General features: G+C 41.9%; 2 protein-coding genes across 7 annotated transcripts; one reads left to right on the plus strand and one right to left on the minus strand.

Annotated features, from left to right (window-relative positions):
• Positions 1-14,126: 14,126 nt before the first annotated feature.
• Positions 14,127-35,205, minus strand: DYDC1 (DPY30 domain containing 1). Of its 4 annotated transcripts, none has more exons than XM_004049678.3 (7): positions 35,155-35,205; positions 30,752-30,907; positions 30,198-30,299; positions 20,586-20,678; positions 17,118-17,174; positions 16,490-16,594; positions 14,127-14,207 (listed from the first exon to the last, which is right to left on the minus strand). In XM_004049678.3, the coding sequence occupies exons 2-7, from the start codon at positions 30,896-30,898 to the stop codon at positions 14,178-14,180; spliced, it is 534 nt and encodes a 177-aa protein (XP_004049726.3). In that variant the 5' UTR covers positions 30,899-30,907; positions 35,155-35,205; the 3' UTR covers positions 14,127-14,177. The 4 variants fall into 4 exon arrangements, with proteins under 4 accessions (XP_004049726.3, XP_055208430.1, XP_018890019.2 ...); XM_055352455.2 differs by lacking the exon at positions 35,155-35,205 and adding an exon at positions 34,850-35,011; XM_019034474.3 differs by lacking the exon at positions 14,127-14,207 and having other exon boundaries at positions 16,439-16,594.
• Positions 22,998-46,603, plus strand: DYDC2 (DPY30 domain containing 2). 3 transcript variants are annotated; one of them, XM_055352454.2, is made up of 5 exons: positions 35,076-35,268; positions 37,271-37,382; positions 40,864-41,019; positions 41,366-41,488; positions 45,099-46,603. In XM_055352454.2, the coding sequence occupies exons 2-5, from the start codon at positions 37,308-37,310 to the stop codon at positions 45,360-45,362; spliced, it is 618 nt and encodes a 205-aa protein (XP_055208429.1). In that variant the 5' UTR covers positions 35,076-35,268; positions 37,271-37,307; the 3' UTR covers positions 45,363-46,603. The 3 variants fall into 3 exon arrangements, with proteins under 3 accessions (XP_004049728.1, XP_055208429.1, XP_004049727.1); XM_004049680.5 differs by lacking the exons at positions 35,076-35,268; positions 37,271-37,382 and adding an exon at positions 22,998-23,130; XM_004049679.5 differs by lacking the exon at positions 37,271-37,382 and having other exon boundaries at positions 35,181-35,268; positions 45,099-45,515.
• The last annotated feature ends 25,486 nt before the right edge of the window (positions 46,604-72,089 follow it).

Genomic DNA, 72,089 nt, shown 5'->3' on the forward strand with positions numbered 1-72,089 from the left:
CCTTTTATTTTTAAAAACTGAAGATTGTGTCATCTGAAATGTTTAAATGTGTAGAAATTTAAAATATCACCTCCTTCCCTCTAAGTCAACTCACCCTAAACTCAACACCTTGGGTGGTAAATCTGGGATATTTACAGGCTCTCAGTCCACACTTTCCTCGTGGGGTTAAATAATTGACTGAAGGTTGCACAATATAGCCAAAGGCTATGGGAGAGACACAAGCAAGTCACCTTTTTCCCGGAATACAATGTCTTCACTATACAAATTCCTATCCCAAACAATGAAACAGGGAGTTAGAGCATTTGAGGGGAAAATTGTGGAGAAAGAAAATTCAGCCATGAAGTACTCTGGCTTTAGTTTTCTCTTGATATTTTTGTCTTTCCCTTATTTGCTCTAAAAAATATTTTGATATAAATGATTAGTACAGTTTGAGTCTGAGTATTTTAAGTGAAAGGAGAAACTATTACTTAGATAACTTAGGCCAAACTGATCCTCTCACACAAGCTTTCATTCTGAAAATACATACGATTTGGTCACAAGTGTTTCATGTTCTCAAATGTCTACCTAATTATTTCATCTGGGGATTTGACAGCAGATTTTAAAAACCTTTATGTGGAAGGCAGTCTCTCCATCCCTACTCTTTCCCTGAGACCAGTTTTCTGGGAGAGTCTTGCAGTTTACAAAGCATTCTTACAGGTGTCAGCTCATTTGAGTGTCACAATGACTCTGATGTGGGGAGTGTTGACCTCATTTAACAGAGGAGGAAGCTGAGGCTCAAAGAGATTAGGTGATTTATTTTGGCTTGTACAACTGCTAAGTGGCACAACACCTAAACTCAGCCCTTCTGACTCCAAGTAGTCCCCTTTTCCTATGCTGAACTGCCTACTAAAGTTATTTTAATTTTTACCAATTCAAGATAAGTAATTACCTACAAATTGTGGCTGCTTATTTATCTGCTGCCAGCTACTCTAATGCCTTCTGCGCCATAGCTTAGAAAAAAGCCTTTTACACCCTCATTTGCAAAAAGCTTAACACTGACTGTTCCAAAGCTATACCCAAAGAATCCTTGAACAATGAACCAAACACACATCTCTAATTCCACTGCTCAGTATTATCTGCTCTCACAAGAATCACTTGTACTGAAGTACTGAGTCCAGTGAATCATCAGACATCATAAAGGCTCAGAACCTGCAGCATGGGCCAGAGGCATTGTGCCACCACCCACCTCCCCATGCAAAGCAGCCCTCTACTACCTTCCTTAGAACTGCTGCTCTGCCCTAACCTCCTCCAGCAACCCCAGGGCCGATCAGACACGTTTCCTCTCCTCTCCTCTTCTGAGTATACCCCAGGCCCTTGTTATTCAGTGTGGTTCCTTGACTAGCAGCCTCAGCATCACCTGGGAGCTTGTTAGGAATGCAGGCTCTGGGGCCCCACCGTAGGCTCGGAAATTAGAATCTACAGTTTAAGAAAACGCTCCAGGAATTTATAAGAAATTACAATATGAGAAGCAATACCCTATAAAAAAGGACAGAGCAACTGAAATCCATCCTCTCTGTCACACCATCCATCCTTGGCTACTGGTTCTTTAGGCTCTCAGAAGGTATTATGGCCACATTCAAACCCTTCAGCACCAGCCCACCTGCTCATCCATTCCCCTAGTATATCCAATCCAGCTTGGTTTTATGGTTTAGTAAAATAGCTTGGCTACTTTACACTAAAGTATGAATAGCTAAGTGCCTACGAACACAGTGGGTTCTGATGGAATGTTACTGAGAAATGATGAGAAAGTTTTAAAGTCAACAAAATTTGAGTTTGTATCTCCATTCGCTCAACGATCAGCTGTGAGAATCTCAGAAGCTTAAATAACTCTCTGAACTTCCATTTTTGCCTGTAAAAATTTAAGCTGTTATCTATCCTATATAAGAAGTTGAAATAAAGTATCTTGTGTACCAGGGCTGGCACATAGTAGGTGTTCTCTTTCTTTAATGAATGAACCATAACATCAGAGGTAACTGAATTTCAAAATAGTACTGACACAAATAAATATCTAGTTGGTGTCCCTCCAGCCAGTGCAGCCACATGGGAGACACTCTGGGGCATGTAAGCATTTCCTGTGAGTCATAAAATCCCATCTGCCAACCACCATCAGCCTTAGCTACACTGGAAGTCACTCACTGCACACCCCCCACCTGGAAAATTCTCCTCTACTAACTTATACTTTAGAGTCCTCTGATTCAAAAGCTGCTTCCCTTTCTCCTTGAAGAGTTTAATCCCCAAATTGAAGAAACAAAAATAATGGCAAGGGTGTAGGTAAGTTGAGATGTTTAAACTGTGACAGGCTCGTTTTTAGCACTTAAAATTTCATTTCAGCAATATCACCAATGTACATGCAATGAGCTAGAATGCTTATTATTCATTAAAACTGGTAAGAGAGTGCTTTCCCTGATTTTGAAATTGTCAATTTGATTATTGACTGTACTTGAAGACAATTTAATTGAAAAATCTAAACGAAAATACATGGAATAATTTTTAAAGATAATCCTTAAACTACATAAGTTTTTCAGAACTAATAATGGTTCACTACTTTATTAAACAAAAGATCAAAAAGCACAAAATATTAAAAAAGAGACATGTAAATAAACCTTACTTTTGCCAAACAGTGAAGACCATAAACCAAGTTAAAAGGCAACCAATGACCTGAGAGATTTCCCAACACATATAACCAGCAAAGAAATTCAGTAAGATAAACAAATCAATAGCAAGTATTAGCAAATAATATGAACATGCAATTCCCAGAAGAGCAAATCCATTGTCCAATAAACATAAAAAGATATGTAACCTCACTAATAATCAGAGAAATGCTAATTAAACAACAAAAAAGCTACCACATTGCACTCCCGCCATGGGTAAAAAATGTTGACTTGTAAGATTACCAAGTATCTGAAAGGATTTGACATAACAGGAACTCTGTCCTCCGGGTAGGAGTGTAAACGAACATGACCACTTTGGAACACAATCTAGCAATATCTAGTAGCTTGAGAATGGCCACAACCTGAGCCCCGGGAATCGCACAAGTGTGCCTTGTATACCCAGCCAAGAGTAGCATTTTCTTAAGTGAGATTGCTGACCAGCAGTAGCAGCAGCATCTGGGTGCTTGTTAGAAATGCAAATTCTCTTGTGATAGTTTACTGAGAATGATGGTTTCCAATTTCATCCATGTCCCTACAAAGGACATGAACTCATCATTTTTTATGGCTGCATAGTATTCCATGGTGTATATGTGCCACATTTTCTTAATCCTAAAACTTAAAGTATAATAAAAAAAAAAAAAAGAGCAAAAAAAAAAAAAAAAAGAAATGCAAATTCTCCAGCCTATCCCAGACTTAGAGACTTACCTGGGAGTGTCTTTTAAGAAGCCCTCCAGCAGATTTAGGTACATGCTCAAGTTTCAGAACCAAGAGAGAAACTTCACACATTAGTTCTCCCATCTTCCAACAGGAGATTGTGTCAGAAGGGTACTAGGAATGTGGTCCTTGATACATTTTTTAAGGAGGAGAGTCTGACAGACCTTCTTTACTAGTACAGTGTCACTTGCGAGTCAAGAGAAAACGTGCAAACAATGGGATTCCCTCAAATACACAGAGATACATACATAGGTATATGTATAAAAGTAAAGCATTTAAAACACTCCAAACACCCACCAATAGAAGAACTGGTGCAATGGTTATGTTACACAGCAGTTAAAATAAATGAAGTAGATATAAATGTATCAGCAGGAATAAATCTTGAAAATATAATGCTGAGTGAAAAAAGCATTAAGTTAAAATCTCACCCAAAAAACTGTCTTATTTATGGATAAATATACATTTGTATTAAGACATCAAATATGTATAAGTGGGAATTACATCCACTGATTTTAAGATAATGGTTATATGTGGGCAAGAAATAAGAGGAATGGCATGAAGGAGGGGTACAAAAACATCAACTGTAAGATTTTGTTTTTTAAAAAAGCCGCCAATATATGGTAAAATGGTAATATTTGTTAAATCTGGATTGGGATAAAAGACATTGCTTATATTATTCTGTGTACTCTTCTGCATATTTGGACTATTTTACAATTTAAAAATTTAAAAGTTATTCCTTATATTTGCAAATACTAGAAAGGCTTATTTCTGTTTAAGAAAAATATATTTCAAAATGACTACCTCAAAAGGCTTTTAAAATTGAATCTTTGTGACATCTAGTGGTAACATAAATAGTTACAATTTAATATACAATTATAAATAAGCTTGATTCAATGTAGTATTGATCTCAGAACAGTTGGTTTAATTTGACTTTCACAAAAATTAATTCAATTTTCAAAAGCTTGTGCATTTATTTGCTGTTTTCAGTGTTCTATTCCTGAATATATATATATATATATATATATATTTTTTTTTTTTTTTTTTTTTTTTTTTTTGAGACGGAGTCTTGCTCTGTCACCCAGGCTGGAGTGCAGTGGCGCAATCTCGGCTCACTGCAAGCTCCGCCTTCTGGGTTCACACCATTCTCCTGCCTCAGCCTCCCGAGTAGCTGGGACTACAGGTGCCCGCCACCATGCCCAGCTAATTTTTTGTATTTTTAGTAGAGACGGGGTTTCACCATGTTAGCCAGGATAGTCTTGATCTCCTGACCTCGTGATCTGCCTGCCTCGGCCTCCCAAAGTGCTGGGATTACAGGCGTGAGCCACCGCGCCCGGCCCTATTCCTGAGCAAGGTTATTATTATCTTGTATACATTATTTCTGTGGCTCAGCTGATGGCCTCCTGAAATACGTATCAATTATGTTAATTCTAGTGTCCCCAAAACAGGTGGCACCCCTGCCATACCCTCCCCGGCTCAGTGAGAGCCATGAAGGAAGTTCTTAGTGTCGCCTTTACACCATGTTAGACACCAGCCAGGCAAGTGTCCCTCGCAGCCAGACCGGCACCTCTGCCTGACCTGAGCGCTCAAGGACCCACCATTATTCAAGATTCAGGTTCTTCCTTGTCCTTCCTTGTCCTCCACCCCCATTTGATCAGCTCCCAAGCCCACCTATGAAAAGCGTCACACCCATCACTTGTTTCCTGTAGAGGTCCTACAAATTGTGAATGATGTGCGAGCAGAGACCATGTTTTGCGTATATGCTTCCCATGAGAACCCAGTACAATGCTTGATACATAGTAGGCACACAGTAAGTGTTCACTAAATTAATGTCCGCTGCTACAACCTAGGTACCACCTTCATTACCTTAAGCCTAGACTATCTTAACAGCAACCTTATCCTAAAAAATCCTAAGTACCACCAACGAAGCATCTTAAAACATCTCTGTAACATAACACCACTTTCTCATCCACCACTCCCCAAAGGGGTTTTCACTGTATAATTCCCATCTCTATTCCCATTGTCAGCAGATGCCATCTAAATATCTTAGCCTGCTATTTAATAGGCTTCAAAAACTAGTCCAGATCGACTTTATGAACTTCTCCCTCACGACATCCCTGTACAAATCAGTTAACCTTCAAGCATCCTACAGGCATTCCCAGCATTATTTATTTCTCTGCTCACATTTTTCCTCCTGCCCACCCACGATCAGTTATGTGCCTTTGTGTTTTGCTGGGTTTTGTTGGGTTTAGCCTCTTACTTCCATGAAGCTCGATGTGACTTCTCTCTGTGAGAGTTAATCACAGTAGCTACCAAAAGGGTCTGTTGAACCTTGCATCATTATTCATCTTCTTTCCTATGCCCTGCTCACCATCAGGATGCGTGCACCTCAGTGGTAGGGGACCACCTCTCACACCAGTTTATGAACTCAGAATCTAGCTAAGTGCTCAGAAGGGGGACAACTAAAAGAGATGTGTCGAAATGAGAAAAACTAGGTAAAGAGTGGATGGCCATTGATTGCAATCGGTATAACCCCTTTTAAAGCATTTCATGTGGAAAGTAGCTGTGAAGGCCCCACATGATTCTAAATAATGTATTAAGCTGATCTTTTATATTTTGACAAGGAGCTGAAGACAGTGACAGCAGGAAAATGACTAGTTAAGAAACCAATCACTTGTGGCTTCAGAACATGAGAGAAAGAGGAGTGAGTATTAGGCTCACTGTATTGGTCTAGAAGCATGGCAACCACAGAAGAGTTAAGGATGACTCCCACACTATAAATTGGAGCATTTGGACAACAATGAAGCCACTTTATTATACTAAAGAAGTGAAGAGGAGGCCAGGTATCATGGATCATATTTGTAATCCCAGAACTTCAGGAGGACGGCTGGAGCTCAGGAGTTCAAGACCAGCCTGGGCAACATGGTAAGACCCCATCTCTTAAAAAAAAAAAAAAAGTGAAGAGGATAAAAAACTTCTAGGAAAAGTGAAATAAACTCTGTTTTAGAGATAGGCACTTTTTAATGCTGTTGGAATCTGCAAATGTATTCAGTAGTTATATTTCTAACATAACTGGGTGACAGGACCAGTTTCAACACTTAGTGGTACAATGCTGAATGCTACTCTTTGAGACTTCATTTCCCTATACTTTCAAACACAAGCTCATACCAACTCTATAAACTCCCAGGGGAGCTGTTGGCATTAGTAAGTACTCCACGCTAGTCTCTATTCTCTCTTCTTCACCAACTTCATGCCTGACCCCTTCCCACCGAGACACAGTCCCCGCCTGTCTTGCCCCAGTCCTCACAGTATGTGTCTAAGCTAGATAATGAGCATCAACCCTGGTTCTAATTTATAGGCAAGCTTCCTGGTGGGGCCATAGTCCTTCCTCAACCACTTGGCTGGACCAGATCCTTGCAAAATCCTTTCCCATGAGCTGTACCCCTCGCTGTCTCCTCTGCTACCTTGACCTCCCCCTTCTCCCACCACTGCTCAGTTCCTGGCCAGGAACCTGCTTTGAACAAGGTCACCACCTCCTTCCCTCCAGCCACAGTACTGACACCTACCTGAGAGTAAGCATGGGAGCCACACACTCCAGGGCTGCTCCTACCTGACTCTAAACCCCTATGGTCCCGCGACAGTCTCCCAATCCTCAGTTCCAGGGCACCTCCATTACCCACTGACTCTGTTCTACCTCTGTGTTTGTTATGAGCTACTGGAGAATATAATAACTCTGATGAGATCTCTATTTACCTCACACAGCACCTAGCATGTAATAGCAGTAGTAACTACTTGTTGAGTGCTTACTAAGTGCCAGGCACTGTTGTAAAAGCTTTCCATGAATTAACTCATTTAATCCTTCTCACAACCCTAAAGAGGTCAGCACTATTACTTTACTTAGTATACAAATGAGGAAGTTGAGGCAGAGCAGGCATTCATACATTTTTTAATGTATAAACTTCAAGTGGGTTCACAGAGTTGTCCATCAATCACTTTATTCATCCATTGCCCCAGAAGACATTGTAAAATTCATCCTCACTCTAGTACTTGACCAACCTCTGCCTTTCTTTCCTTCTTTACCAAGTGGCTCAGAGGTATATAATGCAAATTCTGCAGTGTACCCCTAACTCCTTCCAAGTATTCATCCTCCATACCTCAAAATGTCTGCCTCTATATTTTCCCCTCCTGGAGTGGAGGAAAAGGTGATTTATGAAGTACTTGTCTTCCTCTGATTTGTCCCACCCCCAATTCTTCTGGAACCCTGCTCTAATGCTTTGAGCTACACCTTCAGTCAACTTGCCACTTTCCTATTGCCAAAACACAAATGAAACTTCATTTCTCCCTACAAGGAGAATCCTTTCCCAGCCCTGTTACATCTTCAAGTCACTCTCTCTTCATCACCAAACTTCTCCAAAGAGTGGCTTCACCAGCCCCTTTCCTGTCTACCAAAATTCACACCCTTAACCACCGGAGCTGAATTTCACCCCCATATCCTTAATAAAAACAGGGAAAAATCCTCAAAGGCCATTACAGGTCCTTCTACACATCACTCCCATCTCCTTCCCTCCACAACATTTGCCATTCTCCTGGAAACTCACCCTGGATGGTGAGGATGAGCTTCTGCCTCTGTCCATCCATTTGAGCCTTCTCTGGTCCCACTAACTACTCTTTATCCTGTTGCTGCCTCACCCCACCCCCAATTCAAATGGACATAACCTCCCTCAGAGATCCCTGCCAGTAACTCCCAAACCTTTGCATCCATTCTCAACTTTTCTCCTGGGTTTCATTCTGCCTTTCCAACAGTCTATGAAATAATTTTACACATATATCAGCCTGCTTTATCAAATAGTAAGTCTACAACTGAAGCTTTAGTCCCAAATATGGCCACTTCCCATTTTTTACTGACATCCTTAATCTAAAATGAGTCCTTCTGACTGCTCTCTGTCTCAGCACACTGCTTAATTTCCCTCACTGCCCCATTGCAATTTACTTTGTTCACTTGCTTCCTTCGGACTATATGTGCCATATGTTTAGGAACTATGTCTGTCTTGTTCACCATGACAAGCACAGTGTCTGGTATGGAGCAACCACTCCATACATTTTTTGTTTACTCAATATGTCTTTGTTCTTCTAGCTCTTCTCAAATTGCTCTTCTTGAAGTCACCATGTTTCCAAGCCTAAACATCAGCAGTGATTGCTTTCCTTGGCCTCCTCATTGAGTCACCAAATCCTGACTATCCATCCTTTATAAGACCATGGCATCTGACCGTTGCTTTCCATTTGCACTGCCACTTCAAAAGTCCTTTTTCAGGCAAAAAACAAAACAAAACAAAACAAAGACTCTTTAACCTATTTCTAAGTCTTTGACCCATCTACTCACTTCCTGAGATTGGGTCTTCCTACAAAATCAATGATCCCGTGATCAAAAGCCTTCAGTGCCACCCAACATGCCTTAACTCAAGTCCAGACCTTTGAAGCTGGTGTCCAGATCCTTCATGATCTGGCTCCTAACAGCCTCTCTACTCCTCTGTTTTGCCAGAATCCTTCACATCTCCATAGATCTCCCATGCAAAAAATGTGAAACCATGTCTAAAGAAGTAAAGGAAAGTATATGAATGATGTTTTCCTTAAAAAAGTTAATAGATATAAATCCTAAAAAGGAAACAAGTAGACAATCTAGAACTGAAAAGTACAACAGCTGGAATGAAAATTTTACAAGAGAGACTCAACAGCAGATATGAGCTGGCAGAAGAATGTATCAGAGACCAGTGGGACACCAAATGTACCAACATATGCATAACAAAGTTGTAGGAGAAAGAAAGGAGCAAAAAGAATATTGAGAAAACTAAATATCCTAAATCTGATGAAAAATACTAATCTACACATCTAAGAAGTTTAATTAACTCCAAGCAGGATAAACCCAAAGAGATGTACAATGAGACAAACCATAATTAGTCAGTCAAAAGATAAGAACAAAAAGAGTGAATTTTCAGAGCAGCAAGAGAAAAGTGGCTCATCACATACAAGGAATCTTCAACAAAATTAATAGCTAATTCCTTATCAAAAACCTTGGAGGACAGAAGGCAGTGGGATGACATATTCAAGGTGGTGAAAAAAATGACAATCAATAATGCTATACCCAGTAAAACTATTCTTCAAAATTGAATGGGAAAATGTAATCTTATATTTGGAAAAACTTAAAGACGACAAAAAAAAAACTATTAGAACTCATAAATTCAGTAGACTTGCAGAATACAAAATCAGCATACAAAAATCAGTAGTATTTCTATATGCCAACAGTGAACAAACTGAAAAAGTAATCAAGAAAGTAATGCCATTTACAATAGCTACAAATAAAATACCTAGGAATTAACCAAAGAAGTAGAAGATCTCTACAATGAAAACTGTAAAACATTGATGCAAGAAATTGAAGAGGACACGAAAAAATGGAAAACTATTCCAATTTCATGGATTGAAAAAATCAATATTGTTAAAATCTCCATACTACCCAAAGCAATCTATAGATTCAATGCAACACCTATCAAAATACCAAGGACATTCTTCACAGAAATAGAAAAACAATCTTAAAATTTATATGGAATCACAAAAGACCCAGCAAAAATAAAATGTGGAGGAATTACACTACCTGGTTTCAAATTATACTACAGAGCTATAGTAACCAAAATGGCATGGTACTGGCATAAAAGCAGACACATAGACCAGTGAAACAAAATAGAGAACCCATAAATAAATCCATATATCTACAGTGAATTCACTTTTGACAAAGGTGCCAAGATCATACATACATTCTCTTCAATAAATGGTGCTGGAGAAACTGGATATCCATATGTAGAAGAATTAAACTAGTCCCCTATTTCTTGCCATATACAAAAACCAAATCAAAATGGATTAAAGGCTTAAATCTAAAGCCTCAAACTACAAAACAACTAAAAGAAAACATTGGGGAAACTCTCTAGGACATTGGAGTGGGCAAAGATTTCTTGAGCAATACCCCACAAGCACAGGCACCAAAACAAAAATGGACAAATGGGATCAAATCAAGTTAAAAAGCTTCTGCACAGCAAAGGAAACAATTAACAAGGTGAAGAGACAACACACAGAATGGGAGAAAATATTTCAAACTGCCCATTTGACAAAGGATTAATAAGCACAATATATAAAGACCCCAAACAACTTTAGAGGAGAACTAATTATTCAATTAAAAAATGGACAAAGATCTGAATAGTCGTTTCTCAAGAGAAGATATACAAATGGCAAACAAGTATATAAAAAGGTGTTCAACATTATTGATCATCAGAGAAATGCAAATCAAAACTATAATGAGATATCTCACCCTAATTAAAATGGCTTTTGTCCAAAAGACAGGCAATAACAAATGCTACCGAGAGTGTGAAGAAAAGGGAACCCCCCATATTACATTCCCTTTGGTGGGAATGTAAATTAGTACAACCACTATGGAGAACAGTTTGGGTGTTCCTAAAAAAACTAAAAAGAGAGCTACCATACAATCCAGCAATCCCACTCCTTATGTATATACCTAAAAGGAAAGAAATCAGTATGTTGAAGAGATATCTGCACTCCCATGTTTATTGGAGCACTATTCACAATAGCCAAGATTTGGAAGCAACCTAAATGTCCATCAACAGATGAATGGATGAAGAAAATGTGGTACATATACACAATGGAGTACTATTCAGCCATAAAAAGAATAAGATTCTGTCATTTACAACAACATGGATGGAACTGAGGTCAATATGTTAAGTGAAATAAGCTAGACACAGAAAAACAAAAGTTCACATGTTCTTACTTATTTGTGGGAATTAAAAATGAAAACAAACGTATGGAACTACAGAGTAGGAGGATGGATGGTTACTGGAGGCTGGGAGGGATAGTGGGGGGATGGGAAACTAGGGATGGTTAATGGGTACAAAAAAATAGAAAGAATGAATAAGACCTAGTATTTGATAGCACAACAGGGTGAGTAGAGTGAAAAATAATTTAATTATACATTTTAAAAGAACTAAAAGAGTATAACTGGATTGTTTGTAACACAAAGGATAAATGCTTGAGGTGATGAATATCCCATTTACCTTGATGTGATTATTATGCATTGCATACCTGTATCAAAACATCTCATGTAACCCACAAATACATACACCTACTTTGTACCCACAAAAATTAAAAATTAATTTTAAAAAAGATTCAAGGAAAATGTGTGTATGGTGCACATGTATTTAAATGGTCTCATTTTGCATGAGGAGAAAACTTAATTACCTATGTTAACAAGCTTGATATCTCCCATGCTTTTATCCATTCCTTCTTCTGGAATCTTTGCCTTCCTCAAGACCAGTTCATCAGTAAAATCTAGAGTAGGTCAATTGAGCCTAAGATGTCATCCAGCATCAGAGAGCTTGTCAAAATAGGAACCATTTCCATCCCTACCACTGGGTGAGTCTAAAATGAGTACCGCTGCTATCAGCAAGACCCTCTAAGACTCTGAGATACAGCTCAGGGTAGCAGCTTTATTTGAGAGTCATCTCCCTGCAAGGACAGGAGCCTCTCTTACTTCCTCCTCTCTCTTGTGCCTAGCTCTGGCTAAGGGTACTTAATAAGACTATACCCTTCCAGAACCACAGTGTTTCGTGCTGTGACTAGCTGACACAGAGGGACTTTTGCTGCCAAATCTGCCTCCAAGCCACACCCTCTGGAAACTGTCACAGGCTATGCTGAGCCCAAAGTTCTCTGAGCCTGTCTTTTACCCACAGGCCTCTATGATGGTGCCCTTTGGGCTGAGTCAGGGTGTGGAAGTACACTCTGCTCCTTGTCTCCCTTGGACACTCTTGCCTGGGTAGATGTGAATGCAGGTCATCCATGCTGGGGACACAGTGCCTGGAAATTGAATTCACACAGAAATCATATATCGCTCCAGGGTACCTGGAAGTTTTTTCCTCAAAAATGTACAGAACTGGTATGACAGGATAACATTCTTAATTAAACATTTTTAATGAAACTATAATTTATCTTTTTATCTCTTCCTATTTGTCTTAGTCCATTTTGTATTTCTATAACAGAATATTACAGAATGGTAATAAAGAAAATACATTTATTTCTTACAGTTTTGGAGGTTGGGAGGTCCAGGTCAAGGGGCCTGCAGCTGGTGAGGGCCTTCTTGCTGTGTCATCCCATGGCTGAAGGTGGAAGGACAAGAAAGTGCAAGAGAGCAAGAGGGGGCCGAACTCACTTTTATAACAAGCCCACTCTTACCATAACTAACCCACTTCTGTGACAATGGCATTCATCCATGTATGAGGGCAGAGCCCTCATGACCTAATCACCTCTTAAAGGTCTTACCTCTCAACACAGTTGTATTTGGGAAGGGAGGCGGACACGTTCAAACGATAGCACCATTTAGGCAAATGGACCACTCTGTACTCATTGCCTCAGGAAAAGTACATTATAAGCCAAAATAGAATTTTTTTTTTAAAGGAGCCTCTCTTGGTATTTGCGTTTTCGCACCTATGTCCTTAAGAATAGAAAGGACTCACATCATAGATTTGGAAGAATTTTGTAAAGGAAGTAAGGTTCTCCGCAGAGTCTAAGGATAGAACTGAAACTTCAAAGGGGCCAGGAGTGTGTGGCCTGTATTCAGTCAGATCTTCTCACCAACAGTTGCCCCAATATTTGAGCCCACTGATTGAGCCAGAAGACATGATACTTCTTTGCACCCCAGAACTTTGTTTCATCCCATTCAATTCACTCTATGTGAACACATCCTGCAATATCCCTAGACTTTATAAACCCCAAAGAGGAAGACAGGAATCCGGACGCCCAGCTGGGCAGAAAGGTGAGGAAGGGAAAGTCCTCATATCTGTTCCTGGCTGTGGAGGAACAAGCTAAGCTGGAGGAAACTCCCCCACCAGGACAGTGATGAAACACTTCTTCCCCCTTCCCAACACCATCATATAAGTGTGGCTTAAGTGGTTCTATGAAGCATCAGCTCCCAGCAAACTGGGGAGAGCTCTGCAGTTCACATCCAGGAAGAGACACCACATCTAGAACATGTTGCACACCCTCCTGAGCCCTGCACAATGGCCACCTCACTCACTTCTCACAGACCAGCAACTTTCTTTTCTTTTTTTCTTTTTTTTTTTTTTTGAGACAGAGTCTCACTCTTGTCACCCAGGCTGCAGTGCAGTGGTATGATCTTGGCTCACTGCAACCTCTGCCTCCTGGGTTCCAGTGATTCTCCTGCCTCAGCCTCCTAAGTAGCTGGGATTACAGATGCCCACCACCACGCCCGGCTAATTTTCTTTTGTATTTTTAGTAGAGACGGGGTTTCATCATGTTGGCCACACTGGTCTCAAACTCCTGACCTCAAGTGATCCACCTGCCTTGGCCTCCCAAAGTGCTGGCAGGGATTACAGGTGTGAGCCACTGCACCCGGCCAGCAACTGTCCTCTCAGGCAGTCTTGCTCTTGCATAGACACACATATTAGTTCAGCTCACCTCCCATTTGCCTCTTTTGGTTGCTTCAGCAAACTCTCCTATTTTCCCAATGGAAATGTATAAATAACCAGTTGAACTGAAGGATCCAAAATAATAATTTGAGGCTACTCTTGAAGCCCATTCATAAGCAGTCCTTAGAGGAAAAAAAAAGGAGAGTTCAAGTTTGAAGGAAAAAAATACAAATTGGGAACCTCATGGTTTGAAATTTGAAACAAACAAAAACATTTATTGCTCTTAGGTTGGTTGGTCCTACAAATCTTGATCAATGTTTAATGCAATCTAAAAGCAAAACAAAAAGTAAATATGCCTTAATACAATTAGAACTGTGAAAAGGCACAAGCCAAAGAAATAAACTTTAGGTAACTTCTATGTGACTACATGAATGAAACTTTTTGGGAGTTTCAGATGATTTCAAATGATACTCAAATTGAATATAACCATAAATTATGTTCTCAAAGTAGTTATTGTTCCATCCTTTCTTCTACTTCTCTTACTATGCATTCTCATCCTTCTTGTAGGCTCCTCTTCCTGTGGCCATCCCTTCAATGTTGGAATTGCTAATGGTTCCTCCCTGAGCCCCCAGGCCTTCACATACTGCACTCTCTCCTAGGTACCTTACTCAATCCCCTTGCTTCATTCAGCACATATGCCCGTGACTGCTGAATTTATATCTCCGGCCTGGGCCCCTTCCTAACATCAACTGTTCTTGGCTGTTTTCACCTGCATATCTCAGAGCCACCTGAGAGTCAACATCTCTGCAACTGAAGCCATCATTTTTCAAAAACCTGCTTCCTCTTATGTTCATCAACTCATCAAATGTTAACACTCTTAACTCAGTAGCCCAAGGAAGACATTTAGGCTTCATCCTGACCCTGCCCTGCACTGATCCTGTAAGCCAATCTTAAATCCACTCAGTTCCCTCCATCTCTGCTGTCTAACCCTAGTCATCTTACATCTGGATCAGTGCAATAACTTCCTAAGTGGTCTCCCTTTTTCCACTCCTGCTCCACACCAATCCTCTCTCCACCTTATAAAAACACAGATTGAATCTTTAAGTCCTTTCAATAACTCCTACTGCACTTAAGTCCAAAATCCCTAAGGCAACATACAAGATCCAGTGTGCTCTGCCTTTATCCACCTCTCCAGCTTAAAATCACACCATTTTCCTAGCTCCATGGACGTTAGCCATTAATACTGGATGACTTCAGTCCCTTGAAAGCATTTTGCTGTCTCTTTCCTCTGGGCTCATCTCAGGCTAATTCCTTGAACTTCACCTCCTGAGGAAGACTTGTCCAGCCCAGGTCAGGTCTCTCCCTACTCTGTCCCTCAAAGAACCTTCCCCATTGGCCCATGGCCCCCAAGGGAAGAAGCCCAATCCATTTTGTTCATTGGCATTTTCTAACTCCCTGCATAGTGCCAAATCATAGCTGACCTTTAATAAAACTTTAAACAATTAGCACTGAGTCTGTGCAGCTCCACTTTCTGAACAGCTCTTGAAAACAACATTTACTTCAGGCCATCGACATCTTGTCCCCTAGATTACTACCTCCTAAGCCGTCTCCTGACACCTACTTCTCCATTTTCTTCCCCACACTGTTACCAGATGGTCTTTGCAAAACGTAGTTCTCATCATATGAGTCTCCACTGCCTTCAGGATAAAATCTAAGCCTCCGAACAGAAATGACAAGTGCTTTCATGGTCTGGCCCCTGCTTTCTCCCTGGCCTCAGCTCTCACCCCTCCCTGCCTCACTCCCTTTACACGCTCTCCTATCTGGGTCTTCACACCTTCCGTGCTCTCTGCCTGGAGCACTATCCTCAGCCTCCCATGCCACCAGTGAGTAGCAAATCATTAGCTTCCTTCCCTGACTGAGGTTCCTCAACTGTGCTGGCTGTCCCCCCTTGTCAGTGTACACCAATTAAAGTGACCAAAATGTACCCTTCTTCCAGGACAGTCCTGGCTTACATCTGCTGATCCGGCTCTCATTCTCAAAAGCATACTGGTTTGGACAATAAATTATGTGGTCCCACTAACCATGACTATTAAATGCTCATCTAATTGTCTGTTTCTCCCCTGACAATAAACTCCATAAGGTCAAAGCCATCTGCCTTATTCACCACAGCATCAGGCACAGTGCCCGGCATATGGAAGATGTGGCATGTTTCTTAAATAAACAAATGTACTTACATACTGGAGAAGCATGCATTCTCATTAAGGCATTAATTTGGTTCCAGGGTTTGCTACTGAGAACAAAAATCGTGCCCCCCACACCAAATTTAAAGATTATATATTTCACAAAATGATTTTAAAACATATTTTGAAGAGGTTTTGAGGTCACAGATACGGAGATATAGATAAGCCAGTGACACTCTTCACAAAAGGGCAGAATGCCAATTAGGAATATAATCCGCAACCAGGGAACTGATTTTCTTTCTCTGAAGCAAAAGGCCCATTTGCCAACCAATCCTGGCCTAGCCTCATTTTCCCTAGGCTTTACCTAAGTAAAAAACAATCAAAAACAAAAACAAAAACGAGTTTTTTTACAAAACACACTGATACTGACATCAGAAAACATTGGTTCATCAAGTTCTTCCACTCTGCTCAAGTTAGGTGCTCCATAACGATCGCTGATTTCAGCTAGTGTTTTGCCTGAGTCTAGTGTTGCTTCCTACAATCAAAAAATTGATTTTTACTTTTAAATGATTTCAAAATTAATACATTACTTTTCTTTCAATTTTGATTAAAAATTTTCTGATTTATAACATTAAAATTCAACATTATTAATTAGTGGAATTAACCAATTTCTGTTAATGACAAGAGAATTCTGGTAATGAATTGAGTATCCTAGAATGTAAAGCTACAATTCTGGTAATAAATACTAAAACTTTTTTTAAAAATACCTGCAGAAATTTAAAATAATTGTAAGTAATTATGTGGTAAATAGCTTCAATATCTCGAGAGCCTAGTTTTTAAAAATCCAAACACAAACTGAATGTCCAATTTTTACCTATTGTGAGATTTTGCTTCAAAGCACATTATTTGTGACTTGTTATCACCGGAAAATATACATGGACTATCAGTTTTGATAATATACTTGCTAAAAATTTAGCTACTTATGCATCAAAATTAAGCTTTACATTCTAGGATACTCAATTCATTTCACATAACATAGAATGACTTTTTCTTCTCACCTCTGAATGTAGAGTATCTTCATTCCTAACTAGATTTTCCATATTCATTCTCATCTCCTATAATATATAAAAATTAAGAAAATACTTTGAATATACTCCATTTTGATTTCATGTTTAATTTTTGGCATTTTTACTTTTACACAATGCTATGATCAATTTAAAGCAAAAATGCTGTCACTCTGAAAGAGAATGATCTGATTACACATTACAAAACTGCAGATCACAGTCTTATTTAATACTCTATACTAATAGAAGGCAACCATGTTTTATATATAATTAAATAAAAGTTTTTTAAAAATGAAATGGACTGAAACAGTCAAACTGAAGCCAAATTATCTGCCAATATAAAAAGTGACAAAATAAAAATTCTAATAGAACCTTAGAACAAGAGATTTTAAGGAGAAAACCACACTTAAGTAGAGCTTTGCACATACCGAGAAAGAAGTAAACACTTCTACAGGAACTAATCCGGCCCAATGCACAAGTCCTCCCACAGGACCTGAGCAATGCCCTCTTTAATACTCTGAGCACTGCAGTAGGAATATACTGCCCAATAAGGGAGGCCTCTTTCTGAATGTGAAACATTCTTCTAGTCAGCCAAACCTTGCTATGCCATCTACCTTTTCATTCTAAAGCAGCAGGGTGGCCTAACTGACTCTGAGCTGATTCGTTTTGGCTGCTAGAAGACCAGTGATTTCTTGATCATACATATGGTCACCCTAATGATAGGGACATAAACAGCACTGTTTTCTCAAGACCACTCCATTTTCCTGGTAACTTCTTATCCAGCATCCACAAGGCTATATGGAGAACATCCATATTCTTATAGGACTATGCTCCCCTGCCACAGAGATGGATATTTGACACAAACTAAGCCAGTCAGAATCCTTCTCCAAGATTCTTTTCTTAACTGAAACTAAAACAAGGCATCCATTCCTCTTAGATGGTAGAAGCCACAACATTCTAAGCCTCAGAAGCTGTTAAGGCCCATGTTCCCTACCCATGTGCAGCAAAGCAGCCCATAGTGAAAGAGTGAAACTAATAACCAGGGAGCAGCAGAGGGGAGAGCCCTGGTAGCATCTGATTCTCTTGCTCCCAAAGTCTGAAAGGCCCAGTGATACCAGAGTCCTTCACAGTTTATGTGTTAAACCCTTCCTTCAACCCAGAATCCTTCTAGCAAACTTCCCTTTGCACATGATAGTTTACATTGCGAGTCTGCAGCCATAAGAAGGCCAAGGGAAAGCACATCTGAGCAATGGGCGAGGGAGTGGTACTTTGAAGGGGACTACCTATGCTATGGTGAGGGATGATAAGCCTATAGAAATAGGAATTACTAAAGTTATTCTGGCAGTGGTCACACAAGCTGATGATGCCTGGAGATAGTAAAATAACATGAGTGTGGCTCTCTGGAGCCATAAAATAGAGACCAATCCTTCCTATGGACTTTGAAGCACTTTAATGTAGCTATCAGGTCACTTTGATTAAAAATACTTTAAATTCCTTTATTTTGATCACTGCCTTCTTGATATGTTCCTGTATTTTCTCTTTCAGTTTAGATCCATGAATCTTTTTCAAAATTTCTTTAATTTTTAATTTTTACTGATATATAATAGCTGTACATATTTACGATGTACTTGTGATATTTTGATACAAGCATACAATATGTAATGATCAAATCAGGATATTTGAGATATCCATCACCTTAAACATTATTTCTTTGTGAATCTTAAAGAGAAAGGGGATGCTTGTGTATGTGTGCATACAGGCATATCCCTGTGCTCGCACTACACTCAGACTAAGACCGCATCAGCATCTGTATTTTTTAAAATTATGTATAGGGCTTTTATCCTTTTAAAAAAAATCTCACTTTTTGATTTAATTCACCATTCACACTTTTTAAATATTGCTTTAATAAATGATTCTCTCATCTAAGCATCAATAAACATAATGAACATTGTCTATAAAACCTGCTTCTTTTTTCAGCTTTAATTATGGAATAAAAAGGGGGAGCAACATTTGATTAAGAGATAGTAGCTATAAACTCAGTCATCTAGAATATTGGTCTATATGACTCATAGCTTTTGGATGCAGGAAATATGTGTCAAACTAGAGACCTGACATGATTGTATCATGTCAGCTTGGACAACATGGCGAAACCCCATCTCTACTAAAAATACAAAAAATTAGCCAAGCATGGTTGTGCGTGCCTGTAATCCCAGCTACTCGGGAGGCTGAGGCTCGAGAATTGCTTGAACCCGGGAGGTGGAGGTTGCAGTGAGCCGAGATCACGCCACTGCACTCCAGCCTGGGTGACAGAGCGAGACTCTGTCTCAAAAAAAAAAAAAAAGAAAGAAAGAAAGAAAAAAGTTACGCATAGTTTATTTTAATGAAAGTCCATGTATGAAAATATTTTAAAATGTAAATTCTTGTTGTTAATACATTAACATAAAGACATATACTACTGCCTCCGAGATTGGAATACCCTCAATATTCAACATCAGCTACTGTAACTAGGAACAGCTAACTCCTGACTAAAATGTTGAGGGTATCACTGTTAGAGAACCCTACTGCTCACAGAGAAGTTTCACAAACATGATTGTATTTGATTGTATAAGAATCCAGTGAGGGCCGGGCGCGGTGGCTCACGCCTGTAATCCCAGCACTTTGGGAGGCCGAGGCGAGCGGATCACGAGGTCAGGAGATCGAGACCATCCTGGCTAACACAGTGAAACCCCGTCTCTACTAAAAAAAAATACAAAAAATTAGCCGGGCGTGGTGGCGGGCGCCTGTAGTCCCAGCTACGCGGGAGGCTGAGGCAGGAGAATGGCGTGAACCCGGGAGGGGGAGCTTGCAGTGAGCCGAGATCGCGCCACTGCACTCCAGCCTGGGCGACAGAGCGAGACTCCGTCTCAAAAAAAAAAAAAAAAAAGAATCCAGTGAGACGGCCAGGGGCAGTGGCTCATGCCTGTAATCCCAGCACTTTGGGAGGCCAAGGAGGGTGGATCACCTGAGGTCAGGAGTTCGAGACCAACCTGACCAACATGGAGAAACCCTGTCTCTACCAAAAATACAAAATTAGCCGGGCGTGGTGGTGCGTGCCTGTAATTCTAGCTACTCGGGAGGCTGAGGCAGGAGAATCACTTGAACCTGGGAGGCCAAGGTTGCAGTGAGCCGAGATTGCGCCATTGCACTTCAGCCTGGGCAACAAGAATGAGACTCCGTCTCAAAAAAAAAAAAAAAAAAGGAACCAGTGAGACATTGCTAATAGTATTATACTGCTAGCTCTAGTTTTGAAACAGGTAAACTGAGACTGAAAAAGGTTATGAGACTTGTTTAGCTTACACAGCTAGTATGTGGCATGTCTTCAGACTACAAATCCCATGGTCCTTCTGCTAACAGCTGAAATAAACAGTTTGAAGATTCTAGAGAGTTTTAAATAAAACTGACATTTATAAAACTTCAAATTACCTTGTCTAATTGTTCTTGAGCTCTCTGTAGTTCTTGTATTCTCTGCCTCTCCTTTTCTTGCATTTCCAACTCTAGCTGCAATGCCAGCTGTTGCTGAATATTCAGAAATATGTCATATTACAGTTAGATTAATTGCAAGATAATTAAGTTTATACCCACCTTCATTTCAGAAACTTACAATACATGGTCACATCCAACTAATACTTTAGTTTCTACAAATGCTTCCTGAAGCATAAAGTTTTTAAAAAAGATTTTAATCTTCCTTAATTGCAAATTATAGAAAGTACAATTTGTACAAAATTATTTTCCCTTTTCTTCTTAAAGTAACAAATGAGATTGCAACAATTTTCCAGATAAATTTCTTTAAGCATAGATGGGTCTTCAAATAGCCACACATTGGTTGTGGAAGAGTGGGTGAGAAACTCTTCAGAATATCATCTGATGGCTCATGCCTGTAATCCCAGCACTTTGAGAAGTCAAGGTAGGCAGATCATCTGAGGTCAGGAGTTTGAGACCAGCCTGGCCAACATGGTGAAACCCTGTCTCTACTAAAAATACAAAAATTAGCTGGGCAGGGTGGCACACGCCTGTAATCTCAGCTACTCGGGAGGCTGAGGCAGGAGAATCGCTTGAACCTGGGAGGTGGAGGTTGCAGTGAGCCGAGATTGTGCCATTGCATTCCAGCCTAGGCAACAGAGTAAGACTACCTCTCAAAAAAAAAAAAAAAAGAAAAGAAGAAAAAAGAATATCATCTGAAATCATTACTAACCAACAATATATTTGCTCCCAACTCAGCATATCTGTCACACTAGAATAGGATTCAGCAATAAAGCCTGTGGGCCAAAGCCAACCCACCTCCTGTCTTTTATAGCTTACAAAGAAAGAATGGCTTTTACATTTTTAAATAGAAAAAATTTAAAAGAAATAATATTTCATGACATAGGAAAACGGTATGAAATGTAAATTTCAGCATCCTTAAAGCTTTATTGAAACACAGCCATGCTAATTTGTTTACATATTGTCTACGAGCGCTTTTGTGCTGCCATAGCAGAGTGTAGTAGTTATAACAGAGACCACATGTGGTGCACTCACCACTTTGCCTGGCTGCCCAGAACACTACAAACCGCAGTAACATCATTGTAACAGCAGTGTTTGGAGTGCCATGGTATCACTATACTGTGACATTTAAAAAAATTATATCCATTATGTCAAAACAAGAAAGCCAGGGATGGGTGGCTTATTCCTGTAATCCCAGCTACTCAGGAGCGAGGCAGGAGGATTACTTGAAGCCAGGAGTTCAAGACCAGCCTGGGCAGCATAGCGAGACCCCCATCTCTAAACAAAATTTTGAGAAAAAAAAAAGAAAAATAGTGAATTTTTAATGTCGCACTTTTAAGGCACACTAGAGTGTGTATTATTTTGTCATCAAATTAAATGGCAAAACATGTTTCCTGCTATACAGTGCCACTGTACTAAAAGAATATAATAAATATCAACATTACCAGACTAAGCACTCATCACAATAGTCCCAGCTCACAGAGCACAAAGGTCAAAAAAAATTAGAAAATTTAAAACAGAATTGGCTGGGCATGGTGGCTCACACCTGTAATCCCAGCACTTGGAAGGCCTGAGGTCAGGAGTCCAAGATCAGCCTGGCCAACATGGTGAAACCCTGTCTCTACTAAAAATACCAAAAAAAATTAGGCGTGGTAGCAGGTGCCTGTAGTCTCAGCCACTTGGGAGGCTGAGGCAAGAGAATTGCTTGAATCTGGGAAGTAGAGGTTGCAGTGAGCTGAGATCGCACCACTGCACTCCAGCCTGGGTGACAGAGCGAGACTCTGTCTTAAAAAAATAAAAATAACAAAAACAGAATTATCACAGCAGAATTTATTTACAAAAATTAAAAATGAAAATAAGTCTGCAACAAAAGTAGGGTTCCAAGAGGCTCATTTGTTATGAAAGCAAGGAAAGATATTTACCAATGGTGAGTGAATTAAAACATGTTTTAATTCAGTGGCCAAAAAAAATGTGTCCAGGAAAAAACAAACTTGTCTAAGATTTTAGCCTTTTGGTGAGAGCAGCTGCTCAGAGTTGACACTGGGAGCAACATCAATAGTCAACTAATAACAAGGCACATGATTCTGAGTGGCTTTCCTTGGCTCCCAATAAGCAGACAGATGTTCCCAACACTGCTCAGTTGTTGTTTATGGAAAGGGTCAATGCTGAGTTTGAAGTGACTGAAAAACCAAACCTCTATGAATAGTCTTTGATATGGTTTGGCTATGTCCCCATTCAATTCTCAACTTGAATTGTATCTCCCAGAATTCCCAAGTGTTGTGGGAGGGACCCAGAAGGAGTTAACTGAATCATGGGAGCTGGTCTTCCCTGTGCTATTCTCGTGATAGTGAATAAGTCTCACGAGATCTGATGGGTTTATCAGGGGTTTCCACTTTTGCTTCTTCCTCATTTTCTCTTGCTGCCACCATGTAAGAAGTGCCTTTCGCCTCCCACCATGATTCTGAGACCTCCCCAGCAATGTGGAACTGTAAGTCCAATTAAACCTCTTTTTCTTCCCAGTGTTGGGTATGTCTTTATCAGCTGCTTGAAAATGGACTAATACAGTCTTCATGGAACAATTACAGACAAGAGCATTTTCAAAGTCGTGTAGAAACACTGATTCAATACAACCTGCAGTGAAATCTGCTAAGATGTGTCATAGCTGCCAGTGATAAAAATACATGTGGAATAGAAAAAGGCTGAGCTGAACAAATTTACAAAGCTCATGAGAAAATAGAGTGTTTAAAGCCAGGAAGTGTTCATCATATTACTCAACAGCAGCTACTCTGTGAAAGTATTTGAATCTATGATGTGTTATTGATCCAGCAGTGTCAACAGTGACCTTCATTCACTCTTGTAAACTGGACCATCAATTCTGTGAATTTTTGTCAGAAACAGAAGCTGAATATATCCTGATGTCCTACCACACAGCAGTTCCATGGCTTAACAGTTATATTATGAATTTTTGAGCTCAGGGTCAAGATTTAACTTTTTATTGTGTAAATTGAAGGTGCATATAATGTTTTGATATATATAGTGAATGCTTACCACAGGTAAGCAATTTCAATATCCATCATCTTAGACAGTTACTTTTGTATGGTAAGAGCACCTAAAATCTACTCTCTTAAAAATTTTCCAGTACACAATACAATCTTATTGGCTATCATCCTCATGCTGTACTTTAGATCTCTATATTTATTCATACTACACAGTTGCAATTTTGTACATTTTGACCTACATCTCCTCATTCTTCTTCCAGGCCTACCCCCACTCCACCTCTTGGTAACCACTGTTCTATTCTCTCTTTTTATGTATTCAACTTTTTTTTTTTAAGATTTCCACATAGACAGCATGTGGTATTTTTCTTTTGATGTCTGGTTTATTTCACTTAACATCATGTCCTTCAGTTTCATCCATGTCATCACAAATGGCAGGACCTACTTCTTTCTTAAAGCTGAATAATATTCTTTTATATATACATATATGTGATACATATATGTGAGATATATATATACAAGATATACATGAGAAATACATCTTACGTTTTTTCAAGACAGGGTCTTGCTCTGTCACCCAGGTGGGAGTGCAGTGGCACCGCCTCAACCTCCAGGGCTCAATCAATCCTCCCACCTCAGCTTCCTGAGTAGCTGGGACCACAGGTGCATGCCATCATCATCATGCCTGGATAATTTATACATTTTTTCTAGAGATGAGGTCTCCCTATGTTGCCCAAGCTGGTCTCGAACTCTGGACCTCAAGTGATCCTCAGGCCTCGGCCTCCCAAAGTACTGGGATTACAGGTGTGAGCCACTGTGATCAGCTCACAATTTCTTTATCCAGTCATCCACTGACAGACATTTACGTTGTTTCCAAATCTTGGCTATTGTAAATAATGCTGCAATGGACATGGGAGTGCAAGTAGTCTCTATGAGGTGCTGGTTTCATTTCCTTTGAATATATACTGAGAAGAGGAATTACTGGGTCATATGGTAGCTTTTCATTTTTTGAAATACACCCATACCATTTTGCATAATGGCTGCGCCAATTTGTATTCCCATCAACAGTGTAGAAGAGTTCACTTTTCTCCACACCCTCACCAATGTGTGTCTCTTCCCTTTCTTTTTTTTTTTTTCTTTTTTGAGACGGAGTCTCACTCTGTCCCCCAGGCTGGAGTGCAGTGGCGCGATCTCAGCTCACTGCAAGCTCTACCTCCTGGGTTCACACCATTCTCTTGTCTCAGCCTCCTGAGTAGCTGGGACTACAGGCACCCGCCACCACGGCCGGCTAATTTTTTGTATTTTTAGTAGAGACGGGGTTTCACCATGTTAGCTAGGATGGTCTCAATCTCCTGACTTCGTGATCTGCCCGCCTCAGCTCCCGAAGTGCTGGGATTACAGGTGTGAGCCACTGCGCCCGGCCATGTCTCTTCCCTTTCTGATAACAGCCATCTTAGGCTGGTCACGGTGGCTCATGCCTGTAATCCTAACACTTTGGGAGGCCGAGGTGGGTGGATCACCTGAGGTCAGGAGTTCAAGACCAGCCTGGCCAACATGGCGAAACCCTGTCTCTACTAAAAATACAAAAAAAAAATTAGCCAGGCGTGGTGGCGGGTGCCTGTAATCCCAGCTACTCAGGAGGCTGAGGCAGGAGAATCGCTTGAACCCAGGGAGCAGAGGTTGGAGTGAGCTAAGATCACGCCACTTCACTCCAGCCTGGGTGAAAGAGCGAGACTCTGTGTCCGAAAAAGAAAAAAAAAAGCAGCCATCCTAATAGGGGCGAGGTGGTATCTTATAGTGGTTTTGATTTGCACTTCCCTGATGACTAGCGGTGTTGAACATTACTTGTCACTTTTGATTACTTGTCACCTGTTGGCCACTTTTATATCTTCCTTGGAGAAATGTCTATTTAGGTCCTTTGCCCATTTTTTAATTGGGTTCCTTTTTTTTTTTTTTTTTTTTGCTATTGAGTTTGCATTCCTTATATATTTTGGAGATTAACTCCTTATCAGACCTTATCAGATATATGGTTCACAAATATCTTTTCCCAGTCCATAGGCTGCCTTTTTGTTTTGCTGATTGTTTGCTGTGCAAGAGCATTTTAGTTTGACCTAGTCCCATTTGTTTAGGTTTGCTTTTATTGCCTGTGCTTTTGGTGTCATACCCAAAAAATCATTGCCAAGACCAATGTCAAGGAGCTTTTTCTACATTATGTTTTCTTCCGGGAGTTTTACAGTTTCAGGTCTTCCATTTAGGTCTTTAATCTATTTTGAACTGATTTTTGTGTATGGTGGAAGACAAGGATCCAGTTTCATTCTTTTGCATATGGATATCCAGTTGTCCCAACAGCATTCATTGAAGAGACTATCCTTTTCCCTTTGTGTTTTCTTGCAGGGCTTGTCAAAAATTAGTTGACCGTATATACTTGGGCTTATTCCTGGGTTCTCTATTCTGTTCCACTGGTCTATGTGTCTGTTTTTATGCCAATACCATACTGTTGTAATTACTATGGCTTTGTAATATAATTCTGGATCAAGTAATTTGATAGTTCCAACTTCGTTTTTCTTTCTTAGGATTGCTTTGACTATTCAGGGTCTTTTGTACTTCCATACAAATTTTAGAATTGGGTTTTTCTGTTTCTGTCAAGAATGCCATTGGAATTTTGATAGGGATTGAGATGAATCTGCAGATTACTTTAGGTAGTATAGACATTTTAACAATACTAACTCTTCTGATATATGAACACAAGATATCTTTCCATTTATTTGTGTCTTCCTCAATTTTTTGCATTAGTGTTTTACAGTTTTCAAGGTATAGATGTTTCTCCTCCTTGGTTACATTTATTCCTACGTATATTATTCTTTTTGAAGCTATTATAAATAAGATTGTTTTCTTGGTTTCTTTTTCGAGTAAGTTATTGGTAAACAGGATTTAAATTTTTCTTAATGAGAAGAAATACTCCCAACCACTATTATCAAACATTAAATGGCTTTGGAAATTAGCTTTGGCTGCAGACTTGATAATGTTTCTTAATTCATTTTAAAATTACATGGCAAAACATCACTCATATGTAAAACTTACACTGCAGTAAACTCACTTCAACAACAACTCATGTTGTTTGAATCACAAGTAACGTAAAGCTGCTTTATACACTTCCAGTGCTGTCAAAACTAGAACAGGATATTAGATCTCCGTTCCCAAACAAATTGTCAGTGGATGTATTTTCCAACCTCGAACTACAATTCCAGAGTGTTTGTAAGGCCTCAACGTAAGTGCAAAGGAAATTTCCATATTCTGAAATCCATTTAACTACGCAATTAAGAAGCTTCCATCAAACTTCAGTTGGAAGTGGCTATTCTACAAAGTAATGCATGCTAAAAGGCAAACAGCAAGAGAAAAACAAAATTCTAGAAATACCTTCTAAGGAATGAATATGCTTAATTTAAATTATACACACATAGACTGATAGCAACTTTTGACAGTAACTATGTAAAAAGACATTTTCAAGGATGAAATACATAAAACCTCATTACAGATCAGCATTAGCAGATAACCTTTTTTTTTTTTTTGAGGCAGAGTCTCGCTCTGTCGCCCAGGCTGGACTGCAGTGGCGCGATCTCGGCTCACTGCAAGCTCCGCCTCCTGGGTTCGCGCCATTCTTCCGCCTCAGTCTCCTGAGTAGCTGGGACTACAGGAGCCCACCACCACACCCGGCTAATTTTTTGTATTTTTAGTAGAGACGGGGTTTCACCGCGTTCGCCAGGATGGTCTCGATCTCCTGACCCTGTGATCCGCCCGCCTCGGCCTCCCAAAGTGCTGGGATTACAGGCGTGAGCCACCGCGCCCGGCCCGCAGATAAATATTTTAAAATAGATTTTGATAATAGACCACACTAACGCTGAACTTCAACCAAGTGAAATGTTATCTTTTAAAAACTTTTTTAAATTCTCAATAGTAAACCTGTCTAATAAAAAATTTATATTCAGTGATTATTATTTGAATTTCATCAATAAAACATTTGCAAAAATTCATTTTCTCTCTTGTTATTCCTACATAATATGCCATAATGCCTTCATAATATCATCAAATTTGCCTCTTGGCCTGTAAAGCATGAAATGTCTACTATCTGACAATGCATTCTAAAATAATAAATTTTTACAAGTAAAGATATAATAAAGTGCTTGATATTTTATTTGCAAAAGCTTTTAAAGGTAATTTCTTGGTATTCCTATATTATCACTACTAAGATAAAAGTGATGGGGTAGGTAGCTGAAACGCAGAAACAGTTTCAATCAACTTTCAGACATTGGTAGAGGAAGTTAAATAACTCCAATCTCTCAACAATAATGCAAAGTGTATTTGTTAAATAACAATCAGATTGATCAAAACAACCAGCTTCTTGACATTTTCAAGAAACTTCCAAAACCTAATCCCCTTCCTCACACATGAGCAAAACCACTGAAAGCCATTCAAAACAAATAAAAAACAAAAAAAGCTCTTACATCAAAACTAAGCTCTTACATAGAAAATGGCAATAAAAATACTTCCCTGTTCACAAAAAACTAGGCTTGCGGAGAGTGCCTAAAATGTCAAGGAATTTCAAGTCAGTGGTACTGACTATGAGGACAACTGCTTTTGCAACCAGCAAGGAAATAACCAGAGTTCCCAACCTCCAGCTTACATGACTCAGAAGGCACCCAGAGGCCTCTCTGTTTTTCTTCATCTCAGCCACACTCTCTCAAGCCTTTCTCTGTTGATCGATCTCTCCTATCTATTTCTGCACACCAATCCACTCCGCTAACTGGCCATAACATCTCCTGTATAATATTATTTTCTCTTCCGCCCTACTACAATACTTAGGATTCAACGCACAGTGGATTAGTTCATACCGGTCAACATAATATGGCTAGAGAAACTTGTTATTGCTAGTATTGCCAAATTATGCATAAGTAGGATAAAGTAGTCGAGCCAAAGAGAGTTATGTATCTCCCACTTACGATGTAATTGCCTAGGGGAAGGAGAACCGCTGGGAATTCTCTTATTTTTGATAGACAGGGACAGATACCAGCTATAGGAGCTGTAAGAGGAAGGATGGCTCCTCATCCACAGTTGTGGCTGCTGCAGGAAGCACCTGGCCTGTTTGGATGACAGTTGACACCCAACTCAACACTTTTTAACCTCCCCTCAAGAATAAGCCAATGACTGAAAATGAAGACTCAGAAGCAGTAGAGTTTTCAACAGCCCTATCCTTCTAAGGGGCCTGCAGTTTTCTACCCCAATATCAGGGATAGGAGGTTAGTCAGAGAAGCTATTTGCCAGGTCTATATTTTTCTTTCTATCCACATACTCAAATAATAGGCTTCTTTCCCCTTTTTAAATATGTAAATTTGAGTCAAGACTCTGGGGTTAAGTATTATCTGGTAGAACTACAGAAGTGGCTTAAATTTAGCTTAGAAGCTCTCTATAAATTAAATCAGTCCAGAAGCCACTCTGGAACTTTCTCCAGCTTGTACTCCATGACCCATCCCTTCAACAATTCCCTTACCAATATCTTCAGCTCCCTAATCATGCTACCCCAATCCTGCTTCAATTAAAAGGTCTGCCTGCTCCACTTCTTCACTCAGACATCTGGGCCCAAGTGAAGAGAATCACATCATCACATAACCAAACCAAATGGCACGATTATCAGTACTTGATCTTCAACTGCTACCAAGTAATGCTAAATTATATCCCTCAACTCTCTCTTCCGTTCTCCAAAGCTGCCATTTCTAACTTCACCGCTCCGCCCACACCTCCTACCTTACAACCTTGTTCTTAGCAAGTGAACATGGTGCCTACTTCATAAAGAAGACAGAAACAGTTGTACGCAGAAGGTGCTTCCACCAACACCATTCTCTCCTCTTTCCCTTGATTATAATCAAAGAAGTGCCTTCTCCCTGCCCAACCTATGATCCAGGCCCATTTCCTCTCATCTCCATGGTGAGCTGACCCTACGAATCATCCACTCTATTTCCTAATGTCACCCACTCACTCCTCCACTACTGTGCTCTTAAATCAAAACAAACACAAAAACATCTCTCCTTGCTCTCAAAATCTCCTTGAAAGCATTGCCTACATTTTCCACCTCCCCTGCCTAAGTCCACCCACCCCCACCACTCCATCCACACTGTTCCCGCCAAATTACGGTGGCCTCTGATGAACACTTTTCCATTCAGCAATAGATATGGTTGACCACTCAGATCTCACCAAAACAGTCTTTCCCTTTGCCTTCTGTGACAGCACACTCTGTATTTTCCTCTTACCTGGAGGTATGGCATCTTTTGTATCAGCAACAACAGTGTGGAAAGGAATGTGTATATGTGTATACAAGAATGCACTCAGGAAAACTCATGGCTGCTGCTTCTCCAGCAAAGAAGACACACACATCCATAAAGATGAAGATATTAGGAAGCCATATCTAAATAACTGGAGCTGGGAAGTTTATCAACACTTAGGCTGTGCCATGCTGAGGTTGGCATCGTTAATTCCAGTCCCCTCTGAACTCTCCTACTTGCCTCACCTGCTGAAGTAAGAGCTCCTCTGCTTTGAGCCTCTCCATCATTTCCTGCTCCATCAGAGCTAATTCTCTTTCACGCTCCAGCTTGGCCATTTCCTTTTGTCTCTAGCATTGTTTAAAAACAACAGCACATGACTTCTTAGCGAGAAAGCAATTTGTAAAAGCAATCTTGAAAGCACTTAATAGGGACAATTAGGGAAAGTGTTAAGCAAATTATAGCCCATCCCTTTGGAAATGATATAATAATTTGGGAAGATATTTTATCTGAATAATGAGCACAATATTAAAGTTATACATTGTGTATGATCACAAGTACATAAACGTAAATCTATAAATCTATAGAAAAAAGACTTCCCATGAAAGGAATTACCTAAAAATCTAAATAGAAGTCTTCTTTGGGTAATGTTTTCTCCTTCCTGCTTTTCATGTTGTTCAAGTTTTTGTATAATAAACATTATTTTTATAACAGAAAAATAATAATGTTAGACTTTTTTAAAAGCAGACAAGTTGGACGAGTTTTTTTTCTTCTAATTTCCTAGAAGGAGATTCTTACTTACCAGTTGTTCCATGGTCACATTTTCCTTATACTTGTAAATCCACAATGCTAAATATTCTATCGGATCCACTGGGCGAACTCTTGCCACTTCTGCAAGACCTTCAGTTAAACAGGCCCCAAGGTGCTTTTGAAGATATATTGACTCCATTTCTAACTCCTAAAAAGTAAGTGTTTTTGCATTACTGCAGGATATTTTCAATAAAGTCACTATAAAACTAAAGTCCAGTGAGGTGAACAAAGCCTTACATACACCCTGCCCTCAGTCATGGACACCTCCCGTTGGGGGTGTCACAAGCAAGCTGGTCCCAGGAAACTTCTAATAGTTTCCAAAAGGGCTCCAAGGAAGTCACTACAACTAACATGGTTTCAAAATCCTGAAGGACTCTCAAGTCCAAGAGTCAGAAAAGAGATATTATCATTATTGATTTCAAGTTTACTTGATGCCAAGTAATGTGGGTCTCATGTAATCCTCACAACATACCTGAAAAATGGGTATCATCATCCCAGTGGGAAGATGAACAAGCCCAGGCACAGACAGTGTAAGTGCACAGTTCAGGATCACACAGCTGGCAGATGAAGGAGACAGGGTTTGTACCCACCTCTTGATTCCAAAACCCTAACCCTAAAGACTACACTAAAATGTTCCTCCTAAGCCATGAGAGCCGTTTTTACAAAGCATCACAATAGTCCACCTTTTGAAAAAAAAAAATCCATAAATTTCCAAGGCCAAAGAATAAAAACTCAGCCTCCAAATAATAACGTATGAAGCTCCTCACAATCTGGCCCCAATTTTCTTTTCAAGTTCACCTCCAGACATCATCTGTCCTGGCCCCAGCACACCCTGGGCTGTAATTCCATGGACATGTCTGGCTAATTTTTTTTGTATTTTTAGTAGAGACGGGGTTTCACTGTGTTAGCTAGGATGGTCTCGATCTCCTGACCTCGTGATCCGCCCACCTCGCCCTCCCAAAGTGCTGGGATTACAGGCGTGAGCCACCGCGCCTGGCCGACCAGATTGTTTTTAAAACAGAAAAGGAAAAATGGAGCAACCAATCTCTTTCAGATGCTTTGGAAAAATTGATCACCCTCAGATTACCCTTGATATTTTAAGAAATCGCCTGGGCACAGTGGCTCACGCCTGTAATCACAGCACTTTGGGAGGCCGAAGCGGGCGGATCACAAGGTCAGGAGATCGAGACCATCCTGGATAACGGATCTCCTTCATCTGCCAGCTGTGTGATCCTGAACTGTGCACTTACGCTGTCTGTGCCTGGGCTTGCTCATCTTCCCACTGGGATGATGATACCCATTTTTCAGGTATGTTGTGAGGATTACATGAGACCCACATTACTTGGCATCAAGTAAACTTGAAATCAATAATGATAATATCTCTTTTCTGACTCTTGGACTTGAGAGTCCTTCAGGATTTTGAAACCATGTTAGTTGTAGTGACTTCCTTGGAGCCCTTTTGGAAACTATGTGAAACCCAGTCTCTACTGAAAATACAAACAAATTAGCTGGGTGTGGTGGCGGGCGCCTGTAGTCCCAGCTACTTGGGAGGCTGAGGCAGGAGAATGGCGTGAACCTGGGAGGCAGAGCCTGCAGTGAGCCAAGATTGTGCCACTGCACTCCAGCCTGGGCGACAGAGTGAGACTCTGTCTCATATATAAAAAAAATATATATATATTTTTTTTCCTGAGAATCTGATGAAATGTAGTCAATTGTTAAACAAATGTATAATGAATATTTGCCGGGCACAGTGGCTCACACCTGTAATCCTAGCACTTTGGGAGGCTGAGGTGGGTGGATCACCTGAGGTCAGGAGTTCGAGACCAGCCTGGCCATAATGGTGAAATGCTGTCTCTACTAAAAATACAAAATTATCCGGGCGTGGTGGCACATACCTATAATCCCAGCTACTTGGAAGGCTGAGGCAGGAGAATCACTTGAACCCGGGAGGCAGAGGTTGCAGTGAGCTGAGATTGTGCCATTGCACTCCGGCCTGGGCAACAAGAGTGAAACTTCGTCTCAAAAAAAAAAAAAAAAGAATACCTATTATAGGTCAGGCACCATGATAGGTACTGGGAATACAAAACTATTGTGAATTGAATATCTGTGTCCCCCATAAATCCATATGTTGAAATCCTAACTCCCAATGTGATGGTATTAGGAGCCTTTGGGAAGTGATTAGATCATTAGTGTGGAGCCCTCATGCATGGGATTAATGCCCTTAAAAAAAGAGACGGGAGAGCATGCTCTCACTCTCTGCCATCTGGGAATAAAACTAGAAGACAGCCACCTGCACACCACCAGCCAGAGGGTCCTCACCAGACACCAGAAATGCCAATGCCTTGATTTTAGACTTCCCAGCCTCCAGAATGGTGAGAAATAAATGTGTATTGTTTTTAAGCCACCCAGTGTTGGTAATTTGCTACAGCAGCGCAAACTAAAACAAAAACAGTCTCTGCCTTCATGGAGCTTATAGATGAGAAGGGAAGATAAATATTTAAATCAATAAATATGAAATTGCAGTTAAAATAAGTACTATGAGACCAGACAAGAGGAGTAGCTGATCAAGTCAGGAAAGTTAAAAAAAAAGCTTCTCTGGGGGTGACATTTGAGCTAAGCTTACATTTACTGAAAAAAAAAAAAAAAACAGTAAAATTAACACGACAAAGAAGAGAAGAGTCTTCTAGGTATGAGGAAAGGCCCTGATATAGGAATGAGCATGGCAATTACAGGGGATAGAATGCCACTGTGTCTAAACTTGTCCCTGGACAAATGCATCTAGCATTTTGCATAAAATTTCAGAGACAGTGACATCCTGGGGTCCGTCCATAACCCCCAATTTTTATTCTATGGATGAACCCCAGGATGTCAGTGTCTCTGAAATTTTATGCCATAACCATGTGCATATGCCATATGACAGTGGTGGGAGGGCAAAATGGTATAACTCCTATGGAGGAGAATTTGACAACATCTAGAAAATCACATATGCATTCACCCTTTGACTCATTAATCTTGCTTCTTGGATCCTATCTCAAAGATATAGTTGCAAAAATATGAAATGGCATATGCACACAGTTATTTGCAGCATTATTTACAATAGTCTCACTGAAGCACCATCTAAATGTTCATCAAATTGGGGATTAATAAGAGCAACACAATGGATTATTACGCAGATGTACAAGAGAATGAAGAAACTAGAGAGTGATCTCTAAGACACAGAATAAAGAAAACGAGGTGCTGAAATTGTATATGGTCTGTCATCTTTTGTATTAGCAACAGCAGTGGGGAAAGGAATGTGTATGTGTGTATATGTAAACATAGTCATAAAAACTCTAAAAACGGAAAACAAACTGGCACAAATGAACCTAATTCCAAATCAGGTTGATATTGGTGTCTCAACCACACAGAGAAAAGAATTATTACAACTGACTTTGGAACACAGTATCTTCACTGTATTTCTTCAGTAGGATATACCTGAAAGACCAAAACGCTACACAGACATCTCAAAGTCATTTGAAGTGAAGTTAAAAAAAAAAAAAAAAAAAAAAAAAAAGGTGCACAGACTCCTGTTGCTGCTCCAGAAAGATAAAATGTGGGAAGGGAGGAAGGGGACCATTATCCCTAAAGAGAAAACTTCTGGCCTACCAGCGGGGCCAGGTCAGGGGAGGCTCTGTCTCGGATTTCTGGGCATATCAGTGGGACCCATGCAAGGCCTGCCAACTCCCTTAGCATGTTCCTGTCTGTGAAACGAGGATAATACCCATCTCTCCTGTGGTAAGCAATGTTATTTTTCACATACACCAATAGGCATCTTGGCTCAACATAAGAAAGCCCTTTCCCACAGAAACAGCTGCCTCCAGCCTGAAGAAGGTGCCACAGAGATGGAAGGAGATTCCTTACCCACACCTGGGAGACCCAGACAGCTAGCCAGCCAGCCGACTGGGCGGGGGCACCCGGGCAGGGGTGCCAGACTTCTCAACTAAAAACCCAGCTCGCCCGGGTGACTCTGAATTTCAGATAAACAACGAATAACTTTGCATGATACTATATTTGTACCCAAAAGTAACTCGTTTATCTGAAATTCAGTTACCTGAGCATGCAGTACAGTATTGTATCTGGCAACCTCCCGGGGCGCTCGGTGTGGTTTTCCCACCCGGGAGTCTGGAAGGGTCTTCCGCAGCCCGCAGGAGACGCAGAGCTCCCCGCTCAGGGGGAGCAGGAGGAGGACAGCTGGCCGCTTTCGGGAGCCCCAGGCGCGAAGCGGCCTCTCTCCGCCTCAGGAGAGTCCTGCTCGACGCCCAAGGCCCAACGGTCAGAACCGCCCCTGCCCGCCGGACCCAGCGAAGCTAGGGGAACAAATCCCAAAAACAGTTCGGGCCTTTCCCGTGCGCTCACCCCTACACACGCGCCTGCTCGCCACCCGGGAGCCGCGTCCCGTTGCCAGGCAACGAGAGCGCGCGCCTCGGGAGCCCGTGTAGGCGCCGCAAAGCGGGAGGGGCGCGCGGATAGGTGAGCAGAGGGCACGCGGTGGGCAGCGGAGGGGGAACGCGCAGCAGAGAGGAGAGGGCGTGCAGGAGTAGGAGCAGGCGGCAGAGTAGAGGGGGCGCGGCAGAGTGGAGGGGGCGTGCAGGAGTAGGAGCCCGCAGGAGTAGGAGCCCGCCGCAGAGTAGAGGGGGCGCGGCAGAGAGGAGGGGGCGTGCAGGAGCGGGGCGCCCGGCAGAGAGAAGGGGTCGTGCAGAAGGGGGCGAGCGCCAGGGGAGGGGGCCAGAGAGGAGGGGGCGTTCAGGAGGCGGGCCTGCAGCAGAGATGAGGCGGTGTGCAGGAGGGAGAGCGCGCACGAGGCGGCAACGGGCAGAGAGGAGAGGGAATGCAAGAAGGGGAGCGCGGCAGAGAGAAGCGGGCGCGCTTCAGGGGGCAGGGTCCAGGGAGGAGGGGGGCGTAGGAGCGGGGCGGGAGGCAGAGAGGAGCGGTCACGCGGGACGGGGGTGTGCGCGTGAGGGGTCGAGGAAAGGCGTATGTGGAGGCGCGCGGGGTGGGTGAGCCGAGGAGACTTGCTACACAGAAACCTGGAGGAGTAGGGGCACACAAAAGAACAAGGGACCCTGACTGGCAGCCCGGCATGCTCTGGGAGAGACAAAGAGGTGGCGGGCTTTGAGGAGGAACCAGGAAGGGCAGCCAATCGGAAAAGGGTGGAAGACCTTCCAGAGTCCCTGAAGACCGTCACTGCAAGCTGCTAATAGCTTGGCAGTTTCACAACTCTGCACCTTTGCTCCTGCTGGTGACCTCTGCTTGGTTCCTTTCAGAACCAATTCGGGTGCCCCACCACCGGGAAGCCGTCCAGTCTCCACCAGGCCCAAGCCGCTGCAGTCTTCCCTGGCCTAGTCGTCTGTGCATGTGCTAGCCTTTCCCGTGCTCTCTTTCAGCTTATGGGCGGGGCAGTGCCAGGCAAGAGAGGCCTTAATAGATGTTAGTTGAGATAGTAAATGCCAGATTGGGCGCGGAAAAATCAAAGGGAAGCATGAGCGCAGGTGTCAGAACTCTCTCAATGAATAAGTCAAGAAATATTTACTGAGCTCCCAGTGTGCCAAGCATGGGCGGTATACAGTAAACAAAGACAACCCCTATTCTTATTACCTTGCCTACTGAGTGCAAGGCCAGGAACTGTGTAAGCAGACCCTCAGAGGAGCTCTGGGAAACACTGAAAAATAGCCTCTCCCCCCATTGGTGAGTGTACCCTAAGTTGGTCTGAGTGGACTTTAAAAGGCATCCCCTTGGCCAGGCGCGGTGGCTCACCGCCTGTAATCCTAGCACTTTGGGAGGCGGAGGTGGGCGGATCACCTGAGGTGAGGAATTCAAGACCAGCCTGGCCAACATGGAGAAACCCCATCTCTACTAAAAATACAAAAATTAGCCGGGTGTGGTGGCGCACACCTGTAATCCCAGCTCCTCAGGAGGCTGAGACAGCGGAATTGCTTGAACTAAGGAGGCAGAGATTGCAGTAAGACGAGATTGCGCCACTGCACTCCAGCCTGGGCGACAGAGCAAGGCTCTCTCTTAAAAATAAAAAATAAACGGCATCCCCTTGACTCCTTCCCCTCCAGCCCTCAGATTATGGCTCTATGCTGGCTCTACTGTCTTTGTACCATATCTTAGTGACTGTTGGGCAAACACATTTCATTCAGATCATTGTTGAAAATGGGCAATTTAAAGTAGGTGGAGGTATGCCAATACGGCTTGCCACATGTAACCAGTGTGGCAGCCACCCACTGACCAGAGAATGCAGAGTTGGTGATTCTGCCTTCTGGGAAGGACAGTTCTACAGTGATCCAGGCAAAGTAGATTGGTAACTACAGGTCGCTTGGAGATTTTATTAACATGCAGGTTCTGAATCTGTGGGATAGGGTGGGATCTGAGATTCTGCATCTCAACAAGTCCCAATGTGTCCAGAATTGGTGGGTTCTTGGTCTCACTGACTTCAAGAATGAAGCCGTGGACCCTTGCGGTATTACAGTTCTTAAAGGCAGCGTGTCCAGAGTTTGTTCCTTCGGATGTGTTCAGAGTTTCTTCCTTCTGGTGGGTTCCTGGTCTCGCTGGCCTCAGAAGTGAAGCTGCAGACCTTTGCGGTGAGTATTACAGCTCATAAAGGCGGTGCAGACCCAAAGAATGAGCAGCAGCAAGATTTACTGCAAAGAGCAGAAGAACAAAGCTTCCAGTGTGGAAGGGGACCCGGAGCGGGTCGTGGCTTCTGGCTCAGGCAGCCTGCTTTTATTCCCTTATCCGGCCCTACCCACATCCTGCTGATTGGTTCATTTTACAGAGAGCTGATTGCTCTGTTTTACAGAGAGCTGATTGGTCCATTTTGACAGGGTGCTGATTGGTGTGTTTACAATCCTTGAGGTAGACACAAAAGTTCTCCAAGTCCCCACTAGATTAGCTAGACACAGAGCACTGATTGGTGCATTTACAAACCTTGAGCTAGACACAGGGTGCTAATTGGTACATTTACAAACCTTAAGCTAGACACAGAGTGCTGATTGGTGTATTTACAATCCCTTAGCTAGACATAAAGGTTCTCCAAGTCTCTAGACTCAGGAGCCCAAATGGCTTCACCTAGTGGATCCTGCACCGGGGCTGCAGGCAGAGCTGCTTGCCAGTCCCACGTAGTGCGCCCGCACTCCTCAGCCCTTGGGCGGTTGATGGGACCGGGCACTGCGGAGCAGTGGGTGGCACTCATCAGGGAGGCTCGGACAGCACAGGAGCCTACGGTGCAGGGGAGGCTCAGGCATAGCGGGCTGCATGTCCCCAGCCCTGCCCCGTGGGGAGGCAGTTGAGGCCCGGCAAGAATTCGAGCAAAGTGCTGGCAGGCCGGCACTGCTGGGGGACCCAGTGCACCCTCTGCAGCTGCTGGCCCGGGTGCTAAGCTCCTCACTGCCTGGGGCCTGCAGTGCTTGGCCGGCTGATCCGAGTGCAGGGCCCACCAAGCCCGCGCCCACCCGGAACTTGCGCTGGCCTGCGAGCGCCACACGCGGCCCTGTTTCCCACCCACGCCTCTCCCTCCACCCCTCCCTGCAAGCAGAGGGAGCCGGCTCCGGCCTTGGCCAGCCCAGAGAGGGGCTCCCACAGTGCAGCGGCGGGCTGAAGGGCTCCTCAAGCGTGGCCAGAGTGGGCACCGAGGCCGAGGAGGCGCCAAGAGCAAGCGAGGGCTGAGAGGGCTGCCAGCACGCTGTCACCTCTCACCCAGGTGATGGAATGCTGCTGGTCATCTGTCATCAGACCAGCTTTGAGTAAGAGGGGTGTAGAAGTTTGTTTATCCAAATGCATTGGTTCAAGTGGGCCACACAGATTGGCAGGAGACACCACCCACCTCTGTCCCCACCCTCCATCACTACCCCACTCAATTTTTTTTTAATTCCCTTACAGGTCTTGGGGTCAGAAGTCCAAAATGAATCTTATAGAGCTAAAACCAAAGTGTCAGCAGGGCAGGTTCCTCAGGAGGCTCTGGGGAGAATCCATTTTCTTGTCTTTTCCAGCTTCTAGAGGATACCCTTGGCTCAAGGCCCTGAATCACATCGCTTTTTCTCCCTTGGCTCTGTCATCACCTTACCTGTCTGACCGTACTGTGTCCCTCTTATAGTGACACCTGTGATTACATTGTTCCTACTTAGATAATCCAGGATAATCCCCCTATCTCAAGATCCTTAATTTAATCACAAAGTCCCTTTTGCCATTTAAGGTGACATATTCATAGGTTCCAGGTATTCAGACATAGACACATTTGGGAGTCATTATTCAGCCCTAGAACAAGGACATTCTCTTACTCATATTTCCATTATTCAAAATTAAGAAATTTAACTTGGATAAATTATGTCACATAATCTACATTTCACATTCAGTTCAACCAATTTTCCCAACAATGCCCTTTATAGAATTCTTTCTTCTTCTTTTCTTTCTTTTTTTTTTTTTTAGACAGGGTCTCGCTCTGTCACCCAGGTTGGAGTGCAGTGGTGAGATCTCAATGCATTGCAGCCACAACCTCCTGGGCTCAAGTGATCCTCCCACCTCAGCCCCACCCCCAACCCCTCCAAGTAGCTGGGACTGCAGGTCTGTGCCATCACACCTGGCTAATTTTTGTATTTTTTGTGGAGACAGGGTTTTGCCTTGTTGCCCAGGCTGGTCTCAAACCCCTGAGCTCAAGTGATCCTCCTGCCTCAGCCTCCCAAAGTGCTGGGTTTATAGGCGTGCACCACCATGCCCAGCTGAATTATTTTTTCTTGTCCAGGCCCAATCTAGGATCATGTGTTACATGTAGTTATTATAGCTGTTCAATCTCCTTTGATCTATAACAGTTACTCTTTTTTTTTCATAACCTCAACATTTTTAAGAGTACAAGGTAGTTGCTTTGGATTTATTTGATGTTTCTTCAATTACATTCAAATATTGCATTTTAGGCAGGAATCCACGGAAATGTTTTAAGTACCATAAGAAGTGCATCACATCAGGAGGCAGTTGATGTCACTTTGTTCCTTTATTGGTGATGTTTACTTTGATTACTTGGTTAAGGTTTAGTTGGCCAGGTTTTGCCACTGTAAAATTTCTGTATTTCCTTTGGAATTAATACTTAATTTGTGAGAAGAAACTTTGAGACTATGCATATATCTTATTCCTTGTCAAATGTTCACCCAGGTTTAGCACTCATTGACTCATTGATGATCCTGCTTTGATTCAGTTATACTATCGTGGTGAGGAAATGGCAGTTTTTTAAAACTCCATTATTTTCCCCACATTTATTAGTTGGCATTCTACTTTAACAAAGAACTTTGCCTTCTCCCTTCTTAATCTACTTATATATTCTCATACGGACTCATGGATTCTTATTTTATTCTATAAGTTATAATCCATTACAGTCACTATTTTAATGGTCAAACTGCCCCAGATTTGACTAGTAGGAGCCCCTTCAAGCCGGCTTCTCTGTCCCCAACGATTGTATTTTTTAGAATTTTCTTACTTTCTGGCACAACAAAATGTTCCAGGCTCGTTAGACTTGTCCTGCCCCAGCCTTGGAATCAGCCATTTCTCCAAGGAGCCCTGATTCCTCTTAAGTGACGAAGGCTATTTACAAGCAAGGTTTATATGCTTAGCGTGCTCATTGCTACTGAAGTGTTTTGGTTTCAAGGCCCTTGCAGTGGAGAGAGCTAGGAAATATTTTTTCCTATGTCCATAAGATAGATATGGATATCTGTCTACTTGTTTTTCCTTCCTTAAGCTAAAATATGAGAAGTAGGGGGACAAATTGAAAAATGCCTCCAGAAAATGTTAAGGCTAGATCTGAGCTTTTATTATTTGCTGGGCTCTTTTGGAATTAAAATGTGTCAACTTCAGGAATATGGACTCCGTCAGGAGGAGGCCAGGTCCTAGGTCATTTCATGGCACAATCCTCCACTGAATATAACAGCAAGTAAGTGTTTGTTGGTTCTTTTGGGAAGGGTGTGATCCAGAAGCATCTCATATTTATCCTGAAATAAATCTGAATTGGTTAGAATGTGTCTATTTTTAATATCAGATTAAGTTTGTAAAACAGTGTGACTTTGTTTTGATGTTTTCCAGGCTGCCAGGATGGAAACTAACTACCTGAAGAGGTGCTTTGGAAATTGCCTGGCCCAGGCACTGGCAGAGGTGGCGAAGGTTCGGCCCAGTGACCCAATAGAATACCTGGCTCACTGGCTTTATCATTACGGGAAAACAGCGAAAGCAAAAGAAGAGGTGTGTATGTGCACTGGGACTTAGGGAGGGCCCAGCTTTCCCAGAGCAATTTGAAAGCCAAGACACAAGGCAGGATTCTGGAGCTGGCCTGGGGAATTTCTTGGTTTATTTGACTTGCTCTTAGAGCCAGATATCCCTGAAGCATGGGGATCCTGGGGGCTAACTCAGAGGAGTGGGGCTTCAACTCAGACGAGCTGTTGTAACTACTAGCAGGCTAAAGCTGGTTACAAGAGGAAACTCAACAGGCCCAAAGAGTCCACAGCCCATATCAGTCCCCAGTGAGGGGGCCCCGTTTATAAGGCTTCTCTGGTTGCTGACCTGATTTGACTCTGTCACCTCACCCCAGAATAGGGAAAAGAAGATCCAGCTGCAGGAGGAATATGACAGTAGCCTCAAGGAAATGGAAATGACAGAAATGCTGAAACAGGAAGAGTATCAGATTCAACAGAACTGTGAAAAGTGTCACAAGGTAGGGAGAAGGACTCAGCTTTGGGTTGCCACACACATCCCAGTGATGGACTCCAGGAAAGCCACAAGTCAGCCCAGTCCCAATCCAAGGCACATTAAGGGTCCCTTTAGCTTGATTTTCAATATATATGCAAGTATTCACATATTTGCATATATAAACCAATGTTACTGACAATCTTTGTTAATGAAAAAAGGAGATGTTAAAAGACAAATTGTCTTAGATTTTAGGAAATACTCTGGTGTTACTAGTTTTTAAAAAATCTGTTTTTTGTTTTTTTTTTTTTTTTTTGAGATGGAGTCTCGCTCTGTTGCCCAGGCTAGAGCACAGTGGAGCGATCTCGGCTCACTACAGCCTCTGCCTCCTGGGTTCAAGTGATTCTCCTGCCTCAGCCTCCCGAGTATCTGGGACTACAGGCACATGCCACCACGCCCGGCTAATTTTTTTTTTTTTTTTTTTAGTAGAGACGGGGTTTTACCACATTAACCAGGATGGTCTTGATCTCCTGACCTCATGATCCGCCCACCTCGGCCTCCCAAAGTGCTGGGATTACAGGCATGAGCCACCACGCCCGGCCAAAAAAATCTGATTTTTAAAAAATCTATTCACTTGGAACAACTATTTTTTCATATAAGATCCTTTGAGCCCCTTTCAAGTAGTATTCAATATTTTTCAGAAACCAAATATGGTTGTTATCAGTGCACACTTCAGATATTTAACTTAGTATTTAGTATTTGGTTTATTATATTCTATTTACTTTTCTGTGAAACTTCAGATGCCTCCTCTGTGATGTTATAATATTGGATGTAAGTTATTAAGCTGGAATAGCCAAAGACAACTCTGCATTCGTCAGTCTGACAAGCCTATCTTTTACCTCCCACAGTTTTTTTCACAATCTCCTGAAAAACGCCTTATGCTATTCTATGCTTTCTACAAAGTGGTAGATACCTGGATAGAGAGTCGTCTCAATTGCAATGTTGGGTTTGATATATGACATCTTTTTAGCTGTGACTATACTCTGTGCATTAAAGTCTTTAATGCAGTCCATTACAATTCACCAGCATTTGTTAGCTTCCAAGCCAATTTGAAGACATGAAAATATTAAGCTTATTTACATTTATACTAATATACTCAATGTCCTCATAAAGAATAGATTTGCTTTTTTAAGCCTGGATGTCTTGTAAGTAAATTAAATCAAAAGATAGTTTCATTCTATTGTTTGACAATAGTCTAAAGGAACTCTCCGTCAGGAAGAATTCCTTCTTTAAGCAATTGTTTGGAGATGGGAGAGGTGAGGATCATTCAGCAAAATTTGTCATCACCTTGCTGCCCACCTCTAATCCATTTCTAACATCATGCTTTACTGTTAATAGAAATAGAAATATATAAGGCAATAAGAAATATATAAAGAAGACTCCCAAAACTCCACCCTAGTTTTGTGGTAGTTTTATTAAGGAAAATTTCTCGGCTTACATCAATATTTTGAATTGTCTTTTTGTGTTTCACTGAGGTTTTGCATCCTGCAGCAATATTCTTTAACAAGATTTAGATAAGTAAATGGTATGTCATTCTTTTGCCAAGTGTGTGATGTAGGCAGTTGTAAGGGAAGGTGGGAAATGACAACAAGCACAATGTCTAGACTATGTGCAAGTTCTCAGTTTTAGGAAAGAGTTCATGTGTAGGTTGTGATTATGGAAACTGATTCCCTATGTTAGAAGGAAATAAAGAGAACCCAAGAGTGATCTAAAATGAAGCAAATTTATAGTTTACCTGGCAAGAGAGAGCCACAACATTAAGATGTGAGTTACTCTCCAAGCAAACCTTGACAAGGCTAAATAAAGGACAAAGAGGCAGAGGTGTATCAAAAAGACAAGATTCCAAGTTCTGGTTTCTGATTGATTCAAGGTGGATTACAAACTGCTCCTTGCTATTGGTCACCTTCGCCTTTTGTGTGACTAGTGCTGGGAAAACCAATTTCAAACTGGCCCAGGATGGGTTGCATAAAATTTCAGCAGGGCTGCTAGTTTACCTGATGAACTGATATGCATATACTCAAAGCTTTGCAGTTTTTTCCTTGATCGCTTTAAAAAAAAACAAAAAAAATCATGACTTGGATACAGGTTAGCAAGTCTTTAAGTACCCCAGATTGAATACTGCTTATCTAGTGGATGTATCAAAAGAGGAACAGAAACAGAATGCTATGTATGGTAGGGATCATACCCAATTATCCGAATCAAAAAGTATCCATAGAGGAGGTAGAATTTGAGTCAGGCAGAGGTTATCCTTGGTATTGATGTCTCTTCATTAAGCAGATGCAGCTTTAAGTAAACCATAATTTTGTTTCTGAGTCAGAAGAAAACTATTGTTTATAAAGATCTAAACTATACAAATGTTTTAGAAATACATTTTTATAGAATGAATAGATATTTGCTGCATAGACTCAATAGTTTGAAGTGTAGAAGGGTCTCAGAGACCATGTGGACAAGGATGAGCTCCACAGGGCTCACTGTAGAATGGACCTGTATGACTTCCAGGCAAAGATTGAAGTGGAGGGGATCAGTAGAGCCTAAGCTCCAAGGATTCCTACCTCAGCCAGGGACATGGAAGTTAGACTGCTCAATATTGTCTCATAGGTCACTGAAGCTTGTTTGTTTTTTTCCTGTGTGGTTCAGTTTGGATAATTTCTACTGATAAACCTTCATGTTTACTGACCATTTCTTCTGCAATGCCCTATATCCTATCTGGGGCTTCTGTGGATTTTTTCACTTCAGATATTGTACTTTTCAGTTCTAGAATTTCTATTTAGTTTTTTAAATATAATTTCCATTTTCTCTGCTGATAACATCTTAACTCTTACATTATGTCCATTTTCTACCTTGGATTTTTGAAAATATTTATAATAGCTGTCCTTGTCTGTTAATTCCATCATCTGTGTCATTTTGGGACCTTTTTCTTTCTTTTTTTTTTTTTTTCTTTGAGACGGAGTCTCACTTTGTCACCCAAGCTGGAGTGCAGTGGCAAGATCTTGGCTCACTGCAACCTCTGCCTCCCCGGTTCAAGTGATTCTCCTGCCTCAGCCTCCCAAGTAGCTGGGATTACAGGCGCCCGCCACCACACCCAGCTAATTTTTTTATTTTTAGTAGAGACAGGGTTTCAGCATGTTGGCCAGGCTGGTCTCAAACTCCTGACCTCATGATCCACCCACCTCAGCCTCCCAAAGTGCTGGGATTACAGGCATAAGCCACCACGCCCAGCCCATTCTGGGGCCTTTTTCTATTGAATACTTTTCCTCTAGATTATGGTTCACATTTTCCTACTTTTTTACTTCTGGTAATTATTACTTGTGTTCTGGACATTGTAGAGGACATTTTATAGGGAGTCTAGATTGTGTTGTTTTCCATGAAAAGATGATGGGTTTTGTTCTGGGAGGCAGTTAAATTATTGGTGAATCAACTTGATCCTATAGGTTTGGTTTTATGCTTTGTTAAAGCAGGGCTATTTCAGTTTGGTTCTTAGTCTCTGGCATGAAAATAGCAATACTGTGTTTTTGCCATACATCTTGTGTGCTTTAGTCTCTAATAATAAGTTTTCAGCTTTTTTGTTTTCTATTTAGGAACTGACTTCTGAAACTGTTTCCACGAAGAAGACCATATTCATGCAGGAGGACACAAACCCCCTTGAGAAGGAGGCCTTGAAGCAGGAATTCCTGCCAGGTACTTCCAGTCTGATTCCAGGAATGCCTCAACAGGTTCCTCCTTCAGAGTCTGCTGGCCAGATTGACCAGAACTTCAAAATGCCACAAGAAATAAATTACAAGGAGGCTTTTCAGCATGAAGTTGCGCATGAAATGCCTCCTGGCTCCAAATCTCCTTTTTAGGTTACAGAAGGTAGATGCTTCTGATTTACTTCTCTCAAAGCTAGAGGCCAAGAAAATGGCCAGCTAGAACCAAGATTTAAGGGGCTGTAAAAGGAGAGTTCAGGGACTCTCCAGCCTACTCCTTTTCTGAAAAACCCTTAATCATGTGAACATTTGAACTAGTTATAGGATAAAATAAACTCAGAATAAGGATTTAAAATAAGTAACCAAGTGGCTGTGACTTTTTCCTCTTGTTTTCTCAATGTTTTGGAGACTACACAATGAAAACACATCTGTTGGGGTGATCAGACCCAACACCCGGTCATGGGGGCTACAAAGTCCAGCCGAGTCAAAGGAATGAGAAAAGACAAGTCAAGAGAGAAAGTGGGACCAGGGGGCCAATGCTAGTATGGAGGCTGTGAAGGCCCCGAGCTCTGGAAGCCCACACTATTTATTGGTGATCAAACAAAGAAACAGGTGGTAAGGATGTGGGGGTTGAAAGAAAGTGGTGTATCAAGCAAATGAACTACAGCTGTGAGGGTTTAGCATTTTCTTTGAAACATATGGCTACTTGAGATAATGGGAGTGCTAGAAGCAAGGAGCCAGCAAGTCTGGACACATTACAAAGGCCACAAGGGGTTTTATCCTGGACCCCGGACATGTTCCAAGCCCTGCCTCAACTTTTCTCCCAACACTAAGCTTTCCTCCCAACACACATCCATCTTGTGTGTTCATGTCTTAACTTTTGCTTCACTTCACAGTCAGGCCTCTCTGAGTATTTTTTACACATATCCTGGAGTCTACCTATGTCACTGATAGCAGATATTTTTCTTCAACATATATTATCAATGTTTTAATACTTTTTTTCAATTTTAGTAACTGGTAAAATACATGTAAGATGTACCATCTTAACCATTTTTAAGTGTACAGATCAGTTGTATTAAGTAGATTCATATTCTTGTGCAACCATCATCACCATCCAGCTGCAAAACTCTTTCATCTTGCAAAACTGAAACTCTACACCCATTAAAAAATAACTCGCCATTTCTCCCTCTCCCCAGCCCCTGGCAACCACCATTCTTTCTGTCTCTGTGATTTAGATTACTCTGTGAGTATGTTGTATAAATAGACTCATACAATGTTTGTCTTTTTTGTGACTGGCTTATTTCATTTAGCATAATGTCCTCCAGGTTCATTCATGTTGTAGCATGTATCAGAATTTCCTTCCTTTTTAAGGTGGAATAATATTCCGTTGTATGTTTATACCACGTTTTGCATATCCATTTATTTCATTGTCCATCAATGGGCATTCATCCATTAATGGACATGTTCACATTTTAGCGACTGTAATAATGCTGCTGTGAACATGACTCTACAAATATCTCTTCAAGATCCTGCTTTCAGGTCTTTTGAGTATATGCCCAGAAGTAGAATTGCTGGATCATATGGTAATTCTGTTTTTAATTTTTTGGGAAGCCGCCATTCTTTTTCCAGCAGCTGTACCATTTTACATTCACACCAACAGTGCACAGGGTTCCAATTTCTCCACATCCTCACCAACACTTGTTATTTTGTTGTCATTGTTGTTGTTTTTGTTTTGATAGTAACCATCCTAATGGATGTGAGGTGGTCTCTCATTGTAGTTTTGATTTGCATTTCCCTTATAATGAGTGATGTTAAGTCTGTACTTATTGGCCATTTGTATATCTTTTTTGGAAAAATGTCTATTCAAGTCCTTTACCCATTTTTTAATTGCATTTTTTTTTTTTTGCTGTTGAGTTTTAGGAGTTCTACATATATTCTAGATGTTAATCCCTTATCAAATATATGATTTGCAAATATTTTCTCCCATGCTGTGAACAAATGAAATGTTGCCTTTTCACTGTGTTGATAATGATGACAGGTATTTTGAAACAGCTTAAATGGCAGTAAACCTTAAAGGTTTGAAAAAAATGTTTTTAATTACATTCTATCTACATTCATTCAAATATCATCTATAAGCTAAGGACTTTAGATTTATATCTTTAATCAAAATTCCCTGAACTTGACTGCTTGACGTCTCTACTTGGATGACCAATGGACACCTCAAACTTAACTCGTCTCAGTGGACTTTCCCTGATAGTTTCTCTGAAGCAGTTTCTCTCCATAATTCCACTTGCTCAGGCCAAAACTCTTGGAGTCACCTTTGACTGCACTTTTTTTTTGTCACCCTACATCTGGTTTGTTGGCTTTCCATTTAGATAAAGTCAGAATTCAACAACTTGAATGCCCAAACCACACTCATCTTTCTCTAGGTGATCGGAGTAGCCTGTTAACTAGACCCATCCTTGACCTGCTGTAGTCTGTCCTCAATACTAGTTACAGAACACACATAGCAGAAGTCAATTTTCTAAAATAATAGAAATATTAATACTAAATACTATTTATAATGTATTAGTATAAGCTATGAAAAGTTCCTGGGGGAATAAACACCAGACTGTTAATAGTGTTGTCTCCAACAAAAGTAACTATCAACAGAGTAAACGGACAACCTAAAGAATGGGAGAAAATTTTTGCAAACTATGCATCTGACAAAGGTCTAATCTCCAGTATCTATAAGGAACTTAAACAAATTTACAAGAAAAACTCAACTCCATTAAAAAGTGGACAAAGGACGTTAACAGACACTTCTCAAAAGAAGACATACATGCAGCCAACAATCATATGAAAAAAGCTTGTCACTGACCATTAGAGAAATGCAAATATAAACCACAGTGAGATACAATCTCACACTAGTCAAAATGGCTATTATTAAAAAGTCAAAAAATAACAGATGCTGGCGAGGTTATGGAGAAAAAGGAGCATTTATACACTGTTGACGGGAGTTTAAATTAGTTCGACCATTGTGGAAGACAGTATGGCAATTCCTCAGAGACCTAAAGACAGAAATATTAAACTATTCGACCCAGCAATCCCATTACTGGGTATATATCAAAAGGAATATAAATTTTTCTACCATAAAGACACATGCACGCATATGTTCAATGCAGCACTATTCACAATAGCAAGGTCATGGAGTCAACCTAAATACCCATCAATGATAGACTGGATAAAGAAAATGTGATACATATACACCATGGAATACTATGCAGCCATAAAAAAAATGAGATCATGTCCTTTACAGGGACATGGATGGAACTGCGGGCCATTATCCTTAGCAGACTAACGCAGGAACAGAAAACCAAATAGCACATGTTGTCACTTATAAGTGAGAGCTAAATGATGAGAACACATGGACACATAGTGGGGAACAACACACACGGGGGCCTTTTGGAGAGTGGAGGGTGGGAGGAGGGAGAGGATCAGGAAAAATAATTAATGGATAATAGGCTTAATACGTGAGTGATGAAATAATCTATATGGTAAATCCCATGACACATGTTTACCTATGTAACAAACCTGCACATCCTGCACATGTACCCCTGAGCTTAAAAGTTAAAAAAAAAATAGTGATGTCTCAGTAGCAGGAATTATGGGAGACAATGACTTTCAGTTATATATTTTTCTGATAATTCAATCTTTCCAATGAGTATGAATTACTTCTGTAAGAAAAAAGGAAGACATACCTTCAGTAAAGACTGGATTTTAGAATGTTTCCACTTAGAGACATCAAAAGGTTGAGTCTTGTGGCTGCGTCAGTGTCTTTCAACTAAAGGCCAGAGGCCAAGTATTTATATTCCTTAGTTTCTTAGTTAGTACCTCCTTCAGTTCTTTTTTTTGAGATGGAGTCTCGCTCTGTCACCCAGGCTGGAGTGCTGTGGCACAATCTCGGCTCACTGCAACCTTCACCTCCTGGGTTCAAGTGATTCTCCTGTCTCGGCCTTCTGAGTAGCTGGGATTACAGGTGTACACCACCGTGCCCGGCTAATTTTTGTATTTTTAGTAGAGACAGGGCTTCATCATATTGGCCAGGCTGGTCTTGAACTCCTGACCTCAGATAATCCGCCTGCCTCAGCCTCCCAAAGTGCTGAGATTACAGGCATGAGCCACTGCGCCCGGCCCTTCTTTTAGTTCTATTGGACATATGCTATCATTTTTGTTAGCAACCATTTTTTAAGCATTTGTGTGTCCTGAGAAGGACAGCTGCATAATTTGTAGGGCCCAATGCAGTATGGAAATACAGAACCTATAAAGAATTTCAAGATGGTAACAACAGAGCTCTACTGAGGGATAGTGTTCCCAGGGGACTGAAAATTGCAAAGAAAAATGGCCCAGTTCCCCTATCCCCTCAGGGAAATGCTTAGAGGTCACTGGCAATGCCTGTGCTGCCCCTTTCTGAAGGACACATTGTTTCTAAAGGGAGATGAGTGCCTTCACTCAGGGTATAGCCTTTCTCCCCTCTCTTGGTAAGGTGCCATTATGAGTCTCAGCTCTGGCCAAGCTTACCCTGCTCTCCCAGGTAAACTGAAGAGATACTGTCTTATTTTCCTCACTTCCTAATTCCTGTGGTTGGCAACTCTCTTCACCAATCCTGTCTACCTTTCAGGGCAGCTGTGATGGGCAGGAGAAGTAAGACCCAATGCTGAGCATGTGGGAGATGCTCAATGGCCACACACGAGCCCTGTGCAGGGAGAGATGATGACCTAAAAGAAGGCAGGTGACACACCACAGAGAACGTCTCAGAGAGGGAGGAGGGCATGTGCAGAGGCACAGAGGCAGGAGCAAGTCCCACTGCAGGGTAAGCAGGATGTGTGTGGAGAAACTGCCCTGGAGGCGCTGTGTGCAGCGGGAGGGCTGGATCTGAGAGGTGTTAGAGACACAGAATCCACAGTGAGGGGAGGGAGAAGTCTAGAATGGCTCCCAGCTTTCACTTGTTTAGGGGCAAATTGAAGAACCAAGTAAATTTAGCCCCCAAATTACCGCTGCTTTTGAAGTGAGTTTAACATCAAGGCCATTCTCAAAGAGCTAGGGTCTTGGTTGGAATGCATCTTCCCCCAAAGGGCACATGTTCATCAGATGTTCCACACTTTTCTAAAGGGATTATGAAAATTCTCCTTCTTACTACTCAAGTTGATTCCTCTACAAATGCTTTAGAAAAGAGACAGACATTAGCCGGGTGTAGTGGCTCATCCCTGTAATCCCAGCACTTTGGGAGGCCAAGGTGGGCGGATCACGTAAGGTCAAGAGTTCAAGACCAGCCTGGCCAACATGGTGAAACCCTGTCTCTACCAAAAATACAAAAATTAGCTGGGTGTGATGGCGCGCACCTGTAGTCCCAGCTACTCAGGAGGCTGAGGCAGAAGAATTGCTTGAATCCAGGAGGCGGAGGTTGCAGTGGGCTGAGATCAGCCATTGCATTCCAGATGGGGCAACAGAGTGAGACTCTGTCTCAAAAAAAAAAAAAAAAAAGAAAAAGAAAAAGAAAGAGAAAAAAGAAAGAAATACATTATTAAAAAGGATTATTTTAAGCCAGGAGGTGGCTCACGCCCGTAATCCCAACACTTCAAGAGGCCAAGGCGAGAGCATCACTTGAGGCCAGGAGTTCAAGACCAGCCTTGGCAACATAGCGAAACTGTCTCTACAAAAAAATTAAAAATTAGCTGGGCATGGTGACACGCACCTGTGGTCCCAGCTACTTAGGAGGCTGAAGTGGGATGATGGCTTGAGCACAGGAGGTAGAGGCTGCAGTGAGCCATGACTGCACCACTGCTCCACTCTGGGCAACAGAGGAAGACCCTGTCTCTCAACAGAAAAAAAGAAAAAGTTTATGTTAGTTTTCAATAAAGGTAACCGACATATTTGGCTGTTTAACGTGTACCAAGCACTGTGCTAAGTGCTTAATTGCATTATCTCATTTCATTCTCACAGCACCCCATGAGTTGGACACTTTCATAATCCCCATGTTATGGATGAGAAAACACTTAAGGTTCAGAGAAATTAATGGCTGGGCCAAGGGCAGACACCAGGAGGTGGCACTGACGTCTGCCTGTTACGGGCCCACACGCTTGGCTGCTGGGCTGTCCTGATTAATACAATCTAACAAAGAAAGTCTTTTTTCCCTGTTCAGGGACATTTTGCTGCAAGTTGATTACAGTCTTTTTCTTGCCTCTTAGATGATATGAAATATTCACAGAGCTTTCAAATAACCATTGTTATACAGAAGCATTTAAGCTTACTCATGCATATTTTGTCTCGATTACCAGCCAGAATTACGAATTCTCTAAGTATTTACGGCCCCAAACAAGATATTTCAAAAATCTGTATTAGATACTTTATACACACTGTTATAACAATACAAGTGATAAAATTTATAAAGTTCTTCCCAGTGACAGAATATATCTCCCAGTGAAAACGTCCTTTTGACCAATTAGTACTGAGTGATATCATTCTTATATTTTTGTGCAGATTACAAATCTATTTTCAAATGATGGAATAATATCCTCTGGGAAAAATAAATACCCCTTTCTACCTTTAGTAAAGGAATTAAAAAGAACAACTTTAGGGGAACAAATACAAAAGCTATGATATTACAAACATATTTTCAGAATATAAGAGAGAATGAAATAGCTTAAATCAACTAAAAATGTGTCTATAAGAAGATGTTTGTCAGCAAAGAAAAACTGATGATGAATTTTCCTGGAAGGATTAAAATTTGTGATTTGTATGAAGACAGCTGTGTGCTCAGCTGACAGTTTTTCAAGGGTGGCTTACTGCTGAGGCATACTGCATGTCACATTGGCAAAGGGAAGGCTCTTTGGGTCTTTCTGCTTTCATGTTTGAGTTCCGTTTGTCAAGAAGAAACTAACTCAATGTCTTTCAACAAAAGGCAAATCCAAAGGTCACAGAGGGAAGAGAGTTCCAGTAAAGTTTCCAGAAAGCAGAACTTTGGGAGCCGTGGTCAGAAGTTGGGCTGGCACTGCATAGATTTCTTGGGTCTGCTGTCCTCTAGACTCATGGTAAAAAGATACTGATTCCAAAGTATCATTAGAAAGGAAAAAATTTCTCAGTTACCACTGTCAAAAAAGAATCTCCAGGAATAAAATGACAGGATGCAGAGGTAGCATTGTCTAAAAAAGGCTCACTTGTAGATAAAGTTTATCCAAAGTGAAATGAAACAATCAAAAATATCAGCAGAAATATAGTTCACAGGCAAGGGTTGTTGAGGCAAAAAAAAAAAAAATGTTCCACAAGAGGCACCAGAAAAGAAAGAGTTCACCTATAATGCCAGGAAGGGATAAATTGATAAGGAGTCATTGCCACCAGTGATGCAACCCATGGCTATTATCAGCCAGACTGCAATCAACAACAACAAGTCGCCATTAGGGACATATTCCAAGGCCTCAATGGGCCAGGATGAAACACTTTCAGATCATATGTTTGAAGAAACTAACTACATGGATGCAACTAGCTGAAGAGAGACTTTGCAAAAGTTATCTCCAGGAGACATAAATTCCATGGGTGAGCCTGGCCAAGATAAAAACCTTATAATGAGTGCTATCTTAGTCCAATCAGAGCACTATAACAGAATACCTTAGACTGGGTAATCTTTAAACAGAAATTTATGTCTCACAGTTCTGGAGACTGAGAGGTCTAAGATCAAGGTGCTAGCAGATTCAGTGTCTGATGAGGGCCTTCCTCACAGATGGTGCCTTCAGTGTGTTCTCACATGGTGAAAGGGGCAAACAGGCTCCCTCAAACCTCTTTAATAGGGGCACTAATCCCATTCATGAGGGCAGAGGCCTCCTAACCTAATCCCCTCCCAAAGGCCCCACCTCTTAATACTACTGCGTTGGGGATTTAGTTTCAACATATGAATTTTTAGGGGACCATAGCAGTGGCCAATAGAAATTAAGTTCTTTGGCCAGTCTTGGTGGCTTACACCTGTAATCCAGCACTTTGGGAGGCTGAGGCAGGTGGATCACTTGAGGTCAAGAGAGCAGCCTGGCCAACGTGGTGAAACCCTGTCTCTACAAAAAAATGCAAAAATTAGCTGGGCGTGATAGCATGCCCCTGTAGTTCCAGCTACTTGGGAGGCTGAGGCAGAGAATGGCTTGAACCCGTGAGGTGGAGGCTGCAGTGAACTGAGATTGCACCACTGCACTCCAGCCTGGGTGACAGAGCAAGACCCTGTCTCAAAAAAAAAAAAGAAAGAAAGAAAAAGAAAAGAAATTAAGGGTTTTTTTTGTTTGCTTCTTTTTAATTTGCCAAGTTACTTCTTACTAGAGAATAGAAATCAATTTCATAAGATATGTTAGCTAGGGAAAAATTCCTCTATGTTCCTAAGTGTCATCATCAGTGCATAAAATCAGTGTTTATAAAATTCCCTCAAAAATAAATTGCTGGCTGGGCATGGTGGCTCATGCCTATAATCCTGGCACTTTGAGAAGCCAAGGTGGGCAGATTGCCTGAGCTCAGGAGACCAGCCTGGGCAACAAGGTGTAACCCTGTCTCTACTAAAATACAAAAAATTAGCTGGGCATGCTAGTGCACACTTGTAATCCCAGCTACTCAGGAGGCTGAGGCACAAGAATCTCTTGAACCCAGGAGGCGGAGGTTGCAGTGAGCCAAGATCACACCCAACAGAGCCAGACTCTGTCTCCAAATATAAATAAAGAAATTGCTAAAGAAAGAGATTTCATGAATGAAATTGGCCACAAAATAATTAGCCCAGGAGGGTCTCTTGGAAGTCTGAGATCCTTGGACAAAGGTATTGAAGACAAGGCTCTTCAAAAAGAAATGCTTTTTAAAATATAGCTCGTTTTTATTTTATTTTATTTTATTTATTTATTTTGAGATGGAGTCTCGCTCTGTTGCCCAGGCTGGAGTGCAGTGGCATGATCTCAGCTCACTGCAACCTCCGCCTCCCGGGTTCAAGTGATTCTCCTGCCTCAGCCTCCTGAGTAGCTTGGACTACAGGCATCCGCCACCATGCCCAGCTAATTTTTTTTGTATTTTTAGTAGAGACAGGGTTTCACCATGTTAGTCAGTCTGGTCTCGAACTCCTGACCTCAAATGATCTGCCCACCTAGGCCTCTTAAAGTGCTGGGATTACAGGCGTGAGCCCCCGTGCCAGGCCTTAAAGCTCATTTTTAAAAAGATGATTGAGCAGCCAGGCGCAGTGGCTCACACCTGTAATCCCAGTACTTTGGGAGGCCAAGGCGGGCAGATCACGAGGTCAGGAGATCGAGACCATCCTGGTTAACACATGAAACCCTGTCTCTACTAAAAATACAAAAAAATTAGCCAGGTGTGGTGGCGGGCGCCTGTAGTCCCAGCTACTCGGGAGGCTGAGGCAGGAGAATGACGTGAACCCAGGAGGCGGAGCTTGCAGTGAGCCGAGATTGCGCCACTGCACTCCAGCCTGGGCGACAGAGTGAGACTGTCTAAAAAAAAAAAAAATGATTGGGGCACATTTCCCTAGGTGACATCAATGCATTTTCTATCAATAGGCAAATGTGACTGGGACCCAATTTCCCAAGCAGCCCTTTCAGGGGGTTACTGTGAAGAATGGAGGGGTTGAACAAAACATGGTTCCCTACAGGCTCTTCAGGAGCATTTGAGTCAAATTCACAGAGAAATCCAGAAAGAAAATTCGCAAAAACTCTGGTCTGGAAGAGATATGTCCAGTACCACATTTAGAATGTAATTACTGAGAAAATGGCCTTAGAAAGAGAAACTTCCACCAAATGGATTGGCCAGAGCAGATGTTTATACAGAAAAATAATACCCATAGATCAAGATGTTCAGAATGAAACCTCAAATGAAGCGAATTCTGAAGGATGTTGACTCAATGAGAAACGATAAAACTAAGCAAATCTTGAAATCAGGAGGAATTAAACCAATGTATAAGGGCAAGCCCCAGGGCGCAGTTTCTTAGGATTACTCTTCGGGAGTAGCCAGGCCTACCAGAGTGATTCCATAGGAAAATATTCTGAAGAACATGTCTTCAGTCATGTTGTATCCATTGCCAGATCCCTTCAAAACAAAATGTCAAAAGAATCCTCATCGCCACGAGTAAAGCTCCTAAATAAAGAACAAAATTCCCAGCATATGTCACCAAAAATAATAGTATGTATATCTAGTCAAATAATGCCATCTGGAGATTAAAAGTTTCAAGTATAAGATTCATCAGGATAAAAATCTTCCAAGCAATTATTTAGGAGAGGAATAAGTAATGAATACTTTGAGCCAGGGCAATTCTCCCCAGCAAATGCTGTCAGAAAATCTATGGAGAGGATGCAACTCAGTGAAGTTCCCTGGCAGACGCTATCCAAAGGAAGAAAATCTTTAGAGAAAGACAGCCAAGACAAAATGTCTTTGGAATCAGGAGCAGTTTGGAGCAAGGCTGAGTGGACACTGAGTTCATAAAGCCATATGCCTGCAGCCCATGAGGAAGAAATGTGCTGTGTTTTCTCTCTGGCAGAAATGACCTCTCTACAGTTGAAGCCAGTGAGTGAACAGGTACCACGGAGAAGGAATAAAATTATCTAGCCACACTTCACAAGTTTCATCACAAGAGACAAGTTCCCTAGAGGCTCTTAGTAAAAATTGAGTTGCTCTGCCTGGAATTAAACCAAATTCCTTCCTGAAAGTGGTTATTCTATATTTAACTATAATTTTTCCACTATAGGGAAGTGATGTTCTTAATTTTTTTAGAGACAGGCTGGAGTGCAGTAGGTGATTGAGGCTTACTGCCGCCTCAACCTCCTCAGCTCAAGTGATCTTCCCACCTCAGACCCTCCAAGTAGCTGAGGACTGCAGGTGCACACCACCACATCCAACTAATAATATTCTTTAGACATGAAGAATGATGGCAAAACTATCTAAGGAGCTACTTTTCAACATATTGTCATTCAAAACTATAACAAAGTATCAGGTCTAAATATGCATCAAACTTTAGAAACTCCAGACAAAAAAGCAGATGGCAACAAAGCTATCTAAAGGATAAATGAGAGGGTATAGCCCCTTCGCTCAATGAAGAATGGAGACAAAACAAGAATAAAAAAACCAATGGGCCAGGTGCAGTGGCTCACGCCTGTAATCCCAGCACTTTGGGAGGCCGAGGCGGGAGTTTGAAACCAGCCTGGCCAACACGGTGAAGCCCCGTCTCTACAAAAAATACAAAAATTAGCTGGGCATGGTGGTGCATGCCTGTAGTCCCAGCTACTCAGGAGGCTGAAGCAGGAGAATTGCTTGAATCCCGGAGGCGGGGTTGCAGTGAGCCAAGATCATGCCACTGCACTGCAGCCTGGGCAACAGAGCAAGACTCTGTCTCAAAAAAAATAAAAATAAAAAAATAAAAAGTAAAAAATCGAAACTTTTATTAGACTCAGCATCTACATGACTAGAAAGCAAGCTTCTCTTTTTAAAGGTATCTTTTCCTCCTGCCTAAATAGTGTTCTTTAAGTACCTAAGGGAGAAGGAAAACATTGACATACCAGAAGGTTGCTGGGACCAACCTGGACCATCCGCCCTCACCGCTAGGGAGCAGTATCAGAGAGATGAGGGACAGATATGCAGGGGAGGAGCTCCAAGTTCGGTGAACTTTACTAAGCCCTGCCTGCTGACATTGCCTCTAAGGGTTTCCTTTTATATTACTGGCAGAATGAACTTCAGAATCTTGTGGTTTTCTACCCCAGCTTCCAATCTGCTTAGCATCTGACCTTTTCTTAAAACAAAGATCTAAACATTTCCTAAAACAACCTCCCAGAACAAAAGCAAGAACGCACAAACATGGACTGACAATTTTGAGGGCTGCTTACAAAAAGAGTGCTTTGATTTGGTACAGTCATACCTCGGAGATACTGCAAGTTCACTGCAATGAAGCAAATATGGCAATAAAGCCAGTCACGCACAGTTTTTGGTTTCCCAGTGCATGTAAAAATTATGTTTATGCTATATTGTAGTCTATTAAGCGTGCAATAGCATTATGTCTTCAAAAAAACATGCATATGTAATTTTAAAATACTTTTTTTGCTAAAAAATGCTAACAATCATGTGAATCGTCTCCGAATTGTAAATCTTTTTGCTGGTGATGGGTCTTGCCTTAACATTGATGGTTGCTGACTGATCACGGTGGTAGTTGCTGAAGGCTGGGGTGGCTATGGCAATTTCTTAAGAGAACAGTGAAGTTTGCCACATTTCATCCACAGTAGAACTTCCTTCAAAATTGGAGTCAATCCTTTGGAACACTGCCACTGCTTTATCAACTAAGTTTGTGGAATAGTGAAAATCTTTGTTGTCATTTCAACAGTGTTCACAATGTTCATGAATCATAAATGTTCTGGATGGCATGTAGAATGGCGAAAACTTTCCAGAGGTTTTTAATTTACTTTGCTTGGATCTATAAGAGGAATCACTATCCATGGAAGCTATAGCCTTACAAAATGTATTTCTTAAATAATGAGACTTGAAAGTCAAAATTACTCCTTGATCCATGGGCTACAGAATGGATGTTGTGTTAGCAGGCATAAAAACAACATTTACCTCCTTATACATTTTCACCAGCGGTCTCAGGTGATGAGAGGCATTGTCAGTGAGCAGTAATATTTTGAAATAAATCTTTTTGGCTGGGCACAGTGGCTCACACCTGTAATACCAGCACTTTGAGAGACCGAAGTGGGTGGATCACCTGAGGTCAGGAGTTCGAGACCAGCCTGACCAGGAGTTCGAGACCATGGTGAAACCCTGTCTCTAGTAAAAATACAAAAATATTAGCTGGGCATGGTGGCACATGCCTATAATCCCAGCTACTCAGGAGACTGAGTAAGGAGAATCATTTGAACCCGGGAGGCGGAGGTTGTAGTGAGCCAGGATAGTGCCATTGCACTCCAGCCTGGGCAACAAGAGTGAAACTCAGTCTCAAAAAAAGAAAAAAAATAAAGAAATCTTTTCATCTGAGCGGTATGTCTCAAGAGTGGGCTTAAAACGTTCAGCAAACCATGCTATAAACAGATGTGCTGTCCAGGCTTTGTTGTTCCACTGATAAACACAGGCAGAGTAGATCTAGCATTATCCGTAAGGCCCCTAGGATTTTCAGAATGATAAATGAGTGTTGGCTTCAACTTAACATCACCAGATGCATTAGACCCTAACAAGAGAGTCAGCCTGTCCTTTGAAGCTTTGAAGCCAGGCATTGACTTCTCCTCTGTAGCCATGAAAGTCTTGGACGGCATCTTCTTCTTATAGAAGGCTATTTCATCTACATTGAAAATCTGTTGTTTAGTGTAGCCACCATCATCAATTATCCCAGGATAATTATTTTCAATTATTTTCTGGATAGCTTGCTGCAGCTTCTACATCAGCACTTGCTGCTTCACTCTGCACTTTTATGTTATGGAGATGGCCTCTTTCCATAAACCAGCCTCTGCTAGCTTCAAACTTTTCTTCTGCAGCTTATTCATCTCTCTCAGCCTTTACAGAAATGAAGAGAGGTAGAGCCTTGCTCTGGACTAGGCTTTGGCTTAAGGGAATATTGTGGTTGGTTTGATCTTCCATCCAGACCACTAAAGCTTTCTCCGTATTCGCTTTCTTATCATTTGTGTGTTTACTGGAGCAGCACTTTTACTTTCCTTTCATAAACTTTCCTTTGCATTCACAACTTGGCTGTTTGGCACAAGAGGCATAGCTTTCAGCCTGTCTTGGCTTTCGACATGCCTTCCTCACTAAGCCTAACCATTACTACTTTTTTTTTTTTTTTTTTTTTGAGACAGGGTCTCGCTCTGTGGCCCAGGCTAGAGTGCAGTGGGGTGATCTTAGCTCACTGCAACCTCCACCTCCCAGGTTCAAGCAAGCAATTCTTGTGCCTCAGCCTCCTGAGTAGCTGGGACTACAGGCACCACCACGTCCAGCTAACTTTTATATGTTTAGTAGCGACAGGGTTTCACCATGTTGGTCAGGCTAGTCTCGAACTCCTGGCCTCAAGTGATCTGCCTGCCTTGGCCTCCCAAAGTGCTGGGATTACAAGCGTGAGCCACCATGCCCAGCCCATAACTAGCTCTTGACTTAAAGTGAGAAGCACGTGACTCTTCTTTTCACTTGAACATTTAGAGGCCATTGTACAGTTATTAACTGGCCTAATTTCAATATTGTTGTGTCTTGGGGAATAGGAAGGCATGAGGAGAGGGAGAGAGATGAAGGAATGGTGTATTGGTGGAGCAGTCAGAACACACACAGTATTTGTTGATTGAGTTCACCGTCACACACACAGTATTTATTGGTTGAGTTCACCATCTTATATGGGTGTAATTGTAGATAATTACAAAGTAACATCAGAGATCACTGATTGTAGATTCCTATAACAGATATAATAATAATTAACGAGTCTGAAATATTGTGGGAATTACCAAAATATGACACAGAGACACAAAGTGGGCACATGCTGTTGGAAAAAAATGGCACCCATAGATTTGCACAACACAGGGTTGCCACAGACCTTAATATTTATTTATTTATTTATTTTATTGAGGTGGAGTCTCACTCTGTCGCCCAGGCTGGAATGCAGTGGTGCGATCTCAGCTCACTGCAACCTCTGCCTCCCAAGTTCAAGCGATTCTGTTGCCTCAGCCTCCCTAGTAGCTGGGATTACAGGCATGCGCTACCACACCCTGCTAATTTTTTTTTTTTTTTGAGACAGAGTCTTGCTGTGTTGCCCCAGCTGGAGTACAGTGGCACGATCTCGGCTCACTGCAACCTCCACCTCTGGGTTCAAGCAATTCTCGTTCCTCAGCCTCCCGAGTAGCTGGGATTACAGGCATGCACCATCACGCCAGACTAATTTTTTGTATTTTTAGTAGAGACAGGGTTTCACCATGTTGGCCAGGCTGGTCTTGAACTCCTGAGCTCAGACAATCCGCCTGCCTCAGCCTCCCAAATTGCTAGGATTACGGGCATGAGCCACTGTGCCCGGCCAGACCTTTAATATTTAAACAAAATGCAGTATCTGCAAAACAGAGCAAAGCAAAACACAATACAATGAGGTATGTCTGCGCTTAATTTCTTACACAAATCAGATAGGTAGGTAGATAGAACAAAATACATTACCGGGATTCATCATGGAAATGTTCCACTATGGCCATTATGTATCCATTAAAAGCAATAATGTAGAAAGATACAAATTTATAATATCAGAGTGTGTGTTTGTGTGTACTGGTGTGTCTATCCACAGAGAACTATCTGGAAAGATGGTCATTTGAGGACAGGATTACTATTGAATTTGTATTTTGTCATGCTTTTCTGTATCATAAAATTTTTTATAAAGATCATGAATCCCATATAAAATAAAAATATGTTTTTTCATTTGGGAAAAATTAATTTTTTAAGCAAAACTTATCAATATGAATCTGGACAGCTCAACTTCTTCATTTTCAAAAGTAGGAAATGTACATTTGTCACTCTGGCTTTCATCGTGACTGTTAACATGGTGTGCTAGAGTCCCATCTAATAGTTTTTGTGTTTCAACAGGATTCTTCCTTGCCAGCCTCCAGGATGGAAGAGTAATGGAGGGAACTCTCTGGTTATTTTCTCTACCTGTCCTCACTCTAGGAGGAAAATTGACCTCTCTGGTTGTTGAGATTGTTAGGTGACTGCTAATCTTGGGGTTGCATTCATATGCTGGGCAGAGTAAATGTATTAAATGTAACACTTTTGTGTTTCTTTTTTTTTCTCTCCTTGGTCTCTTAAACCTGCTGGTATTTGTGAGGCTCACATTTGCAGCTTCTCTATCTACAATTTGATGGGAAAGTCAGTTTCCTGGAGGGAAATGAGAGACACTACCACATTCTTCGGTTTTTCTGCTTATCTAACTGAATATAATTCTAAATAAACTATTACTCTACTCAAATGCAGGAAGGAGAACCTACTGAAACTGTTCTCTTGTCATGAAATTGCCCTCGGGTTCATTATTGTAATTACCATTACCATTGCTCATGGCTATATTATGATCACGAATATAACAGTCATTAGCTAAATGCTTCTGACTTTCCTTCCAGGCATAGACCTTCACGCATCTCAAACTCAAGAAGTCAGTCTCTGGTTCTCCCACCCATGAACATCCATCCCCAACTTCCACTACTCCCTGTGACACTTAAATGAGATAATTCACATAGAGCACATAGAATTAGCATGCCTGGACCACAGGGACTCCCGATGGCATCAGCATTGGCTGCTGCTGCTGTCATGATTGTTGTTGCTGTGCTAGACCTGTGTAATTTTAAAGTTGTAGTTGTCACTGCTAAGGGACAATTTCCTGCCACCTCTACTGTTTTTTTCTCTGCATTAACAAAAGCCCCAGCTGGTTTTCCTCCCACAGCCATGTGGTGGCACCAGCACTTCACAAATTTTCATCTGAAATAGGTAGTTTTTTTGTTTTGGGGCAGATTCTCACTCTGTTGCCCAGGCTGGAGTGCAATGGCGTGATCTCGGCTCACTGGAACCTCCACCTCCTGGATTCAAGTGATTCTCCTGCCTCGGCCTCCTGAGTAGCTGAGATTACAGGCACCAGCCACCACGCCCGGCAAATTTTTGTATTTTTAGTAGAGAAGGGGTTTCACCTTGTTAGTCAGGCTGATCTCGAACTCCTGACATCAGGTGATCCACTCACCTCGGCCTCCCAAAGTGCTGAGATTACAGGTGTGAGCCACTACACCTGGCCTTTTGCTTGTTTTTTAAATTGACAAATAAAAACTATACGTATACATATATATATATATATAAAATGTACAATATGTTTAACATGTGCATTACCTAACATACTTATCATTTTTTGTGGCACGCACACTAAAAATGTTAACCATTTTCAAGTGTACAATACATTGTTTTTAACTTTAGTCACCACGTTGTACAACAAATCTCTGAATTTATTCTCCAATCTAACTGAAATTTTATATCCATTGACCAACATCTTCCCAACCTCCACTCCCATCCCAGCCCCTGGTAACTACCATTTGAAATGGATGGCTATTAATTGCAGCAGGACTTTCAGCAGGGATCCTGAGGTCAGGTCCATGTTTCTGCTTATACAAAGAGTCAGCCTAGACAATCAGATCTTCCATAACCTGTAGAAATGTTTCCTTTTTGTGTTTCTTTTTATGGGGGTTTACTTAGTACTTAATCTCGTGTAAATCACCCCTGCTTTGGCCTCCATGTTTCTCAATAATTATGCTAAGATAGTCTAAGTAAACCAAGGGGCAACTTGAAAATAATAATGGTTATTTATTGAGCACTTATCAGACACAGCCATCCCTCTGGAGCTTACAGAGTAGCTGGAAAGAGAGATAATAAGCAATAGAACAAATAAATTTGAAGTACTATATGAAAATAAGTCCAGAGTGTGGTAAGTACTATGAAGAAAATAAAGGGCCACAGGGAGAAGCCACATTGTTTCACGGTTAGGTCTATATTCATTTTGAGTTAATTTTTGTGAAAGGTGCAAGGTGTGTATTTAGGTTCATTTTTTACATCTGTGCATCCAATTGTTTACCACTATTTGTTGAAAAGATCAGGCCGGGCATGGTGGCTCACGCCTGTAATCCCAGCACTTTGGGAGGCTGAGGCGGGCGGATCAGGAGGTCAGGAGATCGAGACCATCCTGGCTAACACGGTGAAACCCCATCTCTACTAAAAAATACAAAAAATTAGCCGGGCATGGTGGCAGGCGCTTGTAGTCCCAGCTACTCAGGAGGCTGAGGCAGGAGAATGGTGTCAACCTGGGAGGTGGAGTTTGCAGTGAGCCGAGATCGTGCCACCGCACTCCAGCCCGGGTGACAGAGCAAGACTCCATCTCAAAAAAAAAAAAGAAAAGAAAAGATCATCCTTTCTGCAGTGAATGGCCTTTGTGCATTTGTCAAAGATCAGTCGACCATATTTTTGTGACCTATATATCTATTTAACCAATACCACACTGTCTTGATTGCTACAGCTTCATGTAATCCTTGAAATTGGTGGTATTATGGGAGGCTGAGGCAGGAGAATGGCGTGAACCTGGGAGGCGGAGCTTGCCGTGAGCTGAGATCACGCCACTGCACTCCAGCCTGGGCTACAGAGCAAGACTCTGCCTCAAAACAAAAAAAAAAAAGAAAAAAGAAAAAAAAAAGAAATCGGTGGTATTACTACTTCAACTTTTTTCTTCTTCAGTGTTGTGTTGGTTATTTGAAGTCTTTTCCTTTCATATAAACTTTAGAATCTATTTGTTGATATCTACAAAATAGCTTTCTGGGATTCTGATTGGGATTGCATTGAATCTATAGTTCAAGTTGGGAATAATTAATATTTTAATAATATTGAGTCTTTCTTTGTTCCCCTTTTTTTTTTTTTTTTTTTTTTTGATACAAGGCCCAGGCTGGAGTGTAGTAGTACGATCACAGTTCACTGAAGCCTCAAACTCTCGGCTTCAAGTGATCCTCCCACCTCAGCCTCCTGAGTAGTTGGAACTACGACTGGCTAATTTTTCAATTTTTTAGAGATGAAGTCTCACATTGTTTCACAGCCTGGTCTCCAATTCCTGGCTTCAAGCAATCCTCCCACTTTGGCCTCCCAAAAGGTTGAGATTACAGGCATGAGCCATTGCACCAGGCCTTCTTTCTTTTTTCAGAGACAGGGTCTTGTTCTGTTGCCCTAACTGGAGTGCAGCGGTATGATCATAGCTCACTGCAGCCTCAAACTCCTGGGCTCAACAGATTCTCCTGCCTCAGCCTCCCGAGTAGTTGGGACTCCAGGCATGAGCCACCACACCCAGCTAATTTTTCAATTTCTTAGATACGGAGTCTCACTATGTTACCCAGGCTGGTCTCGAACTCCTGGCCTCAAGTAATCCTCCCACTTCAGACTACTGAGTAGCTGGGATTACAGCCAAAAGCCACAGTGCCTGGCTTGTTACTGTTTTAATCCATGAGACGGAAATAGGTCTCCATTTATTTAAACCATCTTTGACTTAGTTCATCAGTATTTTGTACTTTTCCACATGTAGATCCTATACATATTTTGTTAGATTTTTATACTTAAGTATTTTTGGTGCAATTATAAATGGAATTTTTTATTTCAAATTCCATTTGTACATGGCTGGTATATATAAAAGCAATCTTTTGTATATTCACCTTGCTGTACTCACTTATTAGTTTCAAGAGTTTTTTTGTTTTTGTGTTTGGTAGATTCTTCGAGATTTTTTTCATAGACAATCATGTCATCTGCAAATAAAGACAGTTTGTCTCTCCAATTTAAATTTGTATTCATTTTATTTTCTTTTTCTTTCTTATTGCAGTAGCTAGGACTTTCAGTATAATGTCGAATAGGAGTGATGAGAAGGATATCCTTGCCTTGATCCAGATACTAGAGAGAAAGCATTCATTCTATTTGCTACTTTTTTGTTGAGGATTTTTGTGTCTATGTTCATAAAAGATATTGGGCTATAGTTGGCTATATTGGCTATAGTTTTCCTTTCTTGTAAAGTCTTTACTTAGTCTTTATTTAGTTTGGGTAGTAAGATAATGCTGGCATGACTTTCTCAAGTATTTCTCCATACTCCCCTGGCTGCAACACTTCTAGCTTATTTTCCTGAAGTCTTGATTCCTGTTGACTATGTTTTTTCCCCTTAAGTGAGACAGAAAGGTTAGAGGAAACTAATGTTTCTTCTAACATTATGGAATGTTAGAATGTTCTTTTCCCAACTGAGTGGAATGAATGTTCTTTTCCCAACTGAGATCAGCCTCTGCCAGAGTCTTTTCCTCTGAAGATTAGATCTGTTATGTAAAATATTCTGGGCATATTTCACGGGGATTACTCCTTTTCTCCACTTCAAGAACCACTAAACCATAAGGGGAACTTCCTCAAGTCTTCACCAGCGGTACCTTGTGTGTTTCTTGAAAATAAAGTCCATGAAAGTGTGGGGGCCAGCCGGGCGCGGTGGCTCATGCCTGTAATCCCAGCACTTTGGGAGGCCGAGGCGGGGGGATCACGAGGTCAGGAGATCGAGACCATCCTGGCTAACATGGTGAAACCCCGTCTCTACTAAAAATACAAAGAATTAGCTGGGCCTGGTGGCAGGCGCCTGTAGTCCCAGCTACTCAGGAGGCTGAGGCAGGAGAATGGCGTGAATCCGGAAGACGGAGCTTGCAGTGAGCCGAGATCGCGCCATTGCACTCCAGCCTGGGTGATAGATCAAGACTCCATCTCAGAGGGAAAAAAAAAAAGTGTGGGGGCCACCACTAAGACTGCAGCTGTAGATGTTTGTCCTTCTCACACTAATCCACACACTACCTGCAGTAATTCATCAGAATTACTACAGATGCTCCTGGACTCATGATGCCATTATGTCCCAATAAACCCATCATCAGTTGAAAATATCGTAAGTTGAAGATGTATTTTATACACCTAATCTACCAAACATCACAACTTAGCCTACACTACTTTAAGTATGTTCAGAACACTTACATTAGCCCAGCACTGCAAGAGAGCATTGTGCCACATATCACTGGCCCTAGAAAAGATCAAAATTCAAAGTATGGTTTCTACTGAATGTGTGTCATTTTCACACCATTATAAAATCAAAAAATTGTAAGTTGAACCATTGTAAGTTCGGACCATCCGTTCTGAGGCATCACTGAGCTGGCTTCTGCTCCAGGTAAGGAGATCTCAGCTGGACTTCTTGGAAGAGCCTTTCTCTCCAGAACCCAGATGGAGATCTGGCCTCCAAACCCAGTTTTCTGATAGATCCAGAAAAAGTCATTGATTTTCCAGTTTCCCGTATTTTTCTTGTAAGGATGGGAGGGCTTCTAACCTTTTTTATATATCAGAATTGAAATCAGAAGTCCTCTAGAGAGACCACTTCAGATAGAAGATCAGGGAACACTGAAAGTGACATTAGAATTGAGCTCCAAAAATAAGCAGGAACACAACAGCCCTGCCAGGCAGGTAATGGTACCATTTTACAGACAACAGTCCTAGGACTAGAGAGAGAAAGTGATTTTGCCAAGAGTCAAAGCCCAAGGCTTTGAAAGGGCCCAGCCGGCTTCAAAGTCAATCCTTTCTTCATTCCACCAAGCAGCTTCAAACTCGTAATGCAAAGGGAGAGGCTGGAGGAGCCATCTGTCTATGGAAATGCTCAAATATATTCAGAGACTTTGAAATTGTGCCTTCTGGCTGGGCACGGTGGCTCATGCCTGTAATCCCAGCACTTTGGGGGGCCAAGGTGGGCAGATCACCTGAGGTCAGGAGCTCAAGACCAGTCTGACCAACATGGCGAAACCTCATGTCTACTAAAAAAAAAAAAATACAAAAATTAGCTGGGTGTGGTGGCGCATGCCTGTAACTCCAGCTACTCGAGGGGCTGAGACAGGAGAATTGCTTGAACCCAGGACACAGAGGTTTCAGGGAGCCAAGATCGTGCCACTGCACTCCAGCCTGGGCAACAGAGCAAGACTGTGTCTCAAAAAGAACAACAACAAAAAGAAATTGTGTCTTCTTTTAGCTTTGCCTCAAATAAGCAAATTGAGTTTAAAGCTAAGCAACTGTGTTATGGTGACTAGAGCTCTGGGCAGGGAGCCAGGAGACCTCAGCAGTAGCCTGGCTCTAGCAGGAGATTGCTGGTGACTTTGGGGAAGTGCTTACTCTCCCTGGGTTTTATTTTTTTCATCCTTAAAATGAGAAATCACAGACAAATCACAGGAAGTTTTTTTTGCATAGTTTTTTTCTTTTTTAACAGGAAGTTTTGAGTAGCCTGAGAACATTGAATTTTTCCATTGAATGTCATTCTCCTTAGCTGTCTGTAGGCCGAAGAGGGTTAACCCTGCCTCAAGGGAGAGATTATCCATGTGAACCTCAGCTCTGGTTCAGGTTCTGATGAAGGGTTTAGAGCAAGTCAGATGAAATAGGGTGCAGACAAGGACAAGTTCTCCACCCTGCTGGCACCCTAAAGGTACAAATTTTCTTGACAAAGCCTGGCCTCTGGCCCCAGGCAAAGCCTCAGCATAGGTGATATTGACCATTCTCATTGTTGATGTGCTCATGGCCTTATTTAATTCTTCTTCAGTGCTCATTTCACTGAGGACAGCTATAAAGATGAAGCCAGGGAAAGAACAGAAGCCACTGTGCAGATCATCTTGGATAGTCTAGGGGCTCATTAATTTGGCAGCCCCAGACTGGGTCTAACTGACGGCAGCCCACATTATGATGCTGGGCTAGGCTGTCTGGGGGAAGCCAGCTGTCTTCAGGCTTGCATGACCGGGTTCAGATTTGAGGTGGAAATTGTGCAAATGCAGTGATGCTCCGTATGTGTTTCACATGGCCACCCACACATCTCTCCATTCAGATGGAGACTGAATTAAAACTCCAACTCTACCTTTTCCTTGCTCTACGACCTTGACCAAGTCACTAATCTCTTTAAGCCTCCAGTTCTCCTCTTTAAGAGGATAGTAATGCTTTCCTTACAGAACTGATGTAAGGCTGGCAGATAATGTATGTAAAGCACTTAGCATGGTACAAGGCAGATCATGAGCATGTGGTCATTGGTAGTTACAGTCTTAACTATTACAACAATTAACTATTATAACAATTAAGTTAATAGTTATAACCATTTAGTACCTAGCCACTGAGTACTAAGCATGAGCTAGGTCCTATGCTTGGTTCTTCACATGAAAGAGAAATTAGTCCAATATAATCCCTGTCCTAAAGAAGCCTCTAATCCAATAAAAGAGCAAATCATATACTAAATAATTACCCAAGGCTGATTGGCATCATGCTCCAGGAGAGGAATCACAGTTCTAAAATAATCCAAGGCAGGAGAATTTGCTGTGGATGTAGGAAAGGAGAATTAGGCTGGACTTTTGGATCTTACACAGGCAGGAGATGGAGGGGTAGAGGTCAAGCCCATGGACTCAGGATGGTGCAAAGAGAAGAGGACCCTACTACCCAGAGTTCCATTTACTAGTAAATTGGAGCACAGCCTACAGCCCAGTAGGAAGATCCATGCAATATCCTTATGCCTTTTGTAAGGGTATGTCCGTCTTCAAGACTTGCAGTGGCCAATAATGGGTCACGAAGGTACCTCCCTGAGGTCTCAGACTTCCTGTGAAAACAGAATTTGTGGAATCTTCTCAGAGAACTTTCCAGGATGCCCAGAGGAAGCCAAAACACCTATGTCAGGTCCTGTGGCCTCCTGCATTCCATGACCACCCACAAGAGCACATTCAACAAACCCATCCTTAGCAGTTTCCTCACAATTACATTATTACCCAGACATGTACAAATCAATCTCCACCACAGATACTTTCTAGCGGAGAAGGTCAGTGAAGCCTTTAAAAAGAGGTTGGCATTGAGCTGGGTCTCAATAGGATTTGGGAAAGATTCTCCAGGAAAGGGGAAGAGCAAAGCAAGGCAGAGACAGAGGCTGGAACAACAGACCACCTCTAGATCTGTTAAGTGAGCCTATTCTGCTGGAGCAGAGGGCATCTCTGCCGGTGACAATGGCTCAAGTTTCCAAGTGCTTTAAAAGTGTATCAGGTTCTAGACTAAGATCTGAAAGGCATTAACTCATCAAACCCTCACACACTGGATACTGTTATCTTCCTGTTTTTCTTTTTCTTTTTCTTTTTTTTTTAGACAGAGTCTCACTCTGTCACCCAGGCTGGAGTGCAGTGGTGCAATCTCAGCTCACTGCAAGCTGTGCCTCCCAGGTTCACGCCATTCTCCTGGCTCAGCCTCCCGAGTAGCTGGGACTACAGGCGCCTGCCACCAGGCCCGGCTAATTTTTTTTTTTTTTTTTTTTTTTTTTTTTTTGTATTTTTAGTAGAGACGGGGTTTCACCATGTTAGCCAGGATGGTCTCAATCTGCTGACCTCGTGATCCGCCCACCTCGGCCTCCCAAAGTGCTGAGATTACAGGCGTGAGCCACCGCGCCCCGCCATCTCCCCGTTTTTCTTAAAAGAAAGCTGAGGCTCAGTAAGATCAATGATTACCTAAGGCTACAGAGATAAAGCCTAAAGCAGAATTCAACCCTGACTGAAGTCCAAGCTTTAACCACTAAGCAATGTTAGTTTCCAATGAGAAACGATAGGAAAAGGAGATTAGGGTCAGGGCAGGTCACCTTGAATAACTAGCAAAGAGCTTTGCATTCAGTGACACTAAAACTCTGCATCGAGAGTGTTTTGGAGGCCTCCAAGCTTGTTGTAGAGTCTCCTTAAGCCTGAGCAGAAAGTTGCATGCAGACCCAGGCCAACAAACAACCCAACCTGGAGGCCAGAAAAATTCTAATCTGAGATAAAGTAGTGTCTACTGGGAATGTGACTGCAGACCCCGGGCTTAGAAAGGTCTTTCCAGGTGCTAGGTGTGCTCATTTTACCATTCTTTTTCAATACTTTGGGCTTCTGTCATCTTCAAGACCCAAGGTGCCTGTCTCTGATCCAGGAGAAAAGTTCAAAAAAAGACCCAAGATGGCACTTGACTTGTTCTCATGGATATATATATTTGTTCCAGGCTGAGCACGGTGGCTCACGCCTGTAATCCCAACACTTTGGGAGACCAAGGCGGGCAGATCACTTGAGCCCAGGAGTTTGAGACCAGCCTGGCCAACATGGTGAAACCCCATCTCTATCAAAAATACAAAAAAAATTAGCTGTGGTGGTGCACGTCTGTAGCCCCACCTACTCCAGAGACTAAAGCAAGAGAATCGCTTGAGCCTGGGAGGCGGAGGTTGCAGTGATCCCAGATCGCACCACTGCACTCTAGTCTGGGCAGCAAAGGGAGACTCTGTCTCAAAATAAAATAAAATTTAAAAATCTGCGTCCAGTAAAAATCAGCAACCCAGCAGGCAGATGAGGGTATGGAAAAGAAGACAGAGAGAATGATGAGAATCTAGAGCCTCGCAGAGCCTCTCCCCACTGACCTGGCTTTGTTTGGGAGCACCACAGGGCCTTGGGTACCTCCTTTCCCCCGCAGAAGAGGAGAGGGAGCTCACCACAGCTGCTGGAGCACGATGAGCATCTGGCTGTGAATCAGGTCACCTTGAGGAAATGAATGATGACCTTGGACAAGTCTTTGTGCTGTCTATAAAAGGATGGACCAGGTGATCCTGAAGACCCCTCAGCGTTTTGTTTGTTTGTTGAAATTTTTTATTGTGGTTAAAAGAAACACCTGATGGCTGGGCACAGTGGCTCATTCCTGTAGTCCCCACATTTTGGGAGGCCAAGGCAGAAGGATTGCTTGAGCCCAGAAGTTTGAGACCAGCCTGAGCAACATAGTAAGACCCTGTCTCTGCAGAAAGTTTAAAAAGTAGCCAGGCGTGGTGGCACATGCCTGAAGTCCCAGCTACTCAGAGAGGCAGAGGTGAGAGGATAGCTTGAGCCTGGGAGGTCGAGGGGGCAGTGAGCTATGATCATGTCACTGCCCTTCATCCAGCCTGGGCAACAGAGTGAGACCCTGTCTCAAAAAAACAAACAAAAACACATAAAATTGTTCCTAATCATATTTAAATGGTTACAGTTCAGTAATGTTAGATATGTTCTCATCGGTGTGCAACACATCTCCAAGTTTTTCGTGTTGCAAAACCGAAACTCTGTACTCATTAAACAACAATTCCCCATTTATCCCCTCCTCCCAGCCCTGGCAACTACTGTCTATTTTCTGTCTCTGTGATTGTTTTCTTTTTTTGAGACAGGGTCTCACTGTGTTGCTCAGGCTGGAGTACAGTGGCGCAATCATGGTTCACTGCAGCCTCAAACTCCTGGGCTCAAGCTATCCTCCCACCTCAGCCTTCTGAGTAGTTAGGACTACAGGCATGCACCACAACACCCAGCTAATTAAAAAAAAAAATCTGTAGAGATGGGGTCTCACTATATTGCCCAGGCTTGTCTCAACTTCCTGGCCTCTAGCAATTCTCCTGCCTTGGCCTCCCAAAGGACTGGGATTAAAGTGTGAGCCACCAATACCTGGCCTGATTTTGACTACTCTAGGTGCCTCATAAGATTCCACTCTAGGTGGACTCATACAGTATTTGCCTTTCTGTGATGAGCTTATTTCATTTAGCATAATGTTCTTATGATTCATCTATGTTGTAGTGTGTGTCAAAATTTCCTTCCTTTTTAAGGCTGAATAATATTCCATTTTGTGTGTGTGTGTGTGTGTGTGTGTGTGTGTGTGTGTGTAACATTTTGTTTATCCATTCATCTGTTGATAGATACTTGAGTTGCTTCCACCTCTTGGCTACTGTGAATAATGCTGCTATGAACATGGGTATGCAAATATCTCTTCGAGATCTGACTTGGCCTTTCAGGTTTAAAATGTAATGAATTTGTTTGCATATTTTAGTACTACTTATTTTTATTTTTATTACTATTATTATTTTTTTGAGACGGAGTCTCACTCTGTTGCCCAGGCTGGAGTGCAGTGGCCTGATCTCAGCTCACTGCAAGCTCCTCCTCCCAGGTTCATGCCATTCCCCTGCCCTACAGCCTCCCGAGTAGCTGGGACTACAGGTGCCCGCCACCATGCCCGGCTAATTTTTTTTTTTTTTTCATATTTTTACTAGAGACGGGGTTTCACTGTGTTAGCCAGGATGGTCTCAATCTCCTGACCTCGTGATCCGCCCGCCTCAGCCTCCCACAGTGCTGGGATTACAGGCGTGAGCCACCTCGCCTGGCTTTTTATTACTACTTATTAAAAACAACAGGGCCGGGCACGGTGGCTCACGTCTGTAATCCCAGCATTTTCGGAGGCCGAGGCAGGTGGATCACCTGAGGTCAGGAATTCAAGATCAGCCTGGCCAAGATGGCAAAACCCCGTCTC

This window comes from Gorilla gorilla, chromosome 8 (assembly GCF_029281585.2).
Source record: "Gorilla gorilla gorilla isolate KB3781 chromosome 8, NHGRI_mGorGor1-v2.1_pri, whole genome shotgun sequence".
Classification (NCBI taxonomy): domain Eukaryota; kingdom Metazoa; phylum Chordata; class Mammalia; order Primates; family Hominidae; genus Gorilla; species Gorilla gorilla.

Coding starts and splice junctions, on each gene's coding strand:
- DYDC1 (XM_019034474.3), bottom strand. CDS start 30,898: ATGGAGTCAATATATCTTCAAAAGCACCTTGGGGCCTGTTTAACTGAA. Junction 30,300..30,751: donor ATGTGACCATGGAACAACTG/GTAAGTAAGAAT, acceptor AAACAATGCTAG/AGACAAAAGGAAATGGCCAA. Junction 16,595..17,117: donor AAGATACTCTACATTCAGAG/GTGAGAAGAAAA, acceptor TTTTGATTGTAG/GAAGCAACACTAGACTCAGG.
- DYDC2 (XM_055352454.2), top strand. CDS start 37,308: ATGTGTTCAGAGTTTCTTCCTTCTGGTGGGTTCCTGGTCTCGCTGGCC. Junction 41,020..41,365: donor CAGCGAAAGCAAAAGAAGAG/GTGTGTATGTGC, acceptor ACCTCACCCCAG/AATAGGGAAAAGAAGATCCA. Junction 41,489..45,098: donor ACTGTGAAAAGTGTCACAAG/GTAGGGAGAAGG, acceptor TTTTCTATTTAG/GAACTGACTTCTGAAACTGT.